The 72089-nt window shown below is 35.3% G+C and overlaps 4 protein-coding genes, 1 long non-coding RNA gene and 1 pseudogene across 5 annotated transcripts in view; all 6 read right to left on the bottom strand.

The window, feature by feature from the left end:
• The window catches only part of LOC115988798 (protein NRT1/ PTR FAMILY 2.6-like), a 14961-nt gene extending 13293 nt beyond the window's left edge, over positions 1 to 1668 (bottom strand). The window contains exons 1-2 of the mRNA XM_031112414.1: positions 1593 to 1668; positions 1272 to 1489 (exon numbers count right to left, since the gene is read on the bottom strand). Coding sequence (XP_030968274.1) covers positions 1272 to 1489; positions 1593 to 1668 — 294 coding nt within the window. The remainder of the gene's footprint in view (positions 1 to 1271; positions 1490 to 1592) is intronic.
• A 3401-nt stretch (positions 1669 to 5069) lies between these two features.
• On the bottom strand, positions 5070 to 10703 carry LOC115988790 (protein NRT1/ PTR FAMILY 2.6-like). The gene is made up of 4 exons (XM_031112407.1): positions 10524 to 10703; positions 10201 to 10418; positions 7879 to 8414; positions 5070 to 6163 (listed from the first exon to the last, which is right to left on the bottom strand). The coding sequence occupies exons 1-4, from the start codon at positions 10597 to 10599 to the stop codon at positions 5320 to 5322; spliced, it is 1674 nt and encodes a 557-aa protein (XP_030968267.1). The 5' UTR covers positions 10600 to 10703; the 3' UTR covers positions 5070 to 5319.
• A 13367-nt stretch (positions 10704 to 24070) lies between these two features.
• Positions 24071 to 26709, bottom strand: LOC115951884. Its single transcript, XR_004083289.1, has 2 exons — positions 26469 to 26709; positions 24071 to 25480 (listed from the first exon to the last, which is right to left on the bottom strand). It is a non-coding gene; the product is annotated as an uncharacterized LOC115951884 (long non-coding RNA).
• A 194-nt stretch (positions 26710 to 26903) lies between these two features.
• On the bottom strand, positions 26904 to 54433 carry LOC115988769 (annotated as a pseudogene).
• On the bottom strand, positions 35686 to 40340 carry LOC115988780. The gene is made up of 2 exons (XM_031112397.1): positions 40143 to 40340; positions 35686 to 38809 (listed from the first exon to the last, which is right to left on the bottom strand). Exon 2 carries the CDS (start codon positions 38264 to 38266, stop codon positions 37691 to 37693), a length of 576 nt encoding a protein of 191 aa, XP_030968257.1. The 5' UTR covers positions 38267 to 38809; positions 40143 to 40340; the 3' UTR covers positions 35686 to 37690.
• Positions 54434 to 65085: 10652 nt separating the features above from the next.
• On the bottom strand, positions 65086 to 69441 carry LOC115988758 (mitogen-activated protein kinase 3). Its single transcript, XM_031112379.1, has 6 exons — positions 68938 to 69441; positions 68682 to 68811; positions 67858 to 67995; positions 67431 to 67763; positions 66909 to 67092; positions 65086 to 65618 (listed from the first exon to the last, which is right to left on the bottom strand). Exons 1-6 carry the CDS (start codon positions 69111 to 69113, stop codon positions 65449 to 65451), a joined length of 1131 nt encoding a protein of 376 aa, XP_030968239.1. The 5' UTR covers positions 69114 to 69441; the 3' UTR covers positions 65086 to 65448.
• Between the last annotated feature and the right edge of the window lie 2648 nt (positions 69442 to 72089).

The following is a 72089-nucleotide window of genomic DNA, read 5'->3' as shown; positions in this document are numbered from 1 at the left end:
TTTAAGAGAATATATTACTACTATGCGGCTGAATTTCCCGTGACATCAGTTTTATGTTTTTTTTTTTTTTTTTTTAATTTGTTTTTATGTAAGGTTAGTTTGTTTACATCGGTTCTTTATTTCAAAGATAAGGCTTTTATTTCTACCGCAAGAACTATTTAGGTATGTATCCCTTGCAAGCACACATGAACTTAAATTGTCTTTTAATATATGCATGCTTTATTATTTTCTAATAATTTTCCCGTGCATCGCACGGATTAGCGACTAGTAAATACTTAATTCAGAAAAAAAAATATATATTTAAAAATATAGATTCTAATAATAATAATTATTTCAAGTACCTACATCCATGCTTTTCAACTTTTTTTAACTAAAAGAAAAAAGAAAAAGTTTTCAACTTTAGTTATTGGCTACTTCTAGAAGAAGCACTATACCTGGATACCTGCTTCTTGTCTTCGTGGTCACTACTCACTACACCACCAATCACCACACCAACTTTGCTATTATTGCCACCACTACCACTTCCACAACCATCAGTAAGGCTTACCGTGCTTATAGAAAATAGGGATTTACTAATGTATGTCTTAAACCACCAGTAAGGTCCATTGTGCTTATAAAATAACGATTTACTAATGTGTGCCCTAAATCGTTATTTTATATAAACACGATGGGGTATATATTAGTGAACTATTTTATGAAACTTTTTATAGAAAAATGAAAAAATAATTAATTAGTTTGACCATTTTTTCAATTCTCCATAAAAATATACCCAAAATAGATAAATAATGTGTAGGGCACACATCAACCGCACTGAGACAAAATATTAATAACTTTCAATGTAAGCCAAACATAATAATATTCTTAATTAGAAATATTCTTTTCAAAGATGTAATCCATCACACACTGTTATTAAAAAAAAAGTCCAACACACACACCCACATAAAAATAATATTAAAAAAATGTTTGTGTTCTCCAATATTGTTTTTGGAAGGTGAGAGAGTGTTTTCTTTTTGATAGAAAAGGTTTAATCTCTTCCTGATTAGCTTGGAAAAGATGTATAGGATGATTAATTGCTACATCTAGCCAATAATGAACTCATCTATCAAAGAAACCATCTGCTTGCAAACACACTCATAAAGTACATAATAAGCTGAGTTCGTTACAGTCAAGAGATCTATCAATTGCAACAGAGAGTGTAGCAAGCATAGCAACAGGCACAAACACAACAGAAATGCATCTTGCAGTAAGTTGCAACAGAGTAAGAGTATTACCAGCAAAGAGATAGAGGCAGAAATTGCGGCAACAGCGAAAGAACCAAGGAAAGAGTCAGCAACTATTGCTCCAATGATCGGAAAAAAATTGGTGCTACCATTTGCTATGTTATAAATCTGAGCTGCGTTTATGCTTTTCACATTGAACACCTGAATCAGAAAAACGATCAGGTTTGCCAACCATCCTACGCCTCCAAGTGTGAAGCCCGCTGCCGCTCCTGGTTGACATAAATAGAAATAAGGCACATATTGGTCCAACACATTCTGTGCATGTATGTGTGTGTTTGTGTTTTAGAGAGAGAGAGAGAGAGAAAGAGAGACCAGTGATGAAGGGGAAGGTGATCCAGCCACCACGTTTGGGACCAGAGCTCGAAATTTGGGCTTCTCTACCTTCCATATTGCAGGTCAACTAGTGCTAATTCCAAGTGAGATGGAAGTTTTTTGCTTCTTGTTATATGCTAATCAAGTCGTATGATTTGTCAGATTCCTGTGGTATCTTCACTCCTTGTCAGAGAAAATATTATGATTAGTCCATTCCTGGACGAGTAGTTCTTGAGCCACACCAAAAAATAATTTTATTTTTTTGGTAAAAAAAAAAAAAAAAAAAAAAAAATTATGGCTTAAGAATAAAATCTAACAAAAATTATATTTATATCAAGAATCAAATATTATGGCTTAAGAATAAAATCTAACAAAAAATTATTATTATTCTATTAGAATAGAATAATTTATTAAAAAATATATTTAAAAAAAAAAAAAAAGCAAAAGCTGTGAATCATTGAGTGCGCTAGCAGTAGGGAGGTTTTCTTTCTGATCCGTGCAAAAACTATTCTTGCATGACATAGGTAAGTGATTACGTCAGTAATCAGCATAAGTAAACAATCTTACTAATTTTTTATACAAGTAAACAAACTTAACTAATTAGTTAATTGACTAATTGCTTTTTACTGCAGTTAGTGCCTTGCATCATTTGCTTTTACATCCAACTTCAAGAGTTGACCGCGTACTAGCAGTACTCTAGCACTACTGAAGCCTTTTCACTGTTCACAATCACACCTATTCATTTTTATGGTAATTTAACAAACAAAAGTTAATCACAGTCTACCCTCCACAAACCACAACCTATCATATAGGCGAATTGTGGTTAATATTTTGTCTTTTAGTGTGGCACAAGAATTTTTCTTCATGGACTACCGGGATTGTTTATAAATTAAGAAAGTGAATAAATGTGTACGCCAAAAGACAAAATCTATTACATATTACTATATAGTTTTTTTTTTTTTTTTTTTTTTGGCTGAATACGTTTTTCTAAATAGTCAAACTCACGATTTATAAAAATAATTTGTGTCTTACACCAAAAGATGCTCACAATTCTGTGAATATCCTTTATTTCTTTCTTAATGAATAAATATCCTTTATTTCATGTCTTAAATGGGCATGTATGATTCTTATAAATTGAGTTATAAGATTCTTAGCACAGTTAATTGTCTGCACATATTGATGGTTATTTATCCATTCATTAAAAAATCATTAGAATATTTACTGAAGTTTGTCTTGGCCTTGCCCATCATAATGCAGTCATCAGATATGTCAATTGGATCCAATTATTGACGTTGATTAATTCAATATTAATGGACCTGGATCCAACTATTGACGTTGATTAATTCAATTAATGGACCTGATTGGGAGTAAATTATAGTTGTAGTTGTTGAGATTTTTTAGAATTAAATTAAATTTTTTACAAGTAACTTTCTTTCTTTACTTTATGAAGTAATTTCCTATCATTTTCTTATGTAATAAATAAATAAATAAATAAATAAGAACCTATGTAAAAAGGTTTTTTTTTTTTTTTTGGATAAGTTGTTTATCAAACAAGACACTAATTGGTGTTTAATGTGAATAGAAATTGAACTATAGATCTCTTATTCGATGATGAAAAAAACTTTATTAAAGTTAAGTTAACTGAATAAAGGTCTCATTTGTAGATAATTAATCATGAATCTATAAGTTGGGAATTTCCTTCCTATGCTTGGTGCTAAGCCAACAATATTTGTATCTCTATTTCTCTACTTAATGTTAAAACTCTGACATTTTTATCTCTTTTCACTTCCGGCTCCTAGTTCCTAAATTTTATTTTTATTTCTTCCAGTGTATGGTGTTGACTTTACATCTTAATTTCTCAAAAGCATGTTTTGTTCATCTTGCATCATATTATGTTTAAGGAAATGGCTTGCACCAATTTCCCTCATCTCCAGTGGTAGCTCTAAGAAATTTTCTTAAGGTGATGGTTAAGAAACTTAAATAATGAAAAATCTACAATAAAATAAAATAAAATAAAAACTTGAATATCAGCATTACAAAAATAAAAGCCCGTCAATGCGTGAAATTTTATAATTTCCTTCTACTAAAAAAAATGAAAAAGCAAATAAGGACTAATGAAAGACAAAGTGGGAACTAAGAAAGCTAAAATAAAAAATAATAAAGTGGGAGAGAATCTGAAATGATGATAGAAAAGAGAAAAGTGGAGAGAGAGAGAGAGAGAGAGAAGATTAGTGGATGGAGCAAAACCTGAAGTTAAGTAAATTTCAAGGGAAGTTGTTATCTGATCCTTGAGTTTATAGAAGATTAGTGGGAAGATTGCTATACTTGACTATTACTAGACCAGACATAGCGTATGTTGTGCATAAGCTAAGTCAGTTCATGTCAAAACCAAGAAAACCACATTTAGATGCTGCCTACAAAGTTCTGCAATACATCAAAGGATGTCCTGTTCAGGGTATTCTATTGTCATCCAAGTCAAATTTTCATTTGAAGGCTAACACAAATGCAGATTGGGCTTCTTGTGTTGATACCAAGAGGTCAACTACAGGCTATTGTATATTCTTGGGTGACTCTTTAATCTCATGGAAATCTAAGAAACAGTCTATAGTATCTAGATCTTCTGCTGAAGCAGAGTATAGAGCAATGGCAGTGACTGTTTGTGAAGTGACTTGGCTGTTGGCCTTGTTAAAGGATTTGGAAATTCATCATCCTCAACCAGCGCTACTGTTTTATGATAATTAGGTAGCTATTTACATTAGGGAGAATCCTATTTTTCATGAAAGAACAAAGCATATAGAAGTTGATTGTTATCTGGTCAGAGACAAGGTGCAAGATCATGTGATTAGATTGTTCTTTACTCCCACACATTCACAATTGGCAGATTTATTAACTAAAGCTCTTAGTAGTCAACAATTGAAATGTTTACTTGCCAAGATGAGTATAGTGAACATCCATAGGTCAGCTGCTCATCTTGAGGGGGAGTGTCAAAATATTGTTGACTGTAGTAATCAGAATTAGAGGAAGAAGCAAGAATCAAACACTAAAAGGAAGAAGTAATGAGCTGTGAAGTATACTACAAGTAGTTTTGCATTGAGGACTTATCTTCCTTATGTCGTTTTGTAATGTAATTATTAGTTAGAATGTTCACACATGAGGTAACAGCTAGTAACTAAATGTCACATGTGTGCCCTGATAATTTGTTTAGTCTGTTAGGGTAGTTAGTTGATTAATCTCTGTATAAAACCATCTTACTTGTACAAATTCAATCATAATAGAGAATCAAGAGAATTTCTTCAATCTCTCCTTTCTGTTTCTTTGTTCTGTGATTGATAACAAGCCTTTCCTACTCTGAATTTCTTATACCAAAGGGGGGGGGTGTTCCTTCTTATTACTTTTTTCATTTATTAAGTTGCATTTTTTTTTTTTTTTTTTTGGTAAAATGATAAAATACAAACTTCAATATAGTCTCTTCTATAGTTCACAATAAAATCACACATACAGTGATCATAAAACTAGTAATACTGCCCACATAATAATTTACACAATTATTACCATGATTTGTTATGATTAAATCAACATGATTTCACCTTGGTCTACTATCAATTCTACTTTTATTATACACCAATTATAATAGTCCATATCAACGATTGTGAAAATATTAAATATGTACCCTAAGCCTATTAATAGAGAAATACAAGTGAGCTTCTTGCATTGTTCACCATGAGCATCACCTATTAGTGCCAGAATTACTAACTTCTTCTTCCTTTTCAACATTTTGATACCTGTATAAAGAAGCGCACACCAAGTAATAACCAAAGTTAAGCACTCCCACCACAACTAACAACCAATACACATTATCTAGCCTCCCATTATTTATATTATTTGGTAACCATCCAGTAACCCTTCGGACAAGATCAATCAAAGCCGTGCTCAAATAATAGGCAATCCCTATAATCATTGCAATCATTGCAGTTGATGTACTTCTAAGTGCCACAGGAAATTCTTGATAATATAATGCAATTTGTCCTGGGAAATGAAATGCTTCTCCGATGCCAACCAAAACTAATTGTGGAAATAGCCACAAGGCCAACATGGGCACTATGGCCCCGGGCTGGCCTTGGAGATGGTGGGCTTGGGCTATTTTGAGTCGCTTCGCTTCCACTAGTGCTGAAATTGCCATACTTAGAATGTTTAGCACATGTCCTAACCCTATTCGTTGGAGGGATGTAGGAGACCTACGAGTTAGCTTCTGCCACATAGGACATAGGAAGTGATCAATAATTGCAAGAAATACAGATGTGGAGATCATGCATAAAACTAGGATAGACCCAGCAGGGATTTGAAAATGAGGCCCAAGGTGGCGATCCATAGTTAAAGCTTGGAGGATTGTCAAACTGCCTTGGACTCCTATTGGGGTACTTAAGAATATACCTGATAACCATAAAGGGCAAATCCTAATAAGGGTTTTGAGATCTTCTACTTGTTGTATTGTGCATATCCTCCAAGGTTTCGCAATTGAACCATCCGATCCAACATCTCCTTCTGTTTTAAATGCTGCACGATTGAGGAACCTGCATTAAGAGTGTGTGTTTAGCTTTTTTTTGTCAAATAAAGTATTGGCTTATAATGTTCTTATGTCAAAATGAATTATGAAACTCGAGAATTAAAATGATCTCCATATGATTTTGGTTGCTTGTTTCAAAACGTTAATGGCCATCATCTATGTTCTTTTTTCCATTAGAGCTTATGTGTTAAGTTGATTTCTGGGAGTAACCTCAAAGGTAAGTTGATTTGGTAAACTGAATTTAGTACAACCTTCTACTACCTAAAGACTAATGTGAAAAATAGGCGTTTCGATTTTCTCCAAGAACTTGCCCGTATATACCCCAGACAACCCCCTTTAGAGAAGGTGTGATTTGTCAATATTTTAAGTAAGAAAATTTTACTTAAATTCAATTCGATCCAAATACATTTACTACCATTGTAGTGCCCAAACCACCACCACCATAAGCAGCACTTCTATCATGTTGACCACGGATAGTGCAGTTCCAATGTATTAGTGTTCCGCAATGACATAGGCATGAATGAATTAAGATAAACAGAAGCTATATGTTGCATCCAGAATGTTGCGATATATACCAGATAATTAAGTGGTTAAGGGAGGGTGACTACGAAGCTAGAATCATCGTTTTTTAGTTAGTCATGTAAACAACAAAACTGATTGTGATGATGATGCGGCAAAACACTTCTTGTGAATCTAAAAACCAAATGAAAAGACAATTTAAATCATCAGGCAATAGCGCCAAAAACTTCACTTGGTACAAACCCTTGGCACACAGACATCACATCAAGATCTCCTTTTCAATGTGTGTTTGATCTACTTATGTTTATGATGACCTAATATGTCTTTAAATACGTTTTGGAACCCTAGTGCTTGGATCTCTAGGTCTCTATTCATCATGAGCCGCAAACTAAGAAAATATTTTGCCCGAGGCTTGACCAGTCAACTGGAATTGAGCTTTAATAAAGCTCAATTGGTTCAACGGCAATCAAGACCAGAGTCTTGACAACTGTATAAGTAGTTTCTTGTGCCTTCAATGTTGTTCTTCTAACATTAATCTAGACACTAAAACTTGCACAACTCAATTACATGTGAACAAGGTTTTAGAAACGGGTTTGCTAGCACAAAAGTACATTTGAACCTAACAATATATATAAATATATATATATATACATAGGGTTTAGAAAATTTGCTGAAGAGAGTGCATTAGAAAAGCGGGCAAATTAAAGTAGAAAACTGATCTTTTAGATAAAATGTGGCTAGTTGAATGAGAATTCTGTAATATCCCATTATTTGAGATACTAGATGGACATAGTGCATTTGCATGTGCTTAAATGCAAATTCATCGGAAGTATGAGTTCTTTGATGAGCTCGAAAAGAATGATCTCTAAGAGTCTAACAATGCTTCAAAAATGCATGTCCACAAAAAAATTTGTTGGGAATTTTTGGATGCAAGTATAAAATAATAATGGTAACCAAAAAAGAAAAAGTACGATAATTATTTTCAATTTCAAAAGTGAATAATTTAATTTCCATAAGCAACAGTAATCATGCTGTTCAATACTAAGGACATAAACTTCAATTTCTTAACCTAGAACGTTGGCTAAAATTTCATTCAAAGTTCTAAAGATTAATTGGCGCCTGGAAAGTAATTGTAGCAATTATCTGTAAAATTATGATTGTATAGAGACCAGGTTTACAAATATTAATAACTCAACTTCATACCTGAAGCTCATTTTAGGTATTGTAGCTGTTTCTGTGATTCCATCATGCTTGTAGTAGTAATCCTCGATGTTGGATGAGAGTTTAATCTTCCATTTTTGAATAGTGGCAACAATAACACGAACTATACTTGTGAATGGGCTCCCTTGTGGCTTATCATGAAGGTAGAAGCGGTTTCCCAATAAGAGAAAGGCCAAGCCAATGAAGTTAGTAATTGCACATATGCCAAATCCCACTCTCCAACTTACATTATCCTCAATGTAGACAATGGCCGTGTTGCTTACCGCAGAGGCAAAATAGAAAGTAAAGAAATACCAGTTGAAGAAAATTTCTCGATCCTTTGGCTTATCAAATTGGTTTGCTCCCATCGTTGCAATAGTAAAACGTGTACCGCCCAACCCAAAAGTTGCCATAGCTAAACCAGTGTATAGGACTGCATATTGGACATTCGAGGGTGGTTTGCACAAGCTTGATCCATTATTACATGACTGAGGTCTCAGGGGATCAAGTATTACAGTCAAGGTTATGAGAATTATGCCCTGCAAAGGTAAATAGTTTGGATTATAAGAATGCTACTTATTGTACCTGTTCAATTTGTAACTTTAGTATTGCTTTAGAATAGAAGAGGGCGGAACCACAAAAAAATGCTAATTATCCGTTTGGCTAAGATGTATTAAAATCATACTTACGCGTTTGGTAAAATCTTTATAAAAAAATGTTGTTTTTGTCAAGTACGCATTTGTATAACAATGGTATAAAACTATTGCTGGGTGCAAATTACCAAAAAGAGCTTAACTATGTTGTTAGGTTATCCTATCATTTTTAATGCAATAAAACATTAAAATGCAACAACAATAATAATAATAATTCACAAAGAATTTTGAGAAATGTTATAGTCACAATAAAATCTCTCATCATCCTCACAACACCTTTAGTGTGTTAAGCTTTACAATAACAATAATTTAACTTTTCTTACTCCAAATTGTAATAAATGAAAAACACTTCATGTCAACAAAAAAATAAAGGAGCTCATTTATAATTGGACTTTTTGTATGAGGTTTTTGTCTCACAAGACCAATAATTATGATGACTACTTAAGGTAATACTCTAACTAGGACTTGGTCAAAATATCTTGATCAAATCATGTCACCGACAGAATAATATATACTTAATTCAGCAAAAAAAAGAATAGTATACTTAAAAATATAGATTCTAATAATAATTATCTCAAGTACCTACCTCTATGCTTTTCAACTTTTTTTTAACTAAAACAAAAAAGAAAAAATTTCAACTTTAGTTATTGGCTACTTCTAGAAGAAGCACTATACCTGGATACCTGCTTCTTGTCTTCGCGGTCACTACTCACTACACCACCAATCACCACACCAACTATGCTATTATCACCACCACTACCACTTCCACAACCACTAGTAAGGCCCACCGTGCTTATATAAAATAGGGATTTATTAATGTATACCTTAAACCACCAATAAGGCTCACCGTGCTTGGAATAAAATAGAGATTTATTAACGTGTGTCCTTAAGACATTTATTAGTAAATCTCTATTTTATATAAGCACGATGGGGCATACATTAGTAAACTTTTTATGAAAAAATAAAAAAATAATTAACTAATTTGACAGTTTTTTCATTTCTTCATAAAAATATTTCCAAAATAAATAAAGAATATGTAGAGCACATATTAACGGGACTCAATCAAAATATTAATAACTCTCATGGGAGCCAAACAAAATAATATTTTTAATTGCGAGTCTTTTTTCAGAGACGTAGTCCATCACACACTGTTATCACACACTTCCACGACCACCAGTACCGACCCGCCGTGCTTATATAAAATATTAATAACTTTCCATGTGAGCCAAACAAAATAATATTTTTAATTGGAAGTCCTTTTTCAGAGAGGTAGTCCAACACACACTGTTATCAAAAAGAAAAAAAAAAAAAGGTAGTCCAACTCCAACACACACACCTACATAAAAATAATATAAAAAAAATTCGTGTTCTTCAATATTGTTTTTGGAAGGTGAGAGAGAGTTTCCTTTTTGATAGAAAAGGTTTGATCTCTTCCTGATTAGCTTGGAAAAGATACATATAGGATGATTAATTGCTACATCTAGCCAATAATGAACTCATCTATCAAAGAAACCATCTGCTTGCAAACACACTCATAAAGTACATAATAAGCTGAGTTCGTTACAGTCAAGAGATCTATCAATTGCAACAGAGAGTGTAGCAAGCATAGCAACAGGCACACACACAACAGAAATGCATCTTGCAATAAGTTGCAACAGAGTAAGAGTATTACCAGCAAAGAGATAGAGGCAGAAATTGCGGCAACAGCGAAAGAACCAAGGAAAGAGTCAGCAACTATTGCTCCAATGATCGGAAAAAAATTGGTGCTACCATTTGCTATGTTATAAATCTGAGCTGCGTTTATGCTTTTCACATTGAACACCTGAATCAGAAAAACGATCAGGTTTGCCAACCATCCTACGCCTCCAAGTGTGAAGCCCGCTGCCGCTCCTGGTTGACATAAATAGAAATAAGGCACATATTGGTTCAACACATTCTGTGCATGTATGTGTGTGTTTGTGTTTTAGAGAGAGAGAGAGAGAGAGAAAGAGAGACCAGTGATGAAGGGGAAGGTGATCCAGCCACCACGTTTGGTACCAGTGCTCGAAATTTGGGCTTCTCTACCTTCCATATTGCAGTTGCAGTTCAACTAGTGCTAATCCCAAGTGAGATGGAAGTGTTTTGCTTCTTGCTCACTCCTTGTCAGAGAAAATATTATGATTAGTCCACATTGGCATACCGTGGTTGTTTATAAATTAAGAAAGTGAATAAATATGTACGCCAAAAGACAAAATCTATTACATATTACTATATAGTTTTTTTTTTTTTACTAAGTAGTCAAACTCACGATTTATAAAATAATTTGTGTCTTACACCAAAAGATGCTCACAAACCTGTGGATATCCTTTATTTCTTTTATAATGAATAAATATCCTTTATTTCATGTCTTAAACGGGCGTGTAAATAAAAAGATTCTTATAAATTGAGTTACAAAATTCTTAGTACAGTTAATTGTTTGTACATATTGATGGTTATTTATCCATTAATTAAGAAAGCATTGGAATATTTACTGAAGTTTGCCTTGGCCTTGCCTATCATAATGCAGCCATCAAAAATGTCAATTGGATCCAATTATTGACGTTGATTAATTCAATTAATGGGCCATAATTCAATTAATGGGCCAGGATCCAATTATTTTATTGACGTTGATCGGGAGTAAATTATAGTTGTAGTTGTTGAGTTTTTTTAGAATTTAATTAAATTTTTTACGAGTTACTTCCTTTCCTTACTTTATGAAGTAATTTCCTATCATTTTCCTATGTAATAAAAGAACCTAAAATATATATGTAAGGACTCAATTTGTAGCGACTCCAAAATGGTATTGGGTTTGCACGTTAAGGGCCCAAATAATATAATTTGCAGAGCATGGGCTTAAAAGGCTAGGTCTTAGTCACCGGACGGTGGTTAATCATGGTACTCATACAGAGGTGAACCATGTTTGCTCAAGAAGTCTTTCTCCTCGGCATGGCTTGGGAGGCTCTGGTTCTTGGCCTTTTTTCCCAGCCCCCTGTTCTGGATTGCTTACTTCTCCTTTTATATTAACCTTTACTCTTCCTCCAACGTCCACGTGTAGGTTCAGCTTTTAAGGGCTGATACTTGTCCCATCAGCCCATACCCAAAGTGGTTGGGGGTGGTTGTAAAATCTGAAAAGTATTGCTCTGTCAAGTGCAGAGTATTTAATTGTAGTAATTACAGCCTTTCATTTGTCCTTTGTCGCCAAATTGTCCAGGGGTCCTTTCTCCATCAATGTGGATGTGTTCGGTTTTTCTCTAAGTGGTTCCTGTACCGTTCTTACCCTTTCTTTTAGGAGTGCTTTGGGGATGCCGAGGACAAAATCATCCTCGGTTATGTCTCAAGGCTATTTGGACTTTCATTGTATGTCCTCGGCAATGCCTCTCCTCGGCTCGGGCCTTGGGTCCTAATATAAAGGGTGCCGGGGTCATAAATTCACTGGCCCCACAATATATAAATAAATAAATAAAACCTATATAATTTTTTTTTTTTTTTGATAAGTTATTTATTAGACAGACACTAATTGGTGTGAAAAACAATCTTTTTCACGCCAAAACTAAGAAAAACTTCAATTAGATTTTAAATTGGATTCTAATTGTTGTCTAATTTTGTGTCATAAGAGTCTAATATAAAATATAAAAAAATAAAAAATAAAAATAAAAATTAAAAAAACATCAAAAATCCAATTAAAAAAAAAAAGTAAACTCATTTTGTATATCCAAAAAAAAACAAAAAACAAAAAACAAAAGAGTGAAAACTCATGTATATCTCTATGACTTAAAAAATGTGTAACTCTTACACTAAGTATAATTAGAACTCATATATATATATATATATATATTGTGGGGCCCAAATGATTTACGGGCCAGGCCCATCTACCTGGGGAAAATCCGAAGGCCCAAGCCGAGGAGGGCTATGGCCCAAGCTCGACAAAATAGCCTGTGGATATCGCCGAGGACGGCTCAGTTCTCGGCAGACCCAAAGTTCCCCCCCCTGAAGGAAGGGTAAAAACTGTATAGGACCGAAATCAGGACGAAAGATCTAAAATATCCAGGGAAAGCTGCTCTCACTGCCATTCAATGCTCTGAACCTGACAGAGCCGCAGTCTTTGGCTTTTACAACCACCCCCAACGACTTTGAATATGGGCTGATGGGACAAGTATCAATTTTGGAAAGGTTGACCCTATACGTGGGCGAAGGACAGTGGACGCAGGCGAGTATAAAAGGAAAAATAAGTAACCTAAAGAAGGGGGTTGGGAAAAATGGCCAAAAACCAGAGCCTCCCAGCCCACCTCCAGGAGAAAGACTCCAGGGGTGTAGGAAAACTTAAACTGGTACGAACACCGCGAAAAACCCACCACCTATCGATCAAGGCCTAGCCTTCCAAACCCACGCTCTACAAATGATGTTGTTAGGGGCCTTTTCACGTGCGAACCCGACACTGTTACGGTCCGCCACAAATCGCATCCTTACATATATATATGTATAATTGTGATTATTTTTAATTGAACCGTGCATATGAATGAGTTATATATTAGTAATCAATTTATTTCACTACATAATTAATTAAGGGGTTAAAACAATCTTTTTCTCTCTTTTTTCTTTTTATTTGAACCCAAAACAGTCTTTTTCAATACTCAATGTATGAAATATTTTCTTTTAATGTTGTCAATCAAAGCCACGTCCACGGAAGAGCGACCCTAAGGGTGTGTTTAGTAAAGTGAATTTTAGGGAGGATTAAAATAAAAAAAAAATAAAAATAAAAAGAGAAAATTAGGAGAGAACTTTTTGGAGTGTGTTTGGTAAGAAGGGGCAGAGAGGAAAATGATGGTAGGGCTTAGGTGTTTTTTCCCAAAACCCACCAAAAAATTTTCTTTCTAAAATGGGGAGAAAACTAAGTGGGAAGAGTTTAATAGGTAAATGACGAGAATGCCCATGTGGACTTGCGCATGGGCTTCGTCCAAGACGTTTCTCTTTCTTTTTCTCTTTCTTTTTTTGGTCTGGATGTTGCCTCTTCCTTCTTTTCTTTCTCTTTCTTTCTTTTTTTTTTCTTTTTTCCTGGACGTTGCCTCTTCCTTCTTCTTATTTTTTTTTTTTCTTTTGATTTCCCGAGCAGGCTTCGTCCAATACGTTGCTCTTCTTCTTCCTTTTGTTTCCTTTTTCTTTTTCTTTTACTTTCTTTTGTGTTTTTTTTTTTTTAGATGTAATTTTTATTTTTTAATAAATTTGGGTGATTGCTTTTTTTTTTTAATTGGGCATCATTTTTTAACAAGGGTATATGAGTAAATTTATACAAATTCACTTTTTCAATCCCTTCACTTTTCCACTCCTAACCAAACAAAAAAATGGGAAATTAAAATTTTTTTCATCATCTCACTTTTCTATCATCCCACTTTCCTACCCTTCCAACCAAACAGACCTTAAGAACCTAGAAGCTTGGAAAATGTTTCTACTATACCAACCAAAATTGAATGTTTTGAAAGACCTCCACAATTTTTATTAAAGATCCTTATGTTATACTAAGCAAGAAAATGTAAGCGGGGCAACAAAATTTCCTCATGAAGCAATGAAATAAAGTTTGTGCTTTGAATTTTTCTCCAAAAAAAAAAAGTTTGTGCTTTGAAACACAATCATGAATAGCTCAATTTTTGTACCACCATCCAGTCCACTAATGTAAGTCGCCTCTGCTAGTATTATTTATGCACTATATCGCCTGAAATCTGAAACTCATGCTCTATTTGGTAGGAATGATAAATAACTAAGATGATAGAAAATATAGGAACTATAGAAAAAGAGGAAAGAAAAATTAACATTTTTCTTCGTGTATGTTTGGTTGAAGAGGTGGAAAAGTGGAATTATAGAAAATGAATATATATTTGCTTTGGTTGTGAGGAAAAAAAAATGATAATTTGTGGTAGGCCTGTCCACAGGTTGGGTTTGTGCCCAACTCGAAACTGACCCATTCACTTCGGGTCCTCAATATCTAGACTCGCTAATAACCAGTAGGAGTAGTCGATTTGGGTGGGTCAGGCCTCAACGGGTAGCGATTAGTCCTCGATCAAAGTCGGGCTGGCCAAAACTCGCAAGATCTAGCCAAGATTTGGCTGAACCTAGCAAGATCTAGTCAGATCTATACGACACTTGTCAAATGTCGATGAGATCTAACAAAAATTATCAAAGAACAAAGAGATTTTGGTATTATATATTGGTCGGGTCAGTTGGAATCTGGTTTTCATGAGAAGACCCATCAACCAACCCGCTGGTCTCAGTTTCTAGAGGCTAAGACCCACCGTCGACCGTCACCAATTTTCTGGTCGGGCTAAACAGGTTGGGCAAGTGGTGAGTCTATTTGGACACCCCTAATTTGTGGTATACCTCTATTATAGAAAAAATGATAATTTGTAAAAAAAAAAGTAGTGGACAATGACTTTTAAAAATGTAATAAAAGCCATTTTGAATTCACATTACTTTTTTCTTATCTTCGCTCTCCCTCCATTTTGGGGAAATAATGTTTTGTGAGTAGGGGTACAATTCGTGTTCGTGTATCAGGTTCGTGTCATGTCAACTAATAAGTATTCGACTATATGGATCAACACTAACCCGACACGTTTATTAAACGAGTTAAGATTCCTCAACCCTAACATGACTTATTTATTAAACAGATCAATCGTGTCAACCCATTTATCATATTTTATCCCAAAAAAAAAACAACAACAACAATTTTTAGTATTAGCTAAATTGATCTAAATTTTGAAAAACCAAACAAATAAATTTTTTTAATATAAAATTCAGAACTAACAAGTAAATGCATCACAAATAATCATTTGAAATTAAAACTGTGGGGGCCAATTAATTAGGAAGTACTGTTAAGACATTGTTAACTGAGCCTATGGCCCAATCCGAGGACGTTTGACCATCCGAGGAGGTCCAGATAAGATTATAAGAAGAACGGAATGAAGAGAGGAGTAGAGGCAATATGAGATAGGTCAAACAAGTGTCCGAGGACAAAAGCCTTCTCGACAACATGTGTCCGAGGTTGGTTTGAGTGTCATATCATCACGGACTTACTTCGAATTTACATCATCACTAAGAGTTAGACGTCGGACAAAGGATAAGAAAGGAGAAGGGCAACAAATATCTTCAAAAAGCTGCTACTTCCGCATTAAATGATTCCCAACCAACTCTCTAGCCGCATTAATGTGAAAATGACGCCTAAACAGTGACCAAGCAGCCTTACAGCTACTAGTTGATGGTTCTGGGAAGTGCTAAATGGGACAAGAACGAGTTCTCCAAATCTAACCTACACGTGTATGGTAAGGATAGCACCAAGACTGGAATATATAACATGGAAATATGTACTGAAGGAAGAGAGGAAGAAATCAAGGATAAAGACTGGAACTCTTGTACAATTTTATTATTCAACAAAATCATATGATACAAACTACTTAATCTATTCCGATGATAGATTTTTTAATCTTACTTGTGCCTAACCGTCTTGAACCGTTAAATCTAATCGTTTTTCTTCTGGGATAGATCTAGTTCTTCTATCCACGCTCTACAAATTTATTGTTTGGGCCGCTAGGGTTTGAGCCCATTCCGGTTTTGGGACCAATCCAAAACAAATAATACTAATAAGTTAATGGAAATAATACTAATAAGTTAATGCAAATAAGTTACCATTCTGCCCTAACAAAAATTCAAAAATTACAAAACTTAAAAAAAAAAAAAAAAAAAAAAAAAAATTTGTACCGGCCGGTATTGCTTGAAATTGACCGGTACGGCCGGTATTTTTTCCGGTACAAAACAGGGAGGTTATATGTACCTATTTGCTTGTCGGTACGGTATATTCTGACGGTACCGACCGATACGGTACGAAATTGACTCCCTTACTCATAACTTGCTAATTTCATGTCGTGTCGTGTCGTATTTGCAAGTTGTGTCAAATTTTAGCACCCCTATTTGTGGGTCTAGTTGGAAAATCATTCACCCTATTTTCCTTGTCTTTCATTTTCTCTCCTCACCTAAATAATGGAAACCACCTATCTCCCACTTCATTTTCCCTCCCTTGTTTTCCGTTTGTCATGCCACCAACCCAACCAATAGGCTAGAAAAGCAACAACGGTCGTGCACTTGTAAAGTTTTCACCTAACAAGGGTGCAACTTGCAAGGACTTCACAAAGAGCAAAACTATCTTCAAAGAACCAGTAAGTAAAATCAAATCTCATTATCATTGATAATTTAATTGCCAAAGTCTTCAAAGCATCAATCAATATAAAGTCCAAATTCCTGGTCAATTTTGCTAAATACCATTTTTTTCCAAATTATTTTACTAAAAAAAAAAATGACTCTTTTGAGAGTTATTTAGTAAAATAGTCTCACTTGGAACTCAACTTTGTGAAAATTGAGTTTCAAGCACAATTAGACTAAACAAAACTTAAGTTCCAACCAACTACTGCTAATGTGGCGCAGCTGATGTGGCACTAATCTCACTTAGAACTCAACTTTTGAAAATTTGAATTCAGTAAATGAAACCCAGTTTTTACAAACTCAATTTCTACGTAATTTTCATAATTTTATTGGTATTTGAACTTTTGCTGCAATTATTTTTTGAATGATCCAAAAAAAATCCCAGCAAAAGTTCATTCAACATATTCACTTAGAAGATAGAAGCAAGTTATGTGCGAGCATAAATACAGTTACCTGGACAGATTATCTCTTCACATATTAACCAGGAATTGATACAAGCAAACTCATGATGAATTTGATAGCGTTATTACAAATATCTTTTAAATGAATTTCAACTTTATTCCTCAAGAATTTCATTTTTGGAGAGATCATCATGACGAAGATTCTACGTCATCATCTTTTTAATGGGCGTACGCTCAAATGCAAACCTGTCTGCATCGCTAAGTCACAAATATCTTAAAATTTTTGTTTTGGACCAATTTCCCAAATCACCACCAACCAAATGAATGATGAGATGTTACATATCCTACAGTTTTAAACTTCAGAAAATGATAAAAGCATTACAAAATTTATTATAGAAAACTTCAAATTAATGTGGCAAAAATTTGATATCACTTTTTTTTTTTTTTTTTTTTTTAATTTCATAGTTACAACGGGGGAATTGAAACTCTTGCTAAATATCTCCCTTAAAAACACCAAAAGACTCTAACGAGTTAAGTTGCAATTTGTAATATTTTATATAAAAATATGATGGCAAAATTATTTTTCTTTTTTCTTTTTTGGCAGGAGTGATTGATACCACTTGAATAATATAATAAATCAATGTTTAAATTAATTTTTGGTTATAATTAATACTTCAATTTGTAATGCTTATTTTTCTCATCAACAAAAAAAAACAAACAAACAAATAAACAAGGTTTATTTAATAAAATTTGTACTATACCTAACATCATTGTTTAAACTTTTTTTTTTTTTAATAACATATAAACTTCATATTAAAATCATATTATATAACGTTTTTATTCCAACCATCCTGGACCATAAACTTGCTCTTTTTTTTTATTTCTTCTATAATGCAGAGTATTTTATATAAAAATAAGAATAAAATTTAGTTATAAAATTAGTTGTAGCATAAGGTTACAACCTTATTCAATATCTTTTTATTGGAGATGAATTTTAACAAACCCACCATTAGATTACATCTTCTTCTTATATTATTTATGTTTTGAAAATTTCTAGAAATTAAAAATCAATAGCTATGTCATTAATAAATTATTTAAATTGCAAGTTTTTTTAATTTAAAATTATGCATAAAATATAATCTTATAAATCATATAGTAAATAATATTCGATTGACACAAAATTTGATATATGTATTAAAAGCATAAAAAATATGCAATTCAATGGTTAGATTTTCAAAATATGTAGTAATGTTTATTTTATTGAGTAAGTTTATAGTCTTAGGCTATAATGGTTAGATTTTCAAAATATATATCTAAAGTTTGTCCTAAAAATAAAATAAAGAAGGTTAAAATCTAAATTATACTTTTTTTTTTTGCTGAATCTAAATTATACCCTTTTAACGCAATAAAGAATTTCTCAGCAACCCATAACCCATCATAAAAATCCACCCCATTAACACTGTCTTGTCATGTTAGGCTTATTAGCCATATTTTTTCAAATCTCCAACCACCACAGCCGCCCAATCAAAACCTTAAATCTGCATTTTCACTCACAACAGAAACGATCACATCTGAGCTAATCAACATCAAAATTAACAAGGTTATGCAAGGCCAAAAACTCATCAATTTCGTACAAACATCCCACCATCACCATTCAGCCATTACCGGCTAATAACCCAGAAAACCAAATGCCAATACCCAAATTTGCCACAACTACAAATTGTCAAGCTAGAATTAGTGGAACTAAATCGAAGAGGTCAATTTGACCAATTGTAATACCTCAAGGGTTTAAATATTTAAAATAATAGTATGATGGAGGGTGTTTGAAAATGATCCAAACCCCATAGGCGGGGAATGACTGGTACACACAGCTAAGTGTGCACATAGTACACAACTATAATTATAAGGAAACTCGTGACTTTAAGTCATGATTTCGAACTTCAAATCATGACTTAAAGTAGTGAGTTTCCTTTTAAATAGCAACTTGTGTGTATTATGCATGTGTGTGTTAGAGTATGTATAATAGACACTACTCTGTAATTTGGCCACATTTAAATTTGATCTTCAAAATGTTAAAGAAGAAATTTGTGTTCTTCTCGTATTTCTTGATCAAAAAAGATTATAGGATGGCAAGCCAACAAGCAAAGGAGCCATAATCATCTACAACTTCACTGTTAAGGTTAGTCCCTTGCATTAACATGTGGTGTGGGCCTTATTTTAATCTTATACGGTAAGTTTCTTGCATGTACAGATTTGCTTTATTACTATCATTCTAGTTGGGTTTCTGTGATTGTAGATATAAAATTTCATTTTTTAACATGGGTATTCCTTTTCCAATCTTGAATTTCGCAAGGGTTCATTGAGTTTACAATGGTTGATTTATCATGTACATAGTACTGAAGTAGTCTCAAAGATATATATATATATATATATATCTTCTTTGGGGAAGATGACCAGTGTTTAGGACCAAATTGTAACATGGGTGGTCCCTTTACACTATAGAGACCAGTTGATCTTTTTAAAGTGTAAAGGGACCACCCATGTTACAATTTGGTCCTAAACACTGTCATCTTCCCCAAAGAAGATATATATATATATATATATATATATTTATGAGAATTTTCGATATTGAGTATTTTATTATAGCATGATTGCCATAAGCTTCTGAAAATTTTGCTTTAGTCCAGAGTTAGCAATCAAATGGATAGTGCAACCAAAGTCAAGATCGATTCAAGTATGTCACCACAATCGATATTACAATAACAAGCACAAATAGATTTTTTTTTTTTTTTTTTTTTTTTTTTTTTTTTTTACATGAGTCTGAACTTCATATGGTTAAATCAAGAGACATGGATGTGAATGTGTATATTCATGTTCAATATATTAGAGAAATGAGGTTCATTTGATATCATCCCCACGCTTGCAGAGAACAAACAGTCAAACAGTGAAAAGGTTCTATAAGGCGATTTGGACAATTGCTTGGGATTGCCAAATGGAAGTTTTACACTTTTATATAGAAGATGGGATTGGTACTTATTTTTGGCAGGATATAGACAATTGGGGAAATGTTGTTTGGGGAAGTATATAGGCAAAATTTGCCAAACAGCATGATTTTAGAAAAAATTTAGGAAAGCAGCACACCGACGAAACTATTTTGTAAGTTAGACTGTTTTTGGAACTCGAGTTTGGACTGGAACTCAAGTTTGACAAACTCGAGTTCCAATCAATATGCAATCAATATTGCTGCATACTGCTTGAAACTCGAGTTTGTCAAACTCAAGTTCTAGTTCAAACTCGAATTTCAAAAATAATCTAACTTACAAATTAGTTTCAAACGCATGCTATACACCAACAAATTTTCTAAAAAACTACTGTTCAGCAAATTTTGCGGAGGTATATATGTATTAATGGTGTTGCAATCTTCACATGTGACGTGTTCTTTTCTCTTGGGTTTTGATTTTTTTTTTTTTTTAATTTCTTTACTCCATTATGTACTCTCTATGTGTGTTTTTATTTTTTATTTTTTTTTGTTATGAGGTTTCATTAGTCACTACCATTGTGATTGGTGTTATGGTTGAAACTCCTCAGTGGAGTGCTTATCGTTGAAACTCCTTAGTGCAGTAGCCAAACTCCTCTTTGTAAAACACACACAAATATCTAAAATAATAATGACACAAAAGTCATGGGTTCAATTTCAAGAAAATAAGAATGAATCTCAGTCTTATTATTTTGAATCAAAGTTTATTGAATAGATTAAAACCAATGGATCATTCCCAATTTTCTGTCAAACCTGTGGAAGTCATTATTTTTTTCAACTTTTGACCAAGTGAAAACCAAAGGTTCTTGAAAGTAAAAAGTGTTAAGACACTGCCAAATTGCTACCTTTTCTTTAAATTGTACAGTAAGGTTGCGTTTGGAATAGTTTATATTGGGTAGCTTCTTTTATTATTTAGTGTATTTTTACTATTATTCATGGGTCTCATTATATTTTTTAATACTATTTATAGGTCTCACTATACTATTTATAGGTCTCACTATATTATTTCAGCTAATTTTTAACTTTATTTATAGTACTTTCAGCAAAAAGTTCTTCATTTCCTAAATAATCTGTTTCCAAACGGACCCTAAGTAAATACCATTTGGATGCCACTTCTATTCTTGTCCTATATTTGAATTGGTCATGTACTTCTATTCTTGTCCTATCTATGGATTGGTCGTGTAGGAAAAAGTGAAAAGTACTTCATTTATTTTAATGTTATAAGAGATATTGTGTGTCCAATTAACTTAATTGGTAAAAAAATTTGTCGTTGAATAAAAGATTTAGGTATAGAACCCATCTACAATCTATTACGTGATATGTGCATGCACGAATTATTACAATTTATGATTCACTTATTTGAAAAAAAAAAATATATATATATATATATATATATTTGTAGTGTACTAGGACGAAAGCTAGTGCACTAAAACACTAAGAGAAGGTCAAGTGAATTGATATTTGTCTTGAATATTTGTGTCTAATTAGTGATTTATATTATCAATAGTAATGCAACACCATCTTACGACTGATATCTTATTACGAAATCCAATCTGTAGAAGTCAAATGAGCATGCAAATTTACATTGCTTTGATTATAACAAGTGTGGTTCACTTTTGAGTTTGTACAAATAGGCAAAACCATTTTAATAAGTTTTATTACTCTTTCAAAATCTATAATTATTGAATTTGGTCCAACATGGGTTCTTGTGGGGCGAATATTTTGTAAAAATGGTTGTGATGCAAATAGAGAGACATGTGAAATATGTAAGTTTCACCTTTCTTATTTATGTGCAATTTTCTCAAACTGATTAGCATGATAGTGTTAGAGTCTGATGTATCCTAGACTTTAAATATTTTTTTGGATGCCTTTAGTACATCAAATTGTTGGAACATGATTGAAATTTTTGACGGTATCAATGGTGGCTTTGGATGAGAAATTTTTATTATTATGTTGTGTAACATATATTAATGAAACTTTTTGTTACACTTATCAAATATATATATATATATATATATATATGTGTGTGTGTGTGTGAAACTTGTGAACTTATTGAAGCAATTCATAATAATAGACCATGCAAAATTAGCTTATTTTTTTCATTTGGGGGGTGGGGATTGGAATGGGACTTGGGTCTCTAGGGTCCATAGGTGAGTCTACTATAACATGTACAAACTTAAGCATACCAATAGAACTCACGGTTAGAGAGTTAGACGTAAGTGTGTATTACATAATACTTGAAAATATATCTTTGTTTTATACAACTTAGCTTTTTTGGGTTGTGGTTATTTGAACGCAGTGATGACATAATACTTCTAATGCATTGCTAAAATTGTTTCTTATATTACTAATATAATTAATATTTTTTCTTGACAGTATTGGTCTATTTTCCTCTATACTTGTGCATATACGAAATTGGTGGCAAAAAGACATTTTTTTTGTGGCACTACTTGATCTCAATTTTATTTTTGTAATGTATGGAAGACAGGAAATCATTCATCTACATATTGTTTTAATTGCTTTGTAAACAACTTAATTCAATGGTTTTAATAGTATAATGGTTTTTGTAGGGACACGATTTTTACAACCCAAGGATGACATTGGGCTTGTGTGTAAAGGGTCCAAACAATATGATTTGTAGAGAGTGGGTTTGAAAAAGGCTAGACCTTGATCGTTGGGCAACGGTCTTGTCAGGATTTTCATGGAAGCCCATATGAAGGTGGGTTTGGCCTGCATGGCTAAGCCTTACGCGAATTCGGTATGAGGATCTATCTCCTCGGAATTAGTCCGAGGAGAGTCTCGTCCTTGTCATCCCTCTTCTTTATGAGTTCCTTCTTCTCCTTTTTCTGGTTCTTTTGCCGTTCCTTTTGTCAATGCCCCGAGCTTCCCTTTTATACTAGTATTTCCTTCCCATTCTTCACCCACGTGTCCGTTTCTCCTTGTTATGGGTGGTTACTTGTCTTATCAATCCTCACGTCAGAGTGGTTGGGGAAAGCTGGATAGCAGGATATAAGTATGGGTTTGTCAGGCGCTAGGCCCCACATTAAGGTGATGGCAGCCTTCTCCCATGTGCTGTTCCTGTGCTGAATTTGTCCTTTTCTTCCAACGTTTCTGTGGGATGTTGGACGTAAAGTCGTCCTCGGCCACATTCTTGGGCCTTCAAGGAGTTTCCCTTTCCGCGTCCTTGACAGTAGGGCTCCTCAGCTCCTCGGCTTGGGCTTTGGGCCCTTAATACAAAGTGGGCTGGGACCACAAATTTCGGGCCCCACAGTTTTTTATTTACTTTTTAGATTGTATGAATGGTTTGTTCATGGATGTAGTTGTAAATGAATGGATGAGTTGTTTATTAATGCAGTTGGAAATAAACAGGTTAATGTAATGTAATGGCAAGTTAATGTAAAGAATATTAATAAATTAAAATTTTAAAAAAAAATATGACGAAAATTTTTGTCATCTATAGGTTGAACTCTGAATATAAGCAAAAATTGGTGACGAAATAATTCGTCACCTAATCTATTGAAATTGGAAAATTAAAAAGAAAATACAATCAATGACAAAATATTTTGTCACCTAATATGGTCAAATAAAAAAATAAAAATTAAAAACCATTTGGAGACGGATTTATTTCATCTCTAAATATAATGTTTAGTGAAGAAAATATTAGGTGACGAAAAACTTTTGTAACCTATAATTTTTTTTGTTAAAAAAATTAAACAAGTTACTGACAAAAATTTTCGTCACCAGGACTATCATGCCCTAAACCCAAAAGGGTCTAAAGCATGAGAGAAGAACCATTATGAACAAGGACGTAGAAGATTTTTTTTTTTCTTCTCCTTTACACATGATAAGAATAAATAACTATATTAAAATCTCCACATTACAAGTCAAAGCTCTATAACACATTTACAAACAATAACTAAAATCATGTGCCTCCAAATGATACATGAATATATTTCAAAGCTCCAAATGGATAACACAAAACCACAATCCTTTCTAGAATACGCAACCTCAACATCAAATCTAAGCCTGCCACACACAATGCTAACTAGCCTCAAAAGACCAATCTTAAATAGAATTAGCTATGGCCTCAATAAATTTAGTAAGTTGAGTCACAAACCAATTATAGCATAATACTCCAATCACCACCAATAAAACAAGCTTCATGCCCAAGGTATAGCAAATTAATCTAAAAAACTATTGGAGAGTGGGATGAGCTAAAGCCTAGTAAATAGCATAATTAATCAGAGTGGGGGAAATGCAAGTTTCATGATAATGAACATTTTACAAAACATGTTATAATTTGAGAATTTCCGTGAAAGTCCAACAAATTCATTTTCATTGGTGAAAAAACAAGAATAATTGAAACGATGCAGCACAAAGCTTTCTCAAAATATCTCAACATGAAACTACATACTATATACTATGAGCTATCAAAACACTATTTCAAAAACTTAAAAATCCAAACCAAGGCCACATGACAAGCCATCATAAAGACATTAAGTATGCCACAAAGAAATCAATTATGCCATGAAGACATCAAGTTATGCCACGGAGACATCAAATATGCCACAAAGACATCAAATATGCCATGAAGACATTAATTATGCCACAAAAACATCAATCTGCCACAAAGACAAGGTGCCAAGATTCCAATGTCACAAAGACTGTGACATTTGGCTAGGTAATCACACCTATCATGGCACAAGGGTAAAAACAACATAAAGCTCACAATTAAATGAAATTGAAACTTGTAATTTGTTTCCAAGTAGTTTCATAAAACCTTTTAATATCCAAGCATTTGACAAAGTTCTCAAATTATCCAAAATCATTTCTTGTCAATAAGATTTTCTATAGTCAAGATAAAACATCTTTAGAATTTGCAAATAATGCAACAAATCTATAAAATCCATTTCCAAGAAATATATCAAAGATACTTATCTTTTCCATGCTAACAAATCATGCATTTCCCCATATGCATTGACAATTATGATGCACCTTTCAAGGTTTCATGCGTTTTCCATAATTTCTTAAATAACAATAATAGTACACATAGTATGCTTTAGGAAAACCATGATTAATGTTTCAAAATGGGTTTAACCATAAAAAATGTTTGAGTGCAATAATGATTCTTTTTATTTCAAGAAAATCTCATTAAGAAGCCACGTACCTCGGAAGTCCAATCCAATTTTACCTCAATCAGGCATCACAAAATCAACCAATCAAGTCACTAGGTCCATCACCAAGAATCTCGAAACCTAGAAACACAATGATCAAGCCTATCAATAACAAGTCCCATCATAAAGTACAATTAAACTTGTCTCTATAGATCAAGAATGGTCCCCTAAAATCAAATCAAGGGCCTAAAGCCTAACTTGACTATCCCAAGGCACCCATTCCCAAAGGATATCAAACAAGCATACAAGTGATCCAAATGACCATAACACAACCAAAGCATTTCAATTCTCTACTTCAAGCAAAAAAAACATGAGTAAGCATAGCATAAAACGCATCATCTCAAAATAGAGGTAGCATTTCTCATGAGTTTCCTTTTGGGTACCAAGTGATTAAACCAAACCATTATTAAAATTAACTAAGTAAAACACACGTAAAAAAAACGCAGGAATTTACAAGCCAATCCACTTAACAAAGGTTTCAAGTAAATTCCACAAAATCCCTATATACTCGTCATACTTTTTGATTCACTACACAACAGGTCAGCCCTTTTGTAAAAATCGTTTGGTCCATGAAAGGTTTTCTGATTAACTTGAAATTAAATAGGGATAAGCTCTTATAATTTTAGTATATACCATAAAAATTTCAGCTCAAAATATTTTTTTTATAATTTATTAAAAATCACGTGTTGTGGCTGACTCAAATCTGTCCCTGACAGCTTTAGAATCCAAAAGGAAATTGCTATATCTATAATACTAGCCCAAATGCTTTGAGAATTTATTCACATTAAAACCACGTGTCAAAGCATATTAAAAACAAGGACGAAGCCCATAATCTCATATAAACAATCACCACAACCAAAAAATCAAGAAACCAAAACTCATAACTCATAGAGACAATTTATCAAACACTTGATATACAAAAAGCACATGCTCATATTACTTGCACAAATTTATAGTTAAACTTATACTCACACCCACTCAAAATATTATCCCCACCCAAGAAATTGACTCTACACAAGTGTTAGACCATAACCAAAACAATAAGGAAGTGGATCCAAGAAAATTTAACCTTCACACAACCATTTCAGCAACTAAGGAGAAAACACTTGCTGCCTCCATTAAAATGGCGTGGTGCTAGTGTGGTTTAGGTTACTTTAAGTGGTGATAATGGGTAGTTGTGAGTAGAGGGGGCTTGCAATGGGTCGGCCATGAGGTGGAGAAAACAAGAATAGAAGAATAAGCAAGAGAAGAGCATAAGAAGAGGGAGAGAACCGTATGGATCCAAGGAGGGGGTTGTGCTAATTCTAGAGTCTAGACCACTAATTACAAATATCTTGAGAAGGCATCTACCACTTTACCCTTAAGTTTCTTCACTTCCTTAATTTTCACTTAGCCCATAACCATAAATCACATAAATGCCATAACATGCTTTAGATAGTCAAAAGACCTCTGCAAAATAAATAACATCCTAAAAATAAAATTCATTTGAGATATTATTCACATGTAAAATTGCTTTAAATAAAAAAGGTTTGGAGTTTTACATCAAGACATTCTGTGATTGAGATCACACGACAGATAATGTTTTGTCACCATATGTCTTAGGCAACAATATAAGGATATTTCGTTATGAAAAGTATTTGTCACCGTAAGACTTATTTGTTGTAGTGAAATTAAGCCACTGCTATATCTAATATACACAAACCTCTTGCCTCATATACACTAATTTTAATCATGGCTCATAGAGAAAGTTCATTGAGTTTATACACGAAGTGATGGGAAATCATCCAAACCTCTTGCCTTCTCCACCATTAGCATCATTTATCGGAACCAAAACTACCGTCCACGCCCCCTTATCAACGGAAAATTGTATTATGAGACCTCTCTCTCACCCACGTGAGAGAGAGGTCTCATGGGATACCTTCTCCTCATCAACATTCTGATAATTGTACAACTAGGTACACACTAAATAATAACCAAAGTTCAGCACCCCAACTACAGCTTGCATCCAGTACACATTATCTGGCCTTCCATTATTTATATCATCCGGTAACCATCCTGTAACCCTCTTAACTAGATCAACCATTGCTGTGCTTAAATAGTAAGCAATCCCAATTGTCACCGAAGCTATAGCAATCGCTGTGCTTCGCAGTGAAACTGGAAATTCTTGATAGTAGAATGCAATTTGTCCAGGAAAATGAAATTCTTCTGCAATGCCTCCTAAAGCCAGCGGAGGAAATAGCCAAAAGACCAACATGGGCACTGTTGAATCGGGCTGGTGTTTGAGGTGGTGAGCTATTTTAAGCCGCTTAGAGTCCACTATTGCTGACACAATCATGCTAAGAATGTTTAGGATATGGCCTACTCCTACTCGTTCAAGAGGTGTTAGAGACTGACGGTTCAGTTTCAGCCACAAAGGACAAAGGAAGCGATCGATTAGAGTAAGAGAGATGACAGCAAATATGGTGGGTATGACTACCATAGACCCAGTTGGAATTTTGAAATGTGGCCCAAGATGACGGTCCATGGTTAGAGCTTGGAGGATTGTCAAGCTCCCTTGGATTGCTACTGGAATACTTAAAAATATGCCAGTTGACCATGGGGAAAATTCTGATCAGGGTTTTGAGACCTTCTATTTGTTGTACTGTGCATAACCTCCATGGTTTTGCCATTGAGCCATCTGATCGGGTGTCCCCTTCAGTTTTCAGCGCTGCACAGTTGAAAAGCCTGTAAAAATACATACATATTATATATATATATATATATATATAACTTTATTACTCAAATTAAGTTCACTTGGACAATAATGTGTTTATCATTGTGTCTACTTAACTTAGTGAAACTTTGGTAAAAGAAAAAAAGTATATGGAGACCCATTGTGCATAGAACGGTGTACAAATACCACATGTTAACCTGAAGTTTCAGTATCCATCTGGTTAAAATTAGCAAACAATTGGTGAACTCAGAAAGAGAATTCGATCGAATGGATTGTGTAAGGGCGTTGTCACATTGATTTGGCCTATCCTGCCACATGTTATAAATTAAATTCATCAGAGTTTGGTTCATCACCTCTGTCTAGACATCAATTTGAGAGGGTGTAGTAGTCTTGTAATTCAACCTCATGTCAAATTTCTTCTATAAAGTGAGCTAAAAGTGAGCAAGAAATTTTGAATCATAGTCAAAATACATGTGCAACATTGGGATTCTTACGACAGGGATAAATGCATCATCTTGGAGAACCTATCAACAACAGCAAATACGGAGTCTACACTCTTAAGTCATTGGAAGTCTTAACACAACGTCTATTGTTATGTACTCCCAAAATATTCTTAAGAGAGGGAAAAGGCATATATAAACCAATATCTTATGATTGTCAGGCACTTCACTTCACAAATAAGACACTGCCGGACAATACTTCCAATATCCATAATTAGAACACCACCAAAAGGTTAGAGCATCAGCAACTCGTTAGAAGCACAAGATATAAATATAAATAATGTAGCAAAATTGCTCTAGATAAGAAGCCTTGCGTCTAGTTCAAGTGCCTTTTATCTTGAAATATTTCAATGAATTATAGTCAAACTAAATCATGAAGTCCTTTACAATTAAAAAATGCTCCCAATGTTCCTAGGCTCAAATAATTGTGTATAGCTCTTGTTCATAAGTTGACCCCTTCTATTTTACCTCATTCCACTTCTCACCATCAAAACCAACCGTGCACAACCCTCTTGAGTTATATATAACTCAAAAACACTGTCAGAATTAAGGATTACCAAAACTGGTGTCGAAGTTAATTTTTCTTTAATTATTACAGCAAATATGGAGCCTACACTTCTTCACCACATTACAATTTTTTGTTCTTCAGATAATAATAGGTGTGGCAATGCTACTTAAATTATATATGAATAAATATTAGAATGTAGGAAGCCTATAAAAACAGTGTACCTCAGATTCTGTTCTCAAGGTTGGTACTCGGTAGCTCACACTCTCTCTTCATCTACGTGAATGCCTTTAGCACTTATTGTGAATCCCAAGAAAATTAGCTGAATGATCAAAAGGCTGCACTTCTTCATATTAATTTACAACCTATTTCTTGTAACATTGTCAATACTTATAGCGATGTTGGACATGTTCTAGCTAGCAAGTATTCTCCACTTGCAAATTATACTTCATACAGTCTGCCAATCATTTCCTTCAATTACTTGTGGATGGTTTGGGAAGTTCTAAAAATTTACTATTTACTTATTATGTCCATTATTTTAAAAAAATTCCAAACAAAAATAAAACACAGCAAGAACAAAGGTTTATAACCTTTGCTCAGTCATATTAACCAAATACTTCTTTTCCACATCAAAATTAAATAACTTGTTGACAATTTAAATAAAACCTATTGTTGATGCTTTTTGTCACACTCCAAACCCAAAAGGGTTCAAAACATGAGAAATACAACCCAAGGTACCTGTAGATTTTCTTTTTCTTTTTCTTTTAACAATTCAATCCAAATAATTCATATCAAGTACCAACATCAAGAATTTTCATAATAATTTCATTAAAGATACTCCCAAAGTAAGTCAGAGTTTTATGCAATAATTATAAGGGCTATTGGCCACAAAAGAATAAAGGTCTGAATAAATACAATTACATATCATCAGTTTGTCCCATCAGTGGGAATAAAGTCATAACCACTATTAGATACAAAAGAATAAGTCAATCCTACTTTAGGATATACATCATCTAAAGATCACTGTAGGGTCTTGTTTTTCAGCCCAATACCACATGGTGGGTGGGATCTTGGACCAACGGGCCCAATACAATGAATTTGTAGAAAGTGGGCTAAAAGACTGGGCCTTGGTGAACGGACAGTCGTAAGTCATGGTGTTCATGATGATCGCACAGAGGTGAACTAAGCTTATCCAAGAAGACTTTCTCCTCGGCATGGCCTGGGTGGCTCCGGTTCTTGGACCTCGTCCTAGCCTCCTTTCTGGACTGCTTCTTCCTCCTTTTATACTAGCTTTTTCCCTTTCACGAACGTACACGTGTAGGTTCAACTTTGTAGAGATGATACTTGTCCCATCAGCCCATACCCAAAGTGGTTGGGGGCAGTTGTAAAAGCTGAAAAGTATGGCTCTGTCAGGTGCAGAGTACTTAATTGCAGTAATGGTAGCCTTTCCCTTGTTCTTTGTCGTTTTAGTACTTTTCCTATTCGGCGAAATGACCCGGAATGTCATCATCAGGACCGAGTTGCTCCCTTTGCCCTCGGCTACACTTATGGCCGAGGAGGGTCCCATGGCCGAAGAGGATCCTTCCCATGGCCAAGGGGTGGGCCTTCCTTGGATCGGGCCCTGGGCCCAGCGCAGGCATTGACATAGGCTTCCCGGCTTTATACCCCCCACAATAGCCCCTCAAAATCCTGCTGTCCGGCTCCTCGGACGGAGAGGACGGTTTTGGTGACGTCGGGCCTATGTCATGGCTTGCCAAGTCTTGTCCTTCATCGATATCGGAGCCTCTTCATTTACCTGGGGCACGTTCCTGGTTGTGAGACATTCTCTTAGTTTACCCACGCTGCATTCCTGCCATTTCGATACACGAGGCGCGCCTTTATTAAGGTCTCTTTACGAGGCGACGCAAATCCAACGGCTGAAGACTGCTTTGGGCATTGAGCGGGACTTATCTCGTTTGTAGTTTTTCTTGGAAATTTGCATAGATTAAATGCCACCAAGCTCCCCTCCCCCTATAAGAAGCACGGTGGGAGGTCATCCACTTTATTTGCAGACCCTTTAAGCTTTTCAAATCCCTAACCCTCCAATTGTGCCCAAAGTCCCCATTATTAGTGTGATTAAGCCTCAGGGGGTGACATGGTCAAGGTCAGGATGAGGGTGAAGGGACCACACCTTCTTCAGGAGCCTTGGGTATCTTCGAGATTCAAAATGGCCCGGTCAGGGCAAGGGAGACAAAGACTTAAGACATTTCTTCTCCTCGATAAGGCAAGAAATAAGCCTCTTCTTCCTTCAGCCAAAATTTGAAGCAGGTGGAGGTCGCATCAGACTTTTGGTGCGATAGCACTGAGATTTCCCATCGCCGATACCATCCGTTCTCGCTCGATTGCTACTAATACGATACTGGCTCGATTGCTGTTAGAGCTGGTATGGGGATTTGGCATCCCCGCTTCTTCCTTTGTTCCATCATTGGTGCCATTCAGACTTGCTTAGTCGCTGCTAGAGCAAAATTGAAGGATCTATCGTTCCTGTGTATCCCCCTCCCCCTTTTTTTTTGCTTCTGTAGTTAGCTTCTGGTATAGGCTTGTCTAAGCCCCTTTTTTGTATGTTGTACTACTTCTTTGTCTAATATAGGATGACTTTATCCCATCTTGCGTGTTCTTTCTTTTCTGCAATAATTATTTTATGAATGGATGTACTGGTGTCCTTTTCTTTCGAACAGTACTTAGGGCCGATGCCCTTGTTAGCAAAGAGTTATCACTTTGAGCTTATCAAAACAACAACTGACTTCAAGTAGGTTAACCATATAAGACTAACCAGGATAACAGCTGAAATGCTGACATGTAACCTAAAATGAACTGTCCGAGGGGGTCGCTGGGCACTAGGGTGCCTTGCCACATTTCAGATGATATTCATAGCCTTAACTTGTTTTGGGCATCCGGTCCAAGGACCGAGGCATGACTGTACCAGGTCTAAACACTTGGTTGTGTTAGTTTCCTTAGAGTCAGGAGTCTGGGGACCGCGCGGGATTTCCATTCTGTCTAGGACTTAAGCCTTTCTTGAAGTAGTTGGTTTCCCCATAGGTTTGAGTCCGAGGACCATGCAAGACCTTGGTTCTGTCCAACACTTATATTTTCTAGTGACTAGTTTCCCCATAGGTTTGAGTCCGAGGACCATGCAAGACCTTAGTTCCGTCTAGCACTTTTTTCTCGAAGTAGTTGGTTTCCCCACAGGTTTGAGTCCGAGGACCATGTAAGACCTTGGTTCTGTCCAACACTTATATTTTCTGGTGACTAATTTCCCTATAGGTTTGAGTCCGAGGACCATGCAAGACCTTGGTTCTGTCTAACACTTTTTTCATGAAGTAGCTGGTTTCCCCGTAGGTTTGAGTACGAGGACCATGCAAGATCTTGGTTCTGTCCAACACTTTCTTCTTGAACTAGCTGGTTTCCCCATAGGTTTGAGTCCGAGGACCATGCAAGGACCTTAGTTCTGTCCAACACTTATATTTTCTAGTGACTAGTTTCCCCATAGGTTTGAGTCCGAGGACCATGCAAGACCTTGGTTCTGTCTAGCACTTTCTTCTTGAAGTAGCTGGTTTCCCCATAGGTTTGAGTCCGAGGACCATGCAAGACCTTGGTTCTGTTTAGCACTTTCTTCTTGAAATAGTTGGTTTCCCCATAGGTTTGAGTCCGAGGCCCATGCAAGACCTTGGTTCTGTCCAATACTTATGGGAATTCGGTGAATCGGGCTACTGGACCTGCGAGGATTAGCCTCTTGGCAAATGTGTGGGGCATAGACTTGATGTTAGAAGCCCCTAGAACTACCCGTGCCACTGGCACTTCGAAGTGTAGCCCTGAGTGGGAACTGAGTTAGGGCAACAACCGCGTGCTGCTGGAAATGATGGAGAGGCTTTCGCATAGCTTGCACCACTATCAAAATTATTTCTTTCGAGGGACCCTTGTTGACAAAGGCTTGACCTTGGTTCTGTCTAACACTTTCTTCTTGAAGTAGCTGGTTTCCTCATAGGTTTGAGTCTGAGGACCACGCAAGACCTTGGTTCTGTCCAACACTTTCTTCTTGAAGTAGCTGGTTTCCCCATAGGTTTGAGTCCGAGGACCATGCAAGACCTTGGTTCTATCCAACACTTATATTTTCTAGTGACTAGTTTCCCCATAGGTTTGAGTCCGAGGACCATGCAATACATTGGTTCTGTCTAGCACTTTCTTCTTGAAGTAGCTGGTTTCCCCATAGGTTTGAGTTCGATGACCATGCAAGACCTTGGTTCTGTCCAACACTTATAGGAATTCGGTCAATCGGGCTACTGGACCCGCGAGGATTAGCCCCTTGGCAAATGTGTGGGGCATAGACTTGATGTTAGAAGCCCCTAGAACTGCTCGTGCCACTAGCACTTCGAAGTGTAGCCCTGAGTGAGAACTGAGTTAGGGCAACAACCGCGTGCTACTGGAAATGATGGAGAGGCTTTCGCATAGCTTGCACCACTGCCAAAATTATTTCTTTCGAGGGACCCTTGTTGACAGGGGCTTGATCTTACCATGACTAACCGCAACCTGCGCCAACACATAAGCCTTCCCACAGACGGCGCCAATTGTAGGGTCTCGTTTTTTAGCCCAATACCACACGGTGGGTGGGATCTTGGACAAACGGGCCCAATACAATGAATTTGTAGAGAGTGGGCTAAAAGGCTAGGCCTTGGTGAACGGACAGTCGTTAGTCATGGTGTTCATGATGATCGCATAAAGGTGAACTAAGCTTATCCAAGAAGACTTTCTCCTCGGCACGGCCTGGGTGGCTCCGGTTCTTGGACCTCGCCCAGCCTCCTTTCCGGACTGCTTCTTCCTCCTTTTATACTAGCTTTTTCCCTTTCACGAACGTACACGTGTAGGTTCAACTTTATAGGGATGATACTTGACCCATCAGCCCATACCCAAAGTGGTTGGGGGTGATTGTAAAAGCTAAAAAGTATGGCTTTGTCAGGTGCAGAGTACTTAATTGCAGTAATGGCAGCCTTTCCCTTGTTCTTTGTCGTTTTAGTACTTTTCCTGTTCAGCAAAATGACCCGGAATGTCATCACCAAGACCAAGCTGCTCCCTTTGCCCTCGGCTACACTTATGGCCGAGGAGGGTCCTTCCTATGGCCGAGGAGGATCCTTCCCATGGCCAAGGGGTGGGCCTTCCTTGGATCGGGCCCTAGGCCCAACGCAAGCATTGACATGGGCTTCCCAGCTTTATACCCCCCACAATCACCATAACAAAAGTCAAGCCTCCATCAGCAGTTAGTTTAACTATTACTAGCCACAAAAACCTGTCTCAAAAGGATCGTTACCTACTCTGAAAAAGTTTGTAAAAGAATGGAATTAGACAGAGCCCAATAAATAGCATAATTAATGGGAGTGGGGGAAATGCAAGTCTCATGATAATGAGCATTTCACAAAATATGCTATAATTTGGGAATTTCTATTTAATTTATATAAAGTTAATTTCATTAACAACATGACATGAATGATAGAAATAATGGTTGAGTTTGGCATTAGCTTAAAAAGTCATCTTTTTTTACTATTCAACTTATTTTTGTTACTATTCATGGGTCTCATTGCACTTTTTGATACTATTTATGGGTCTCATTATTCTATTTCAACTACTTTTTAGCTTTATTTACAGTACTTTCAGCAAAAAAAAAAATTCAATTTCACCCAAATAAGTTGTTCCCAAATGGAGAGAATCTAATACCAAACTTCCCAAAATAACTATGAAACTACATATTATTCACTATCAGCCAGATAAATATCCAACACTATTTCAAAACAAGAAATCTCACCCAAGGCTACAAGACAAGGTCGTCACACAGACAGGGTCGGGGTTGTCACACATACGGGGTCGGGGTCGTCACACAAACTTTGTCATCACACATACGGGGTCTTCACACAGATGAGTCGTCACACAGACAGGTCGTCAGACAAATGTGTTCGTCACATAAACAGGGTCGTCACACAGACATCATCACAAAGACAAAGTAATCACCAATATCATAGCACAATGGCAAAACCACAACAAAAACTCACAAGTTAATGTATTTGAAATACATAGTTCACTTCCAAGTAGTTTCATAAAGTATTTCAATAACCAAATATCCACAATATTTTCAAAGTCCTCAAAACCATTTCTTGTCATAGATATTTTGCATAAATTTCCCAAATAATACAAGCTAAGATAAAAACATCTTTAAAATTTGCAAATAATGCAATAAATCCATAAAATTTATTCTCAAGAATTTTATAAAAAATGCTTATCTTTTCCATACTAACAAATCATGCATTTCCCTATATGCATTACCAAATATGATGCACTTTTCATAAATAATCATATATAAGAGGGTCACAACACAATACTTGTTAAGAAAACATAATCCGACAAATAATTTTCTATTTGACCTAAAAACAACGTTTATGCAACGTGGTTAGTTTCAAAAAATTCCATTAAAAAGTTACCTACCTTGCAGCCCGCAAAAGCCTAATTCTCCAAGCTCAAAAGGAGATTAGCTAGAACCTAAACAATACCAAGCAAACCTATCACAATATGCATAAAGCTTGAAATTGTATCTAATTACAAATTAGGAATTGCCAAATAAGCACTTAATTAGACAAGCCTAGTATTTAGCATCACAAATAATGTATTCCACATCCAAAGTTTCTCAACAATATATAATACATGGCATGGACTCCAATTTATACTCATAAATCATTCAAGGTATTATCTCTAACATCAAAACATCAACACTTAGTAGTTCCTACAAGATTTATATAATATCATCAAGAAACCCATGACACGAAAATTATAATATTCTCCAGGACAAACAATTAGAATTTTTAACTAGCTCCAAATAATCAATAAAAATTATATTCACCATTTATTTCACATTAAAAAGCCAAAACCCCCAAATCTTCATCACTTAGATAGCCACCATTGTAAAAACTATAAACTCACTCATCAAATAATTCCACCAACACAAAATCCATACATATAAACACATGAATATCACTTCCAAAACTCATAAATCACATGGGTATCATTATCAAAGCTTAGATAATGAGTGTAGCCGGCCAAAGAGAGTGAGGGATATTTGTGAGAATAAGTGGTAGGAGATAGAGGGGTAGGTGGGGCACGTGGGATACCAAAAAATCTTACTTCCATTTTTTTGTTCTTTTTTACTAGGGCGTTACATTCTTCCCCTCTTATAAAAATTTCGTCCTCAAAATTGTACATATTAAACTTAGGTCTCTTTACCTTATGCACCTTATCCATATCAATTGAGAGTCACTGCCTTGCAACAATTTCATTCTCTTTACTAGAGTTGATTGAACTCTCAATTATCCAAGTAGGTCTCTGAATGGCCTATACAACCTCAACTCCCAACCTTTCTAAATCAATAATGATTTCCCTCTGAGTGGTATACAAAGCAGCTGAAAAATATCCAGAGACTTTCTACCAAGTGCACCAACACATAGCCTTACGGGGATGATTGTTAATAGAGAAATCATAGTCCTTAAAAAATTAAAGTCATCACCGTTATCTCTTATTTAGCTTATTCCGGTTAAAGAAATACTCTAAAATTTTATGAACCATAAAAATCTCATGTCTCTCTTGTACAAATAACGTCTCCAAATTTTCAACGCAACACAACTGTAGCCAACTCCAAGTCATGTGGGGTAATCTTTCTCGTAAAAATTATATCCTTCCAAGATCCAATGTAATTCCATCTTTAGCGATCACATAACCTAACAATGCTATTTGATTCCACTAGAATTCATATTTCCTCAATGTAGCAAACAATTTATTTTCTCTTAGAATTTGTAAAACAATCCTTAAAGTGTTCTTCCTGCTTTTCTTGGCTCTTAGAATAAATCAAAATATCATCAATGAACACAATGACAAAGTGATCCAAGTAATCATGAAATGCCACATTCATCAAATCCATAAAGGTAGTAGGGGCATTAGCTAATCCAAGCAGCATCATTAAGAACTCATAATATACCTAGTCCAAAAGGCCACCTTTGGTATGCATGCCTTAAATTTTCAACTATCGGCAACCAAAACAAGATCAATTTTAGAAAATACTTGTTGTCTTTGCCATTAGTTAAACAAGTCATCACTGCAAGGCAAAGGATACTTACTCTTAATGGTAACTCAATTTAGATCATAGTAGTTGGTACATAACCTCATAAATTCATCATTCTTCCTAAAAATGCATACAAGCACGATAAGAAGCCAACCGATCCATGCCTAGGATAACATAAAAAAATCATGCCTATCTAGCAACACTATTTTAGCCAATAACTCTCTACCTTCGATAAAAAGATACAAGACTTGAGCAAGAGATTATTCCATAAAATATCACCCATTGGGGTAGAAGCTAATAACTTAAAATCAAGGAGTTCTAGGCTCTTATCACAACTTTTAGTAAGGCATTAGAAACAAAGAATGTGTAGAACCAAGATCAAAAAAACTCTAGCATGTGTGGAGAGCAAAGAAACTATACCTGTCACCACAATGTCCGTGGCCTAAAAATCTTGAGAAACCGATGCATACATTCTACCTTGCACCTTCTTCCCATTGTTATTACCCATAACAGTCTGAGGCAAAGAAGAGGGACCTGAGCCCTTAGCAATTGGGCATTCTCTAGCAAAGTGACCAGGTTGATTACAACTGTAGCACAACTTAACTCCACCACAAGCATGACCATTATGAAATCTATCACAATGGGAGCAAAGCTTCTTTTCACTTGAATGAGGCAAGGCACCCTTGTTTTGCCCATAAGAATGACCCCTATTACTAGACTTCTTAAGCAGCCCCTTCTTGAAATTTTTCCCCTGATCCTCTCCATGTTGAAAACCAGAGGGTTCTTGCTTCTTTCCATCCTCCCTAGAATCGAGGTTGCACTTAAAGTCCTTTTCAAGACTTATTGCCTGCTTCACAGTCTCAGTAAAAGTACCCACTCCAGAGGCTATAATGTAAGGGCGAATCTTATCATTAAGACCTTTCTGAAACTTCCTTACTTTCTTAGGCTCATTTGGAATTAAATAGGGAGTAAAGCGGGAGAGCTCAACAAACTTTGCAGCATATTCTTCCACAGTCATAGACCCTTAAACCAAATCAGAAAATTCTCTCTCCTCTCGATCCCTAACTACATCATGAAAATAAGTCTCATTAAAGAGTTCCTTAAACTTCTCCCAAGTAATAGGAGTGTCCTCTCCCAACTCCATCCTCAACAAGTGCTCAGTGCTTGTCCACCATCTCTCAGCAGAATCTCGAAGAGCAAAAGTAGCATACACCACCTTTTGAGCATCAGTGCATTCAAGGGCTCTCAATAACTTTTCCATCTTTAGCACCCAATTCTCTGTTGCCTTTGGATTAGATTCACCATTAAAAGTTGGAGGGTTTTGCTTACGGAAATCCCCAAAAGAACAACCCTCCCTCTTATGCTCACCACCCTGAACTGCTCTAGCAATCCTAGCATAGATTCTGTCTGCCACCTTACCAATCTCACTACCATCAAGAGTGATAGATCTCTCACGCTTTTGGCATTGCCTAGGGTCGTGTTCTGGAGCTGCAACCTCATCTACATGTCTTACTTTGCGTGCTTTCTTTTTAGGAGTCATAGAATACAAATGTACTTATACCTATACTCAAGAAACATAGCAAGTAAATCACAAGGCAACATAGAAGGTTAGCATAGACAAGCTAGATAAGGATAAAGGAATAGCATGTGGAAGCTTCAACAAATGCACTAAACAAATGATTCATCAAACCCCCTAATGCTCTGACTTTAATCAAAATCAATTCCTGTCTTCAAAATCTACAGAATCATAAACTAAGTTCTGATACCATAACTGTCACACCGCAAACTCAAAAGGGTTCAAAGCATGAGAAATACAACCCAAAAGTACCTGTAGATTTTATTTTTCTTTTGACAATTAAATCCAAATAATTCATATCAAATACCAACATCAAGAATTTTATAATAATTTCATTAAAGATACTACCAAAATAAGTTAAAACTCTATGCAATAATTACAATAACCATTAGCCACAAAAGAATGAAGATCTGAATAAATACAATTACATAAAATCCATTCTCAAAAATTTTACAAAAAATGCTTATCTTTTTCATGCTAACAAATCATGCATTTCCCCATATGCATTACCAAATATGATGCACTTTTCATAAATAGTCATATATAATAGGGTCACAACACAATACTTGTTAAGAAAACATAATCCCACAAATAATTTTCTATTTGACTTAAAAACAACATTTATGCAACATGGTTATTTTTCAAAAATCTCATTAAAAACTACTTATCTTGCAACCCACAAAAGCCTAATTCCAAACTCCAAAGAAAATTAGCTTGAACCTAAACAATACCAAACAAACCTATCACAATAAGCATAAAGCTTGAAATTGTATCTAGCTACAAATTAGGAATTGCCAAATAAGCACTTAGTTAGGCAAGCCTAGTATTTAGCCTCACAAATAATGTATTTCACATCCAAGGTTTCTCAATAATATAAAATACACCTCATAGACTCCAATTTATACTCATAAATCATTTAAGGTATTTTCTCTAACACCAAAACCTCAACACTTAATAAGTAGTTCCCACAAGATTTATATAATATCATCAAGAAACCCATGACACCAAAATCATAATATTCTCCGAGACAAACAGTTAGAATCTTTAACTAGCTCCAATTAATCAATAAAAATTATATTCACCATCTATTTCATAATAAAAAGCCAAAACCCCCAAATCTTCACCACTTAGATAACCACCATTGTAAAAACTATAAACTCACTCATCAAATAATTCCACCAACACAAAACCCATACATATAAACACATGAATATCACTTCCAAAACTCATAAATAACATGGGTATCATTATCTAAGTTTAGATTAAAAAAACCTCTAGCAAAAGCATATAAACCCACCAAAAAGATTAAAAAATTTACCTCAAATAAAATAAATTATATGAAGGTGCTTAGAGGTTATTGAAGATTTTCCGATGATCTTGCTGGAAAATTGATGGTGGAGATGGTGGTGAAGGAGGTACACCGGTTGAAAATGATGAGAGAGTGACAGAGGAGTGTTTGCTGTGCCTGTGAGAAAATGAAAAAGAAAAAGAGAGTAAATGAGTGATAGCTGGCCAAAGAGAGTGAGGGATACTTGTGAGAAATGAGAATGACTAGTGGGGGATAAAGGGGTAGGTGGGGCACGTGAGACACCAAAAAATCTGACTTGCTTCCTTTTTATTTTTCTTTTTCTTTTTTTCGTTTTGTTTGGTGCGTTACACTTCTAATAAAATTTTAGGAGCTACTTGAAATTACTAAACTGGAACAAGAACCGTATGATAGTATTAAGTTTAAAAGAACTGTGCAGTATGTTAGTTGCTTCAGTTTTTTCCTTCGAATCATCTTCCATACTGATTATCACAAGATAAAAAATTTGAATTGACTTATCCCATACCTAAAACTCTTTCTAGGCATTGGAGCTGCTTTCATTGCCATTCCATCACACCCGTGGTTGTAATCCTCACTTTTGGATTAGAGTAGGACTTTCCTCTTCCGAATAGCAGCAACAAGAACGCGTGCTAAATCTGTGAACAGGCTCTCTTGTAGCTTTTCTAGAAAATAAAAACGTTTTCCAAGCAAGAGCATGGCTAACCCAATACTGATAGCAACAACACGACCCAAACCCCAATCCCCAACTTACGCTATCCTCAATATAGACAATGGTTGTGGCACTTATTAAAGCAGTAACGTAGATAGCAAGGAAGTACCAATTGAAGAAAACTCCTTGATCCTCAAGTTTATCAAATTGGTTTGCACCCATTTTTGCCACAGTATAGAATGTTCCTGCCACCCCTATAGATGTGACATAGGAGAAGTTAAACTTTTATTTTTGTAATCATTTAATTTTGATATTTTTATGTGATTTTCGTTATTTTAAGTTTGAGTTTATTATTGATTCTCAGGAGAAAAGAAAAAAAAAGGTTTGAGTTTATTATTTACTTATTTTTAGGTGTTTTTAAGAGCATCACCATCAGATCTCTTATAAAAAATGTCATTTTAACACACCAAAGACCTACTTTATTATTTTAACACACCACTTTACAATTCACCATTTATCATATCTTTTATTCTTGGATTCTAAACATTAAAATAATATATCCCCATATTAAAACAATATTTAACTAAAATTGCCACCAAATCCACAACACCACACCACTGCCCACAACCACAAATTTCAAACCCATCGACACCATCCCAAATCTCAAATCCACAGCACCATCCCAAATCTCACACCCACAACTTGATTGAGAAAGGTCGGCGACGAGTTGTGGAGAACAAGGCAGCGAGATCAGCGTGGCATGAGGGACTACGCATCGAGGTCGACGACGAGTTGTGGAGAAAGAGGCGGCGAGATCGGCGGCAACAGCAGTGGAGGACAACACAGCTTCAAACGACAATATGGTTCTGATCTGGGTTTGGTCGGACCCATCAGCACCACAACCCACCTCCAAAACCAACAAAAATCCAAACCCATCGGAACCACCCAATACCAAAATCACAACTAACTCCACCACTCAAACCCAAAACTCAACCAACAACCCGCCAAAAACCCCAACCCAACTGACCCATCTACTGTCTTAACCAATCACGACCCAATCCATAGCTCTGCCGCTCGATAAAAAGAGAAGAAAGAAGTTTATTTGGGTTTGATTTGAGGTGCAAAGAGAGAGAAAGACGTTTGAGGTTAAGGTTGAAGGAAGAGTTGGGAATCTGATCTGAAGAGGAAAGAGGCAGAGAAAGAACACCGGTTGGGAGAGAGAGATAGATTGTGAGAAGAGAGAGAAAAAAATCAATTAAAGAAGTGAGAGGAGAGAGAAAAGTTGAATAAAAAATCATTTTTTGGGTTTGGCATTTGTGTCCATACCGTTCCAAATTTGGAACGTTACAGACACAAATGCCAAATATTTGGCACATTTGAAACACCTGCTGTGAGGTGTTTTTTGGTGTTTGGTGTGCCACATGCCAAATATTTGGCATTTGGCACACCTGATGGTGATGCTCTAATGCTTTTTAGGTCAAATTTGGTTCCTATTATGGTTAAGTATTAATTAGGACTTATTTTAGAATATATTTTCTTGTCTTTCAAGTTTTACAAAGCCCTTAAATAGGCCTCTAAGTCTGTCAAGTTTTTATTATTGATATATATAAAAATTCAAAATTTTGTTTATTATTTTCTGGTGGATTCCAGACCCTTTTCTCCTTGTAAATTAAAGGACTCTTGTGGATTCAATGAACCCTCGTAGATTCAAGGTTATTTTCAAAAGCAAACGTATTTTGTTTCTTGTTTTCTAGAAATAGGCGTGTTCTACTTCTTGACGCTTCTGTATCCCACATAAATTGGTATCAAAATCTTGACTTATCCTGGTCTGGTGGCTAACATATGAGACGATAGCAATTCCAATGATAGAAAACTTAGCAAGTATTATGTGACATACAGCTAGCACTCACAAATATCTTTGCTAGGATGTCGTCGTTGGAGCATGAACTTAGTGGGTATGCCTTACGTTGGTGGGAACTAATACAATCTAATAGGATTAGACAAGGTAAAGACAAAATTCGTTCATGGCCAAGGATGAAAAAGATGCTTGCTATCAACTCCTATCCTTTGGATTATGAAGAACTTTTGTCGTATACAAAATAAGATTATTACTGGCCAAGAAGTTCATACTTGAATTATTTTGAAGAGCCAAATATTCCACCATTAAAGGAAGAATTGCATGTTGAAGAAAATATTGTTCTTGAAGATTATATAGAAGTCAAAGAACAAAATATAGAGATTTTTGAAGAAATTAATGAAGGCCTTATTATGGAAGTAGATCGTAAAATCAAAATTATTGTAGAGGAAAATAATGAATATCCTATTATAGAGAAAAATCTTGAAGTCGAGATGGTAGAGACCATTGAGAAAAAAATTGAAGAGGAAAGTTTTAAGGATCTCAATGAAATCAAATCATATGATTGCCCTTTTATTTTAGTGGTAAGCGATATACCAAAATTTATTAATTTTATTGGGGTTGATAGAATTGAATCAATTGTCAATTCTTATTTGGTAAATCTCTACAATTACATGAAAACCAAGGAAAAAGAAATTCAAGTTGATTTGTTTATTCCATTGATGAGTTTCAAGTATAGAAAGAAGATCAAGAGACTTAAGCATTCAAAGTATTTGTTTATTTGGATCGAAAGATTTCAGATTTCAAGGATGAACTCAAGGACTAGTTTGTTTCAAGTGAAGGGGTCTGATGTAGGATGGAAGCTATAATTTAAATTTTGTAATTTATTAATTTTGGTATGTCATTTGTAAGTTTCGTTATTTTAAGTTTAGGTTTATGATTTCCTTATTTTTAGGTGCTATTAATACTTTTTAGGTCAAATTTGGTTTCTATTATGGTTAGGTATTAATTAGGACTTATTTTAGAATATATTTTCTTATCTATCAAGTTTTACGGAGCCCTTAAATAGGCCTCTAAATCTGTAAACTTTTTTTTTAGTATTATTGATATTAATAAAAATTCAAACTTTTGTCTATTATTTTCTAGTGGATTCCAAACCCCTTTCTCCTTGTGGATTTAAAGATCCCTCGTGGATTCAAGATTATTTTCAGAAGCAAACGTGTTTTGTTTCTTGTTTTCTAGAAGTAGACATATTCTGCTTCTTGATGCTTCCGCATCCCGCATCAAGATGCTAGAGCTATACCTACGTATAGGACTAAGTATTGGACTTTTGATGGGGTTATGCATAAGCTTGATTCAATTTCACATGGTTGAGGCCTCAAGGAGTCGAGCAATGCAATTAAGGCTAAAAGACCTGTGCCCTGCAATTGTAAATGGAGATTAAAATTTTAGAAAATAATAACTTACTTGATCCCTTTGAAGGTTATGTATCAAGTGCTTCACCCATAGATAATCAAGTAACAGAATAAATTGGAAACAAAATATAATCCTAAAACAACCATTCCAACCAAACAGATTATAGAATTCCAAATCTTCATTTCAAATTCGAAACTAATACGTCAACAGAAAATCATGAGTGTATACAAGACATGAGTATATACACAACATACAAATAGAATAACAAGGGAAAGTGATGATCTTGGAGTCTTGATTCTATCTTGAATCAAGGTTAATTGATATTTCTTTTATTCAAATCATAATAACCCTAAACATATGGACATCATAATATTGTTAATGAGGGGGATTAGAAAACGAATGAGGGTAGAAAGGGAATTACGCGATCAAAATGAACTAGGGCCATGCACCGATCTCACTACCTCGCTAGATGGGCCAATCCAAAAAAAAACTCTTGAAAGGTGGACCGAAAGGTCAAAGTAGTCTCAATCATATCTCAGTCACATTTATTGCTTACACAACCATCCACTTAGTATTATATGTGATGTGGCATGTCCCCCCAACAAAAGTCTCAATCACCATCTAGAAACACATCCCAACCCAACTAGACAAGCAAAATCAAGTCACATCTGCCAAAAGCATTAAATGTAGGTAATGATGGGATAGGAAATCTAGAAGCATGCTAATTGCGGGTATACATACCTATTTTTTACATCAACAGGTAGGTATGAAATTCTTGTCATCAAAAAATTATTTTCTAAAAGCTTTTCTCTTCCATACTCACTAACTTTACCATTGGGGTGCTCATTGCCACTCTTTCAAGAGTTGTCATGCCCTTCATATGCAAGTGTTTGCTAGAGTAACTTGCCTAAGTGAGAGCTTCCATCAACTACCCTACTTAATCTTATCCCATCTACATATAGATATGCTATAATACTCCCCCACCCCTTTATTCAAACTCAAGGTAACCCTAAAATGGCCAATTTGAGTTTGAAAATAAGTTCCCAAATATGGTAGATAAATGAGATTTGTTAAACACATTAGCAAGTTGATCTTAAGATGAAACAAATTGCAAATAAAGGCTACCCTACGGAAGATGATGACTGATAAAATGGCAATTTATCTCAATATGTGGTATTTTCATGAAAAATATAGTTGTGAGCAATTTGGATATCACTCCAATTATCACAGTTGGTAGGAGAATTAGAGGTTTGAGAGGCACCCATATCAATCATGAGCCATCCAAGGCATAGAAATTCAAAAAGAGTGTCTACAAGAGCTTGATACTTTGCATCTATGCTGAAATGGGCGATAATAAATTATTTCTTAATTTTTCCAAGAAATAAGAGAGGTTTCAACCAAGAAATAACTGCCAATAGTGGAATGGAAATCTATAAGATCACAAGTACAGTCTACATCAGAGTAATCACAGGTAACGTATTGAGAACACTATTCCTTAAGACATAATCCATAATTTTAACCAAAAAAACCCCCAAAAATATCCCCTTAAGATAGATTAAATGGGAATTGATTATTCAGAGTATCAGGCATGATCATTTAAGTGATATTCGACGGAACTTAATTCTAGAAAAATATAAAAATAATTAAAAGATTAAATTTGGGATTCAATGACCTAAGATAAAGAGCCAATAAAGTGGCAATAAACCAACTTTATTTCACTAAATATATTGAAAGTTGAATGCAGTAATTCCTTGTGTAATTAAATAGAATCTAGAGTGTAATTATATTTTTATAGTGGAATAAAATATAATTAATGTTAACTTTAGGCTGGTTATTTGATAACCGAAGCCCAAGACCCAATAGAGCTAAGTTTTAATTTTTCCCTTTAGCCTCAACTCAAGTTACCTATATAAAACCCCTTAAGTGGCCAGCCACATTTATTCCAATAGTTAGAATACATGTTTGTTGTAGAGAGAAACCCTAATGAGAGTGGTGGCTAACACTAGAGGAGGAGAAATTAGATACGCTAGGAGTGGCTAAAGAAGGATCACCTATGTAGCTGGCATCCCTAACAATGCCATATGAGCACTCAGGAAATAATGCAATAGAAGGATTAGTGAATATAAGTGACAGATTGAAGGAAGTCGCGGAAAAGCATGAAATCCCAAAACTCCATATGACAATCAACACAAAGAAGTTTGGTTTTGGGATCATGATAAAATGACATTCCTTTCAAGTAATGCCATAATCAAGAACAATATAATAAAAAACGAGGCTCAAGAATATTGATACTTCCATATGGAGGAAGGGTGACAGAAAAATCACAACCAAATATATATTTATATATGAAGAGAAAAATAGTCAAGAACTCTACCATTTACAATTGTGAACGGGGTTTTTCAATGAACAATGGGAAGGGAATGCAACTAATAATGTAAACAACAGTAAGAGCAACATCACCTTTAAGTCAATCAGTAATAAAGGCAAAGATGAGAAGGGCTTGTATAGTATCTCAAATATATATGCCAGTGTTTTCATTTTGAATGTCCATTCTATTTGGACGTGTAGGTGACAAGAACGGTGGAAAAGTTCGCCGTTTTGGTTCAAAAAATAAATGAAAGTTTTGTCGTTATCTTTCATGGCATTGTTTGAACAAAAATATTGATGATCCAAGATGTTAAAGATATATTAGCCCATTAGCATAGGCCCAAGCCTAATTCTACTTTGTGTGCAAGCCAAGTCTCCTACATATACTAGAAGTCTAGTAGTCTAGGGTTTAGTCTACTATATACACATGTTATGGTTCATTATAACACAAGATTTGTACTACACTCTAATATATTATTGATGTAACTATTTTGGGTTTCCTCTGTGGATATAGGCCGTTAGGCTAAACCATGTAACCCTCGTGTGTTATTGTATTCTATACTTTATGCTTTCACTTCTGCATCCATACTAGCATATTCAACATGGTATATCAATACTAATATTTAACATAGTATCAAAGCCACCTTCTTATGGTCATGGTTTTCTGTCCTTGCAGTATATTTAAGAGCAATATTTGTCTTCCTCGGTGTTTTTTTACTGCATTCATCTTCTTTGACTTCCTACTGCTACCGTCAAAACTCTCTGGTATAGTCATGCCACCCTTAGAAGTCGCATCAACACTGCAAGACCATTGTCTTCCTTAAACTACCGTCACAGAGCTAAACTTCATTCAAGAGATCTTCTCAACCTTATCAAATCTCAAAATTTCATCAAGTTTCCATCTTGAGTTTGAGAGGGGGTTTTAAAGATATATTAGCCCATTAGCATAGGCCCAAACCTAATTCTACTTTGTGTGCAAGCCAAGTCTCCTACTTGTATTAGAAGCTTATTAGTCTAGAGTTTAGTTTACTATATATACACATGTTATGGTTCATTGTAATATAGGATTTGTACTACTCTCTAATATATTATTAATGTAGCCCTTTAGGGTTTCTTCCGTAGATGTAGGCCATTAAGCTGAACCACATAACCCTCGTGTGTTATTGTGTTCTATACTTTATGTTTTTACTTCTGTATCCATATTGGCATATTCAACATGGTGTATCAATGCTAATATTTAACATGTTTAGAAACACTAAATGATTGTACTGTATTTCACACCATAATAGAATATACATGAATGCCTTTATATAGGAGGCAGAGTGTGCAATACAAATAAGTGTGCTATACAAGTAAACAAGGTGGGCCTAAAGCCCACATACCTTAATACACGTTAATAGCCCCCCTCAAACTCAAAGTGGATGTGAGACCAACTTGAGGTTGTCAACCAAAGTACGAAAGTGTCCCTTAAGATGTGACTTGGTGAAGATATCTGCAAGTTGATCTTTAGAGTAGACTAGGATCAGCTTGAGAACACCATGGATAAGATGATAACGGATAAAATGACAATCAATCTCGATGTGTTTAGTCTGTTCATGGAAGATATTATTATGAGCAATATAAATGGCACTCTGGTTGTCACAATAAAGAGGAGTAGCAGAGGATATGAACACACCTAAGTCTTTGAGAAGCCATCGTAACCAAAGGAGCTCAGGTGTGGTATCAATAAGGGCACGATATTCTGCTTCAATACTGAAGCGGGCCACATGAGTTTGTTTCTTACTTTGCCAAGAAATCAAAGAAGAAGCAAGAATAAAGCAATAACCAGTGGTGGACCTGCGATCAGTGGGATCTCCTACCCAATCAGCATTAGAAAATGCAAGGAGAACAAGAGGAGACTGAGCAAAGTAGAAAAGGCCATGGAAGAGAGTGTCATTTAGGTATCGAAGAATACACAACAAAGCAGCATAGTGAGTCGATCGTGGAGCAAACAGATATTGGCTCACCTGATGAACAGCATAAGAAATGTCTGGATGAGTGACAATGAGATAAACTAGGCTACCAACCAAGCATTTGTAAATAAAGGGATTAGACAATGGTTTCCTCCCTGAGGGAATCAGATGTGCATTAAACTCAACTGGAGTGTCAACAATCTTGCTATTAGTGAGTCTAGCTTGAGACAAGAGTTCAAAGGCATACTTGACTTGAGTAATATAAAGTTCATCTGTACAATGAGTGATTTCAAGACCCAAGAAATAGTTGAGATGTCCAAGATCTTTCATCTCAAACCGCTAACTGAGAAAATCTTTGAGTTCTTGAATGTCACTAAGGTCATCACCAGTTATGATCATATCATCCACATATAGGAGAAGTAAAATAGTGCCTTTGTCAGTGCGACGAAGAAATAAGGCAAAATCATATGACTGGCCATGTAACCCAAGCGAGAGATGGTAGAGCTGAATTTGGCAAACCAAACTTGTTAGGTTCTAAAAGTTTAGAACAAATTGACAAATCGTGAACACAAACTTGTCTAGATATAGATCTTAGAGTCTATAGGTATTATTAGATAATGCTCAAGGTGATTCAAGTCAAGATTCAAGAACATACAAGATGTAGGAAGAAGATTTCATAATCTGTCTGGTTCGATCGATCGAAAGTCGTATCTGCAGAATTTTAATTAAACCCAAATAGTAGTTCAAGCCCATTAAGGATTAGGCTTTCCAATCTACTTCTCCCAGTATATAAAGGAAACCCTAAGCACGTTTTTATAAGGCTTTTTAAAGAGAGAAAAGTGTGTCTCTTTTGTATTTAGGGTTTTGTTCCTAAAAAGCTCTCTCATATCTTCTACCAATGTTATTACTTGAAGAATCTCAAGATCCGGTGTTGTAGAAGTTGCTGCCTTCTCTAGTCATCAAAGGTGCCAATGATCTAAACCTTCAAAGGTGGTCTTGGAGTCACAAATAGGAGAGTTTGTGTTGCTAAACCTTTGAGTGGGATCTCAAAGTCACAAACGTGGGTGTTTGTATTTTGCAAAGGCTAAAGAAAGAAGAAGTCCATGGTCTCGGAGCTTGTACGTGGTCGTGTCAGTAAGTTTCTACTAGTGGGTAGTAATAGGATGTTAGTGGTCTAAATCGCTATTGTAAAACTTCGATTCTTTCTAGTGGATTTGCTTTTTATCTTGAGAATAGTTAAGTTAAATCCTCCCCAAGTTTTTTACCATTTTGGTTTTCTTGAGTTATCATATCGTTGTATTTTTTATTTTCCACTACTATACATTGATATGATATATTTGTGTTAACCTAGATTTATTAATTTGACTAAGTAATCACTTGGCTATTTACCTAGTTTAATCTGATTATGGTTTTAAGGGGTCTAAAAACTCATCAAAGCTCGTAGAGCTTGTTTAATACCATGAAATGCATGTCGAATGTGACAAACCTTATTTGATTCAACAGAGAGACTAGGAGGAGGATGCATATAAACTTCTTCACTTAAATCTCCATTAAGGAATGAATTTTTGACATCCATCTGAAAAATGTCCCATTTACTGGCAGCAGCAATAACTAAGAGGGCACGAACAAATGAAATATGAGCAACCGGAGCAAAGGTCTCTTCACAATCAATTCCATACTTCTTTGTAAAACTTTTTGCAACAAGACAAACTTTGTAGCACTCAATAGACCCATCAAAGTGAGTCTTAATCTTGTAGATCCACTTATAACCAACCACAGATTTTCCAGAGGGAAGCGTCACCAAATCCCAAGTATGGTTTTTAGATAATGCATCAAGTCTCTCTTTCATTGCAATCTGCCATAAAGGGTCAGTGGAAGCCTCACAATAGGTGTGAGGCTCGTGCAGTGTAGCAAGGGCAGTGACACAATGATAGTCAAGTAAATGTGCAGGAATGAATCTTACCCGAGTTGAGTGACGAGGTGGAATGTCTTGTGCAAGATATTCAGGCGGAGCAGGAGCAGGGGACCCAAGCTCAGGGTTGGGTAGTTCATCTTCAACCTGTTCATCTTCCACCTGTTCATTAAAGGGTGAACTAGGAAAGGGATCAGATATATCTAGTGGTTGGACAGAGAAGTCTGTAGGAGAATTAGGAGCAACTACAAGAGGATCAAGAGCAGCTATAGAAGGAATATGTGTCTCATCTAGAAAAAGATCTAAGACAGAGGAGGAAGATAGGAAGGTACGGAAGTGAGAAAGCTCGACAAAGAAGCATTGTTCCCAAAAGACAACATTGCAAGAGATACAAAAGCGATGAGAGACAGGATCATAACACCGATACCCCTTTTAAATTTTGCCAAAGCCAAGAAAATAACAAAGTCTTGACCGAGGCTCAAGTTTGTTATGCTCATGTGGTTGAAGAAGAACGAAACAGGCAGAACCGAAGGAGCAAAGGTGATGATAATCTGGAGGTGACTCAAAAAGACGCTTATATGGAGTTTGAATATAGATGACGGGACTGGGAATACAATTAATAGCATGAACAACATGAAGTGCAGTTTCACCCCAAAAAGGAGTAGGAACTTTGGCAGAGAGAAAGAAAGCATGAACAGTGTCAAGAATATGACGAAGTTTTCATTCAGCTCTACCATTTTGCTGAGAGGTATTTTGACAAGTTAGTTGATGAACAGTGCCATAAGAATGCAAAACAGCTCGGAAAGCATATTTAGTGTACTTAATAGCATTATCAGATCGAAAAAATCTAATACGTTTGGAAAATTGAGTTTCAACCATTTTTGCAAAATTAGAATATACTTGCTATAATTCAAAATGATGTTTCATATGAAAAATCTAGCTATAGCGGGAATAATCATCAACAAAGACAACAAAATATCGAGATCCACCAATACTAGAGACAGAGGAAGGCCCCCAGATATCTGAATGAATTAGGTCAAAGATATCAGTAGACAATTGATTCACTAGTATTGAAAGGCAAAACTGGTTGTTTTCCTTATTGACATGAAACACAATCAAAATTTTCTGTGGACACTGAACCTAACAAGCCTCTAGAAGCCAAGTGTTGTACCCGAAAGGAAGATGCGTGACCAAGTTAGACATGCCAAAGTGTAAGGGAAGGAATAGAAGAAACTGCAGCAACTGCAGCAACATAAACAGGAGCAACAAATGGAAGACGAAGGTTGTCCACAGGAAACATACGCCCAACTCTAGGACCGGTCCTAAGCTCTTGTCCCGTCCTTAAATCCTGCAACAATACACCCAAAATAATCAAATATAATGTGATAACCCAACTTAGTTAATTGTCTCACAGAAAATAAATTGTAAGAAAGATCAGGAACATTAAAGACTCCAGGAACCGAGAGGTTGGAGGTCAAAATAGAACCTATATTATGACCAGACATTATGGAACCATTTGCTGTGCAAATATTAAAAGGGTGTGGTACAGGTTCGAGTTCAGAAAATAAGAACGAATGAGGTGTCATATGATTGCAACAAGCAGAATCCATAAGCCAAAAGGAATGAGACATACCAGATAAAGCTAAGAGAGAAAATGAATAAGATGCATTACCAACCATACGAATGACATTGGCGATGATGTTTTTAAAGTCGTCTGTGGACATGGTAAAAGTGCTTCCTGAAGACTTAGACTGTGTAGAGACGAGAACCATTGGTTAGACACTCTCAATGTTAACAACAGTAGCAGCAGAAATTGAAACAGTTGATTTATTGCAATGATAGCAAGTCTCAATATTGTGGCCAAAACGTTTGCTAGATTGTCAGCGACGATTATTGCAACAACAAGAAGACCTGGACTGTAAAATGTCAACTCTGGCAAAAAGTTAATGGTCAAACCTAGACAAAGTCAACGGTCAACGAATGATGTCAACAGAAGAGAAGATGACATCAGTAGTAACCTAGAAGATGACATTAGCTAGGGCTGACATGGTAGAGTGATGTCATAGATGACGTCAACAGCAGTAGGGGCGGTGGCGCGTGTAACGCGTGAGGTGCGTAGAGAACGTGGCAGAATTCTTCAGCGGCGCATGAGAGCGCGTAGGCAGTCCGGTGAGTCCGATTCTTTTCGGATGATGTAGATCAGAGAAAGACGATTCAAATAACAGCAGCGGTGAGATGATCAGAGCAATACTGAAGGCGCGTGGAAGAAACTGCTGAATCTTTGACTGGTGCGTGGAGGGTCAGATGATAATGATTCCGGCGGCATTGTATAGATCGGTTGAAAATCTACACAGTGATATGTCTTATGTCGTAATCAGAGGTCCGATGTGGAAGATCTGACGGAGGCAATGATCTTGGTGGCGATGATCGAGCTTCTAGCGGTGAAGATTCAGCCTTGGGCACCTCTATCGGTAGTGAGCAGTCAAGAGAGGGCACGGAAAAAGTTTACTGACCGAAGAAGTTGAGATAGCAGAAAATACCAACAAAGACAAGACTGCAAGAAACAAGAAAGTTAGAGCAATGGCTCTGATACCATGTTAGAAACACTGAATGATTGTATTATATTTCACACCATAATAAAATATACATGAGTGTCTTTATATAGGAGGTAGAGTGTGCAATACAAGTAAGTGTGCTGTATAAGTAAACAAAGTGGACCTAAAGCCCACATACCCTAATACATGTTAACACAAGAAAATTGTGTTTAAAACATTTTAAATGCAAATGAGTTCACACAGATGCTGTAAAAGATACAACTAGTATAACGCAAGTATCATCAACAAATATAATAAAATAGCAAGAACCTTAGAATCACTTTTATTCAAAGTTAAATGTGTTTGTTTGCCAAAGACAACATGGGATACAATCAAATTTTGAAAGTATATCGAACCTAGATGACCATAAGATGCTAAAAACTGAAGGTGAGGAAAATATGCACGACCCAAATGAGAATGCTATAAGCTGCAGGCAATAATGAGAGCAATAGTAGAGGCAGACAAGTGGGAATGAATCTATAGGGGTAATGTGAAGCCACTCACAAAGCTTTGACCGACAATTATTTCATGAGTGGTGGCTAACAGTAGAGGCAAAATTTCTTTCAAACGCCTCCAATTAGATTTTGCAGTTCATGCATGTTTTTTACCACTAAATAAAAATCTTATCATCAGAGAAGGAACAATTTACTCCTCTTCCTTCTTAAACTAAGAAGCAGAAAGTCTTTGAGCATAACAAAATTTCATAATATTTTCACAGCAAACTTGTTCTGAGTTATTGTGAATCTAATTAAATTTTTATTTTATTTTATTTGAGCTTATAGTAGACTAACACCTCAACTTGTGAACATATTATGAGATGTTGTTGTGTTCATAGAAGAATTCATTGAGAAGTAAATTAAGCATTAGTGAACTCATTTAATTCTTAAGCATTATTGATCTATTTTCTGCAAGCCATTCGCAAACCCACCCCATAATTATGAGCTAAATTGCACCACAATCAAGTTAATAAGCCTATCATATTGATATAGATAATAAATGCTAATGAACTTAAAAGCACAGATAAAGAATGAGCAGAAAAAACAGTGTGCATGTAGTAACAAATCAAGACTAGTACCAGCATAGAGACAACAGAAGAAATCAATATGACAGAGAAGAAGCCTAAAAAAGAGTCAGAAATAATTGCTCCGATAACTGGAAGCAGACTGCAACCGTTGACCACATTTGAAATCTGAGCAACATCAATGCTCTTCACATTGAATTCCTCAATGAGATATACAATCAGGTTAATCAGCCATCCACCAGCACCAAGACTTAACCCAGTAACCAATCCTGGTCTAGCCAAAAGGCACAGATATAATTGGGTGCAAGGCAGAAACATAGTGGCGTTTGAAAGAAATAGTGCATATATATATCAGCACAACATGGTTTGTATAGCTTAGAGAAAGACCTATTATGAAGGGAAATGTGATCCAACCACCCAGTCTACTACGAGAACTTGACATTTTTGCTTCAATGTCACTGGAGAGTAACTCATCCATGTTGCAACCCAACTGTTATAATTCTGAATCTGCCATTTGTGCTCGTCTTGTGTGTTTACAAATTATACAAGCAGTCCTTTAGTAATGTAGAGATGTTGCAGTTTTATTGTTGACTGAGGTCCCCAATACTACAGCTCAAGCTCTCGGAATTCAGGATAAGATTCTGGTGCTTTATCAATTACCGTAATCATGTCTAGGATCAGGACATCTCACCCAAATTTGAAAAAGAACCAGTGATGCTGTGTCTTTATTATCTTTGAAGGCAATGTTGTGTCTTATTATGGCATGGAAAACATGTTCCAAAAATTGTAATTAAATGTCCCAAATGGCCTTGTTTTTTTTTTTTTTTTTTTTTTACCCAAATGGGTCATAACAATGGCCATTTTAATGATAGTTTTATTTCTCTGCCTCTTTGTAGGTTTCAAGACATCTTCGTGGGCCATGAACAAGTCATACTCACTTTTCATTGACTAATAGGCCTCTCCCATCACTAATGCATCATCCATAGGCCTCCACATGTCAACCCCGCACGTCTTTTATCCTCCATGGAAACCTTGCTCCTCATCGTTGTCTAGCACCATTGGCAATAATACTCATTTACCACACACTATCATGAGCTCTGATACTACTTGTTAGGGAGATAAACACATTGGAAAGCTTCCTTGAATAATTAATATAACACATACAGACACACTTTAACTCAAAAAGCCTAAACCCAATGGGTGTGTGCTCAATTATGTTATATTAACTACTCATTCTTTTCATCATTATTAAATGTGGGACTTCACTCATACGTATAACCCAACACTTAGCTGCATAGGAAGTGTTGTCACATCTAGTGGTGCAACAACTCTCCCAGAACTACAGCCTCTCAACTCAACCACCAAATTTATCATTGTGGGACACAGCCTTCAAATAATTCTAGAGATACATCTGATGTATTTATAATTTGTTGACTTGTACAACTGTAAGTGGTTGATATTTTCTAGTTCACTAAGACTTGTGCAACCTACTAATTTTCGTTGAACACTAACAATTACACAATTTGGCAAATTGTGACATTCGGCATGAGAATGGTTGTGTAATAGTATAGTTGCACAGCCTTCACACAAATTTGGTTCCTCGCTGCTAGCACCAACAGTCCAAGACTACTAATTGGCGGTGAAACTTGAAGGGAAACATTCTAGCTATAGGGCTCATTAAATGTTATGACCCATATAAATTTATATTAAACGTATATCCATGTCACTGCATAGTAGCAATTCTCTTATGATGAGTGAAACACTATAGAATCTTGCCTAAAAAGTTCACGTGAATTATGCCGAGCATACTCCATGATGAGCTGAAAAGAAATTATCAATAGAAGAAGAAGATAGAAAAAATAGTAATCACCATTCACCCCTCTCTTCTGAATTTTTTTTTTTTATATAAAATTATAAGGAGGTACATTCCAGGTAAGACATGATTTGACACGAAAAGTGTGGACAGTTGAATCCAATTGCTATCACAGATCATAAGAGTTAAATAGATTCAGAGCATTAGCACAGATAGTGCTAAAAATTCATAATACTATTTTTAGCACCATTAATGTTAAAAAAAAAAACTGCAATAATGGAAAAAAATCAAAAAATAGAGTCCATTTATTAAGAAATTTCTAATAATATTATTTAAGTGTTTTGAAAATATGTGTGGGTGAAAAAGTATTGTAAAAATATGTGTATTATTATTTAAACAACGAAAACTGTTGTTTAAACAACAGTACCAAATAGGCTTAGTTGTTAAGCTACAATGCACAACCAAAGATGGCTTTACCGGGTAGATAAGAAGATAAAAGAAACAATATTTTATTAAAAGTTATATTATTTATAGTGCTAGTGGTGGCAGTTGTTGTTTATTGTAGTTTTTTTATTTTTTTTATTGTGTTGTTTATATTATTTTATTATGTTAAATACTAAAATAAAACTACTAATGTTGGGTATTTTATAAAGTAAGGTAGTGAAATAGATAAATTAACTTTTTGTAGTACCAAATTGCTAAATTTTTTACACCAAATAACCATAAATATATTGTTCTGAGTGAACCACGTTGATCTCCCGTCTGTCTAGCCTTGTTTGATTAACATATTGACAGCAGCAAATAACAACTATCTCTTCTGATGAGAGAAATATAGCAGGGTCTGGCCAAAAAAGTCAATGTGAATTATGCAAGGGACTGGGACACCTCCATTGCAGAAAAGAAATGGTATGGAAAATAAAAATTAGAAAGAATAGTATCACCCACTCTCTTCTGACTTTCTACAAGCAGGTGTTTTTATTACCAATTTGAATTTTCACATTAATATCTTGTGTGTATATTTATATGAGCAAGACTTAGGTATAATACTTAGGTGTTGTTCTTTAGGTTCCCTTTTTAAGATTTTGCCATATGAATTTTTTCTTAAGAAATAGAAGTGTATTTTTTAATTAAACAGCTACGTAGCTAAATCTTAAGATGAGAATCTAAGGAACCACACCTAAGGTACTGTACCTAAGTTTTGTCCATATTTATATATATACTTGGTTATATACCAAAAAAAAAATTACTCTAGTGTGTTGAATTTTAAAAATCTAACCGTTGAATTGCATATTATTTACTTTGTTAATACACATGTCAAATTTTATGTCAATTGGATATTATTTATTATATGATCTATAAGGGGCGGCCCAACATTATTTGGGGCCTAAGGCAAAAAATTTATGCGAGACTTTTAATATGTAAATAATAATTAAACAAAATTATTTAATACTAATCAAATCAAGGTTAATTTGATACATTAAATATATAATTTGATGAATATTACCATCTAAACTAATATTAATTTCATATAAATAATTAAACATTGTGGGATACAGAAATTTAATAAGGTAATAATGCCACATGTCATACCCAAGGCCGAGAAGGCCAATACAGTTTCGAGGAGTCCATACACCCAGACGTTGAAGCCAGAAAGGCGAGCCATGGTTACATCAATGACACTTTACCAGAGGGGGGCACACTGTAGAGGAAGAACTCCAGAAAGGGGGTTAGCCTTGACATGATTGAAGGGATGGTAGCTGCCACCACATTTAATACACCCCACCAAACTTCCTGGCCGCATTTATATGGAGAAGACCCATGAACAATGTTGTCTTGGTTGCCGCAACTCACAAAAGACTTGGGATGGCGTCTGATGGGACAAAAACTCAAGTAGTGGCGGCATAATCAACAAATGGAGGGCCAAAATCAGCCAAAAGAGGCTATATAATGTAAAAGATCCTCCAGGGATAGGGAGAAGGTTCATATGAGAATTGAAAAGAAAGTACTGTAGAATTAAGAACTGAAATTGTATTCAAGTTTGAAAGGAATATAATCAAGAACTACCCTCCTCGGACTTTGACCGAGGAAGAATTTCTTTACAAAAAGCTTGCTTGTCTTTGTCTTCTTATCATCTTTCCATTATGAGAGTTGTCTCAGTCATTGAAACCTAGTTTTCAACCCACTCTCTACAAATTCATTGCATTGGGCTTTTTGGGCTTGAATCCTTTTACCTTTTGGGCTTAGAATCCAAAACCTGTCCTTACAAATATCATAGTTGAACTATAAATATTAATAAAAAGAAATAAAAATATATTACAATTAAAAAATACTTTATTTTGGATATACAATGATACATAGTTAAGTAAAGTTAAAATCTAATTTTTTTAATTTTATATTTTGTTTTTAAGAGAGGAGATAGATATTATTTAGTGCGTGACTTTGTAGGATATCAGTTTACTATAATTAAAGTCTCAAACTATTAGGGAAGATTAATCTATAATTGATGATTTAACACATTTGCAATATATTTTTGCAACATCTTAGAGTTTCAATTGGATTAGGGTTCTATTGGTCTTGTATATTGAAAGTTTTAATAGAAATAAAAAGGAAAAATGCATTAAAAGCACTAAAAAATGTTCACAATATGATGTGACATTGACTCTCATTAATAAAATTCATTAATCTAACTAATGAATGTTTAAATTACTTTTTTGTGATTAGTAACATGGCAATTTGTAAGTCAATAGTAAAATTTGTAGTATTCTTAATATCACTAATAAATAAAAATACACAACCTTTAAAAAATATATATGATTTTATAAAAATTTGGGTCTTTAACCATTGGAAGTGGGGCCTTTTTACCTAAAGATTTTTTTTTTTTTTTTGGGTGGGGCCTTAGGCCTAGGCCTTGAGTCAACCCTATCTATAAGCTTATATTTTATGCATAATTTTAAATTACAAAAACTTGCAATTTAAATAATTTATTGATGACATAACTATTGATCTTTAATTTTCTTGAAATTTTGCAAGCATAGAGGTTATAAGAAGAAGATGTATTCCAATAGTAAATTTGCCAAAATTTACCTCTAATAAAAAGATATTGAGTAAAGTTGTAGTCTTAGGATACAATAAATTTTGTAGTTAAACTTTGTTATTTTCCTTCTACCCTTTATACTTATAAAATTTCAAAATAATCACAAATTAATATCTACCTCATTTATAAAATGTTTAATTTCAAGTTTGATATTGTGGGGCCCGAAATCTGAGGTCCCAGCCCACTTTGTGTTAAGGGCCTAAAGCCCAGGCCGAGGAGCCCTACTGCCGAGGACGTGCGATGAAAGTCCCTTGAAGGCCCAAGGATGTGGCCGAGGACGATCTTACGCTCAACACCTCCCAAAACGCCTGAAGAAAAGGACAAACTCAGTACAAGAGCAGTACAAGGTAAAAAGCTGCCAACACCGTAATGTGGAGCCCTGCGTCTGACAAGCCCATACTCCAGACCTTGCTATTTAACTTTTCCCAACCACCCCCAACCACTCTGACGTATGGATTGATAGGACGAGTCATTACCCCAAAAAGGAAAAACTGACACGTAGACGAGAAACGAGAAATAAACACTGGTATAAAAGGGGAAGAGAGCCAGGGGAGAGGGGGAGGAGAAAGATCCTACAAAAAGAAAGAATGGAGAGAAGGTGATGCTCCTCGAACTAAGTCCGAGGACTCAAATCCACCGAGTTACACCGATGTAAAGCCTAGCTATTCTAGCCAAACCTACCTTCGTATGAACTTCCATGAAGATCATGACTAAACCGCCGTCTAACGACTAAGGTCCTGGCTTTCAAGCCCACTCTCTACAAATTATATTGTTCGGGCCTTTCATATATGAGCCCAACGTCATTCATGGGTCATCAAAAATCGTGTCCCTACAATTGGCGCTGACTGTGGGAAAGGCTTGCGCGTTGGCGCAGGTGGCAATGGAGTCAAGCCTCTATCAGGTGGAGGTCTGCAAAGGTTCCTCCATTTCTAGCGACATGCAGTTGTTGCTCCGACATAAATTTCCACCAGGGGTTGCGCCTCGCAGTGCCGAGGGCACAGGTAGCTCTAAGTGCTCCCAACATCAAGCTGACTCTCCCCGCCTAGCTCTAGGGGCTAACCTTCGGAAAGTAAATGAATAAATAACAAAATACAAGTTTTGGACAGAACCAAGGCTTTGTATGGTCCTCGGACTCAAGCCTATGGGGAAACCAACTACTTAAAAGAAAAAATACAAGTTTTGGACAGAACCAAGGTCTTGTATGGTCCTCGGACTCAAGCCTATGGGGAAACCAACTACTTAAAAGAAAAAATACAAGTTTTGGACAGAACCAGGGCCTTATATGGTCCTCGGACTCAAGCCTATGGGGAAACCAACTACTTAAAAGAAAAAATAAAAGTTTTGGACAGAACCAAAGCCTTGTATGGTCCTCGGACTCAAGCCTATGGGGAAACCAACTACTTAAAAGAAAAAATACAAGTTTTGGACAGAACCAAGGCCTTGTATGGTCCTCGGACTCAAGCCTATGGGGAAACCAAGTACTTAAAAGAGAAAATACAAGTTTTGGACAGAACAAGGCCTTGTATGGTCCTCGGACTCAAGCCTATGGGGAAACCAAGTACTTAAAAGAGAAAATACAAGTTTTGGACAGAACCAAGGCCTTGTATGGTCCTCGGACTCAAGCCTATGGGGAAACCAACTACTTAAAAGAAAAAATACAAGTTTTGAACAGAACCAAGGCCTTGTATGGTCTTCGAACTCAAGCCTATGGGGAAACCAACTACTTAAAAGAAAAAATACAAGTTTTGGACAGAACCAAGGCCTTGTATGGTCCTTGGACTCAAGCCTATGGGGAAACTAACTACTTAAAAGAAAAAGTACAAGTTTTGGACACAACCTGGACGTTATATGGCACTTAGAATCTACCCCGGAAAGGAGTTATCCATTGATAGTAGGGTTAATCCATAGACTGAATGGGATTCCCAGTCTACCCTCGGATCCTCAATACCAAGGGAACTGATGCGACTGTCATAGGGTCAGGTATTATCAAAAACACGGCCAATGTCCCTCACTGCTCGGTAACCCTCTCGGATGGTTTATTTAGAGTTTATCGTTCTCGGACGGTCGCCTTGCACACGTTGCAGAGCACTCAGCTGTTATCTCGGTTAGTTTCATGAGTTTAATCTACTGTGAATTAGCATTATTATACTTGATAATGTCGATAAGTTCGAATTAATAGGATTCTGTTTCAAGGTTTCCTGCTCTAAGTATCATTAAAAGAAAATATAAAGGTAGTCTCCCATTCACAAAGTAGTTGTTGCAGAAAAAGAAAAATATTTAAAAGGAAACAAATTCATTTCTTATTAAGACAAAGAAACAGTACAGCGTACAATGAAAGAGCTTAAATAAGCTCATACTAAAACTAACTACATAAGCAGAAAGGAAAGATACAGGGAAATGAGACAAAAACAGAGGAAGAGGCACAGAAAAGAGAGATATAGCAGCTCCAGCATGTTGTCTAAGGAAACCATTCCTCAATACTTTTACATGCCTATAACTCAGGCAGCAAAAGAGCCCAGCTTGGGGCTTGCACCGTTGAAGAAAAGGTGCAGGGAGCCGGAAGTTGATGAGCCTCCATGTAACCACGCCTGCGATAGAGCAGACGGCGCTGATGGCAGAAAACCTTACTTCTGACGCACCAAGAATCTGATGCGACCAGTCCTTGCTTCGGATTTTGACTGAAAGAGGGAGAAATACCATTTCCCCCTTGTCAAAACAGAAGATTATCCTGAATCTGTGCCTCCACTGTCCAGACCACACCACCTTGAGTCTCGGAAGGACCCGGCGCTTCTGTGGCGGATGTAGTTCCTTTACCCCTGCCCGTGTCTCAAACATATTGCCCTAAAGGGGGATAGCACTGGATATGGAGAATGTGATTATAGCTAAAGGGTTATGATTTTGAAAAGAGCTGAAGGGTTTGTATGTAAGGAGAATAACCTCCTATCCTACTTATATAAAGGATAAGGTGGTGGCATTCAATTTGTGCAGCTTTCCAAGGAATGCTACGGACAAGGCAGACTTGGCTCAATTTCCAACACCATTCGTAGCCGTAGGATCTGAAGATCCTCGTGAAGGCGCGCCTCGAGTACTGAAACGTCAAAGGACTCCGCATGAGTGAATAAAGGAATGCCTCTTAATTTGGCACGTCTCACATGTAAATGGAAAAACACAAATATTAGTAGAGTACAGAATTTGAGTGAGCCATGATGTGGGCCCAACATCACCAAAACCCTCCTCTCCAACTAAAAAATTAGGCAACAGGATTTTTAGGGGCTATTGTGGGGCTCGAAATCTGAGGTCCCAGCCCACTTTGTGTTAAGGGCCCAAAACCCAGGCCGAGGAGCCCTACTGCTGAGGATGCGCGATGAAAGCCCCTTGAAGGCCCAAGGATGTGGCCGAGGACGATCTTACGCTCAACACCTCCCAAAACGCCTGAAGAAAATGACAAACTCAGTACAAGAGCAGTACAAGGGAGAAAGCTGCCAACACCGTAATGTAGAGCCCTGCGTCTGACAGGCCCATACTCCAGACCTTGCTATTTAACTTTTCCCAACCACCCCCAACCACTCTGATGTATGGATTGATAGGACGAGTCATTACCCCAAAAAGGAAAAACTGACACGTAGACGAGAAACGGGAAATAAACACTGGTATAAAAGGGGAAGAGAGCCAGGGGAGAGGGGGGGGGGGGAGAAAGATCCTACAAAAAGAAAGAATGGAGAGAAGGTGATGCTCCGAGGACTAAGTCCGAGGACTCAAATCCACCGAGTTACACCGATGTAAAGCCTAGCTATTCTAGTCAAACCTACCTTCGTATGAACTTCCATGAAAATCATGACTAAACCGCCGTCCAACGACTAAGGTCCTGCCTTTCAAGCCCACTCTCTACAAATTATATTGTTCGGGTCTTTCATATACAAGTCCAACGTCATTCTTGGGTCGTCAAAAATCGTGTCCCTACAAATATATTTTAAGATTATACATAAAAACTTGAGTTTATTGATCGAATAGTAAGTAATATTTTATTAACATAAAATTTGATGTATATATTAAGAATAATAAAAACGTGTAATCCAACAATAATATTTTTGAAATGTTAATTTTAATAGAAGTTGTTGAGTGATGTAATATGCATAAAAGGTTTTATATGGTGTTTGAAAACATTAAGACATTATTGAATATTGAAAATTTTCAGATTTGATTAATAATATCATTCATGATATTCTGGAAGTTTGCTGAAGCATTTTTTAGTCTTAATGACATTACATTTCGTTCATATTGTCCAAAAGGGAATATAAATGTTGTTTTGTATTTCTCAAGTTCTATAATTTGAATTTGTCAAAAACAAATGTTAGCCAGGTAAATTTCCTAATAAAATAATTAAAATAAATAAGAAATTTTAATAAATTAAAAAAATAATATAGATATATAAAGCATAAAATGTAACTAGAGCACGGTAATGAATTTAAAATTTGAAATAATATTGAATTAAAATACGTACAACCTAACTTTGAAATACAAGTTTTGAGCTATTTAGAATTGAAGGTTACAAGGAAATGAGAAAGAAAAAGAAAGAGGTGGAGTTCGAGAAGAAAGACTACCAGAGATACAGGGTCGTCCCCTTTTATGAAGTGAAACTTACTTCTTATAGACTCTTACAAATTTTGGTACTTTCTCTTTTTGCCTCATTTGCCTTTAATTGACTTGTTGACATTTTTAGTCTTAAATGTCTCACTGATTTGCTTTTTGATCTTCCATCTCATTATTAGGGCAGTTTGGTGTAATGTAATTTGTATTTTTTGAAAATACGTGTGAGTAATAAAGTGTGTGAAAATACATATAATATTGTTTAAAAACTGAAAATTGTTGCTCAAAATCTCATACCAAACAGTAGTTTCTTCTTCTTCTTCTTCTTCTTCTTCTTTATTTTTTTTTTCTTTGGGTGAGAATATCATTATTAGTTGAGTAATGCTATCCACACAATAATTTTCCTAACAAAATTCACACTTGATAAGTTACAGTTATTATTGATTCTTATATAAGGAAAATTATTATGTACTTCCGAAGTACTATAAATGCTTATTCTCTCCTCTCACATGTATGGTGAGTCCCACTAATTAAATTCATAGTGAGACCTATCATTCATGTGAGATGGGGGAGTATGCATTTATGATACTTCGGGAATACTTAATAATTTTCCCTTATATAGGCCTATTGCTAACACTATTTTATTATCCACCATTATTGACAACTTATAATGACTTATCATATAAGGTGTGAGATTTATTGTCAATTTAGTGTCTTTCTATACTTTTTCTTATTATATTTTTTAATCTTGATACGCATTTTTTTTTGCATGTTTTGATTAGTTTTTTATCTGATATTGTCATATGTATATAAAACTCAAAATCAAATAAGGTGGCCCTGTAATTAGAACAGCCTGGATTTAGTCTTCTTTTTTTTCCCTTTTTTTATGTATAGCTAGGAGCCTGGGATTTGCTCTCCCTACACTTGTAAGCAGGAATTGGATTAAAAATTACTTCTTCTAATCTGCCAAGTCATGGATTGAGAATTTGAGTCATTGAGTGCCAACCAACAAAATGTGGAGATATTGAGAAAATTTCCAATCTAATATGGATTCGGTAGCGAACCTCCTTTACATGGATTTAATATTCATTACCAAACATAACAGAAGGATTTCATAGTTAGCACTCAGCACTCAAGATCCTCACGTTGAAGACTCTCTGGCCATTTTTCGCACATTTTTACTTAGGTTAAATATACCTTTCCACCATGCCAAATCTAGAGCCTAACACCTCGAATATCTAGAAATGTTTGTTTTCCACCATTTCCAATTCATCAATCTAACAAATGACATGCAATATCCAACTGCTACTAAATCTGAACTTTTTATTTATTTCCGTCATTTTTTTTTTAAGTCAGTGTATTAAGATTCCCACTTCTACAGAAATATTTAGTTCTTATTTGATTAATGATAGATATATACTTGACCAATTTTGTCCAATTTCTTCTAAGAAAGAAACATATATACTTCTGGAAAAGATAAATGACATGAAAACTGATCAAATCAGAGTACAAATAAAGGACGGAGTCAGAGAAGAGAGGAGAGGGAAAAAAAAGGTGACAATTTCAGGCCATGTATCATACATCAGATGAAAAATGTGCAGTAGCACCATGATATCATGATAATATTATGATCCCTAGAATTATATTAGAAATTTGACTGTTGGCACCTTGATATGAAGAACAAAACAATAGGTAATTTTCATTAAATCCGACTTAGTTACAATTCAACCCGCTATACAAATACTGTTTTAGCATATCACAGATATAATTAAGATACAGACACATCTAAGCAAATACAAGTGGTACAAAAAATAAATAAAAACTGACACCAAAATTAAATTCATAAGCCCAGTACAACAGATGGGCAGTCATTGGTGTAATGTAATATCAGTAGACCCACCAGAGAAATGGTAAAGATGAAATAGGATCTCAGTTCCTCAATCTGCGACCTATTAGATTTCTGGTTGCAATATTATCCCAGTAACTTACAGGCTTATCAACTTATGAGATAAAACTGAGAAAAAATGTTGCTTTAATTTATGCATACTCTGGGTTGAGTGATAAGGCCTCCTGGTAAATCATATCCTTCATTTGCTCCTCTCCCAAGGGTTGTTGCTCAAACTCAAAGGAAAATGGCTTTGGGCAAACTGGTTCATCAGCTATGTCATGCAATCTTGCAAGGTAAGGATGGGCCAATGCTTCTTCAACTGTCCAGAGACAAAATGTTACCATTAAAGAGAGGTACAGTGAGGAAAATATGATGTTTAAACTCGAATCTTTAATTTCAAAGCATGTCTCTGCATTACACCAATTCAATTTCATACATGTCAACATTATGACCACAGGCAGTCAAAGAATTTTCCGTCCATAATTAATCTGTTGACTCTTACAAGAGTGTTACATGACAATATTCAGTTTCAAGCACTAATAATTTCCCAGATCTAGAGAAGAAGGCATGGCTTTATATATGTAATTCTGAAAAGTTTCAAATATATGCATGCAAGTTCAAGTTTTTGTGTGCATGTAGATAAACCTTGCAGGGTAAAAAATTGAAGAAGGGGATATTTCTAAGTGGGCTCCATAACTGAAAGATGAAGGTTACAAGTTCTACGGCACATTTAAAGTAAACAAAATGTTCAATCTTTATCATTTGGACAAGTCGGACATGCTAATTTTAGAGGGAGACAAAAGCCTGCATATCATAGCTGCCCGTACACTATAGCAAAGAAGCAACTTATAATTTCCATTTATCTACAAATTTTCTGGGTAAGATGATGAGTGGAGGGGGAACATGGGAAACTCAACTACAATGCATAATATTGCAAGAAGTACAAATCACATTTTCTTGACCAGATTCGTTGAAATAAGCCTATAACTTGTCTCTTCAAATTCCCTAATTAATAGTGATCAATACTGAAAATTAATTAACGTAGGGCCTACTTCTAATTAGATTATTCAAAAATAAAGAACAAAAAACAGATTCAAACTGCACTTGATGTATGAGTTACAATTCGCCAGCCACCTAATTGATCTGCTTCTTGTTGACCCTACAGTGAGACATCTTTTGATTGCTCCACTTTGTCTTTTCCTTCACATCACTAACATATGATTTTATTATTCTACTCACAATAAGGGGGAAAAATTCTTTTGGTTGCCGCTTCTTTTGTCCTTGCTGTCATATCATTGACACATGTCAACTCATACTTATAATCCCCTTGACACTTCAAAGGGAATAAGATTCTATTCAATGAACATTTATGCTCAAGCTATGAAACGCCTAAGCAAATATACAAAAAGAAAATTTATGTCTTAGAATGGCTAACATGGCCTAGAAGCAGGTTTCAAATAACTAGGAACCACAGTATGGTGATGGCTTTCTTTTTCAAGGTGATTGGTGGAAAATTTCACATCAAAACCCATACAATAATTAACAAGTAATAAATTTCACCAGTCCCCTAAAGCATAAAAATATGACTGACAGTAGATTAGAAAATTACCAGTAATTCTTTTAGTAGGATCAAATGTGAACATTTTCTCTATGAGATCAATGGCCAATGGATGAACATGTGAAAAAACTGCAGCTAATGGCTGCCGAGGGTGTGAGGGGAGTTGGCGAATATATCTTCTTGCATCCTCATTTCGAACAAAACCAAGATCAGACTCACTCGGTGTGCCTAGAAGCTATGAAAAAAAATAGCATGAATAAGTATATATCCAGCAGAAATCCCTTTCAGAAAATAAAGTAATAATTCATTCCAATATACTTAATCAGCTTCAGAATTGTAAAGAGGGGACAATTTACATATATCTCATTTTTTTTTATAATTAAAAATCAGCTCCATCGAACACCTTTATTGAATCAATAAAAAGCAAAATAGAAAAGTTGTTACTTGTTACCATAAATACATTAAGTTATGTTATTTCTTCTTCAGAACTTAAATCTAAAACTCTTTAGAAACATACCAAAATTGTAAATGAGTTCTCTCAAAACTAAAATTGCTCTTAAATGTTTTTCTTACCTCTATCAATAAGCGCATCTGATTCACGTGATCCTTCCCTGGAAACAAAGGCTTTCTAGTCATAAGCTCCATAAAGATGCAACCCACAGACCACACATCAATGGCAGCAGTATAATCTGAAGAGTTCAACAGTAGCTCAGGTGCCCTGTACCATCTTGTGACAACATATTCGGTCATAAACTCATTCTCTGCAGTCGGGCGAGCAAGACCAAAATCACATATCTTAAGATCGCAATTGGCATTCAGTAAGAGGTTACTGGGCTTTAAGTCTCTATGAATAACATTCGCCGAATGTATAAACTTTAGCCCCCGAAGAATCTGATACAAGAAATACTGCAGCACATTCCAATCATAAAGTTAATCTCAGTTTTTATTTTGAATGTTGAGGTACTGTACAATTATAGCTCAAAACCAAAAAGACTAATACCTGACAGTGCTCCTCAGATAAGCTTTGATTGGAACGAATTATTTGGTGAAGATCAGTATCCATGAGTTCCGTGGCAATGTAAACATCAGTAAATTCTCTCCGTAAAGGTGGCGGAACCACATCTCTTAAAGCTACAACCTGTTTAACATGCACAATTATCCACCTTTCAAACTCCAGTACTAACAAAACCAGTCTACTTTTCAAAAGCTATTCATCTCATGATGCATAATCGAATAGCAAGGAAATAATATTACAAATTTTGTGAAAATAAATATGTCATATGTACACTTTGATAATAAATATTGCAATACTCTTGTTCCTGAAAAATAATAATTACAATCAAGTTTCTGCAGTAGATGTCTATTGAACACTACTATATGAAAATGTTTTTCTCTTGAATGTTATTTCTTCTCTTGAAGGTTAATTAATTTCCATTCTTTCCTTTTAAAACATTGAAACAAGTTATTTTAATTCGACTATATTCCTTTACCATTTACTCATTCCATTCCCATATGAAATCGCTAATGAAAGCTATAACTTGTTTAACATGCACAATTATCCACCTTTCAACAGACAACTTTTTTCACAGTAAATTTCACAATTGATGAGTTGGTCAACTAGCATAGTTTTATTATCAAGCAAAGAATATACTCAAACTCAAACAAAAAGCATTAATTAAATGAACCTTCACAAAGAGAAACAAGTTTAAATCTGAAAATTTCAGTCCAAAAAAAAAAAATTTTGTTAATATAATCTAAATTTTATAGTTGATAATATAGGTTTAATCGCAGAAGATTAATAGTAATATCAAAAAATTAACTTACATTTTCATGATCGAAATGGCGAAGCAGCTTAATCTCCCTTAGCGTACGCTTCGCGTCCATGTGATTATCAAAAGCGTTCGCAATTTTCTTCATCGCTACCATCTCGTTCGTCTCCGAATTCATCACCGAGCTTCAAAATTCAAAATAATTAATTAATTAACCACCACAAATTCAACTGCAGCCAATCAAACAAAGCCGCGATAGCTAACAAGAATTTTAAAAAGAGAAGAAAGAATTTGAGGAAAAAAACTAGTACCAAACGATACCGTACGCGCCGCGGCCGATCGGCATGATCGGAGGGCGGTACTTGGCCGTGACTTCGAAGAGGTTGCCGAAGATGTTGTATTGAAGAAACTGACCTCCGTGAGTCTGTACGGCCGGAAATTCGCCGTACTGACCGGTCGCCGCCACATTCTGATTTATATCAGCCATTTTCGAAGTCTCAATCTCTCTCTGTGAGAATTTCTTAGTATTGACAGAGAGAATATGAAGAATTCAAAGGGAGTGAGAGGGGTTTAAATATGAAGTTTTGGTATTGAAATTGAGAGAGAGAGAGTCAGAGTGCTCTCCGTTTCTCTTTGTTTGTGACGTGGTGACTTCTTAGCAGACGCGAGGAAAGGGACGCGAAAAAACGCTTGAGGAAAAAGATGGAAGAAAAAAAGCTACTCGCAACGCGTTTGGACGAGATGGACGGCTCTGATTACGGCCGCCTCTATCATCTTGTTCAATCTTGTCAACGCCCATTTCCTCTTTCACTGCCATAGCCAACTTTGGATAAGACTAGTGGTATTTTACTATTTTTTTTTAAAAAAAAAATTTTGAAAATGGTCCCACCTAGAAGGCATGAGTTGTGCTGTCCTGTGCTGATTGATAATGGTGAGAAATTATGTACCACTTCTCAATTTCTCGTATTGTTTGCTTGTATGTATGTGGGAAAAGAAAAATGGTCTTGTTCAATTTTGGGTTTATGTTTAAAATATTAAAGGACAATGTTTCCCTATTTAAGTAATAATTACATATTTTAATTTTTAATTTTTAAATTACATATTTTTTAACATAATATCAAATTTCATATTAATTGAATGTTATTTATTATTCAATTCATAAACTTATTTTTTTTATACATAATTTTAAACTACAAAAATTTAAAATTTAAATATTTAATTAATAATGTTAAGAACATATTTTATGTAATTGGCTAATCTTTTGACAAAATACGCTTTACTTGTAATCGAGTAGATCTAGGATGAATTTAATATTTCAAGAAATAAGAATTCAAGTCAAGTATTAAAGTCATGAAAATTGGACCAAGAAACAAGTGAAAAAAAGCTGTTCATCAAAACTCGACAGATACTTCAATAGAAACAGTATCTATCGAGATTTAAGAACGAAACTCAACAAAAGTTAAATCTGTCGAGATCTACGAAATCAGAATTTCCAGATCTGATTTTTTGCCCTAGCTGACATATATGTGTAGGGTTTCTTTTCTCACAACCCTAGAATATATAAAACTTATTTTAAAAGTTGTTATACATAAAGAACACATGCAGAAAGTGACCTAGTACCTTATTCTCTCTGTAAGAAGTTATTGCTTCTTTTGCACCTTAAGATTTTGTAATCAAATACTTTTTGATCTTCATTGTTGATGAAGTGAAGAACTTTACAGCCTACAACATCTTCAAGTTGCTGGAGTTAGTCACGTACTATAATCCATGCAAAAGGATGACGTTCATATATTGAAGAGTTTAAAAGTTTTGAAATTGTAGAAAGTTTCTGTTGTAAGTTCATTTACAGGAATTGTAGAGTTTATGGACAAAAGTTTTGTACTAAATCTAAAATTTCTCTTTACCATAGTAAATTACTTTTCAGGAAGATTTCCTCCTAAATTTTTTATTGTGAAACTAGTTTGTTTTATTATTTTTTCTAAGTAATCATATATTGTCTTGTTTACTATTCTGTTGTGCATAATATTGACATGATATTGATGTTTGTTTGTTTTAATAAAATTTGTTCATAATAAATCTAATTAACAACTTGAGTTTAAAACTTGTTAATTCTATCAATTGGATTCTAAATTTTCCAACAAATAATATAACAATTAATTTTTATAAATTTTTCAAGCACAAATAATATAAGAAGAAAATATTATATAATAGTAAATATATCGAAATTCAAATCTAATTAATAGATGTCTAATAAGATTAAATTAAAAGGTTGTAAATAAAATTGAATAAGCCCATTGGGATTCAGAGTGCTCAATTATTGGTACTTCTCCATTATTGGCGGTTGTTGCTGATTTGACTGGTAGTTTTTCCGTATTTGGGTGCAACTCAGATATTTTATTGAATTAAATTAAATTATAATATAATATAATATACTATGCCTTAGCCATCAAAGTCCATAGAGTAACGAGTTGAAAAGATGTTAAATTTTTAATCCGATCAATTACCTTAGGAATTAAAGTTGTGAAACACGTGTGTTTGACGAGCTTATTCATTTTACTGTTAGAGAAAATGTCATTTGAACTTTAACTCGTTAGAAACGCTTTTACTTGTTCCAAGTTTTTGGAATTCAGAAGACTTCTCAATTAAATTGCTCACTCGTATTGATCCTGATTCCTGACTCCTGAGTTGGGTGATAACCACTTCAAATAATATTTTTCTTTGCATTGACAATGAAATATGACTTTTTTTTTCTTTATTCTCGTAGCTCACCAAAAAATAAAAAAACGTACGCAATTGCATCATCTTTTGGGCAAGACCAGAAGAGCCACATCAAAATTTAGGTTGTTTTCTCAAGTCAATATGACTATATGAGGATTTCTATAGAGTTTTAGAATGTGATTAGAAGCAAAGGAAAATGACTCTGTAAACCCTACAGAGAGGAATTTCAGAAGCAAACTATCTCAAGGAGATGACCAAAAGAAGAAGAATTTGTTGACTATTTGATAGCCCTTTGCTGGGCGGAGCCAGAGGGGTGCGCGCTTGCCCCACTGACTCCTCCAAAAAAAGTCCCTTATATTTTTCTATAAAACAAATCATACCCCTAACATGAAATAAAAAATTAATAAAATACACAATTTTCTCATAATATTTTCACAACACTATTATTTTTAGTTGGGATGGATCTCAAAATAAATAAATATATATATATATATATATTGACCAAAATGTATTGGTACTTTCAATTAATATTTTGACAGTTTTTTTTCATTTCCCATAAAAGTGATGTCAAAACTTTCCTAAAATAAATTGTTAACGAATACCTAAAAAGCAAACTCATGAACAAAAAAACAAAGCAAACTCAAAAAAATATTGTGAGATTTTGTGACGTTACTCAAACAACTATTCCCACTTTAAATAACGAGCCTAACACAAAATAAATGCCACCAAACCTATTTACACTTTT

The sequence above is a fragment of the Quercus lobata genome, chromosome 1 (assembly GCF_001633185.2).
Source record: "Quercus lobata isolate SW786 chromosome 1, ValleyOak3.0 Primary Assembly, whole genome shotgun sequence".
NCBI classification, from domain to species: Eukaryota; Viridiplantae; Streptophyta; class Magnoliopsida; order Fagales; family Fagaceae; genus Quercus; species Quercus lobata.
Note: the sequence above shows the minus strand (reverse complement) of the source record. Positions and strands in the feature narration are given on the sequence as shown.

Excerpts from the sequence above, each read along its gene's own strand:
- LOC115988790 (XM_031112407.1), bottom strand. The coding sequence starts at position 10,599 with ATGGAAGGTAGAGAAGCCCAAATTTCGAGCACTGGTACCAAACGTGGT. Across the intron at positions 10,419-10,523 it reads CACCTTCCCCTTCATCACTG|GAGCGGCAGCGGGCTTCACA; the intron begins GTCTCTCTTTCT and ends TATGTCAACCAG. Across the intron at positions 6,164-7,878 it reads ATACCTAAAATGAGCTTCAG|GTTCCTCAATCGTGCAGCAT; the intron begins GTATGAAGTTGA and ends CTCTTAATGCAG.
- LOC115988780 (XM_031112397.1), bottom strand. The coding sequence starts at position 38,266 with ATGACTGTGGAAGAATATGCTGCAAAGTTTGTTGAGCTCTCCCGCTTT.
- LOC115988758 (XM_031112379.1), bottom strand. The coding sequence starts at position 69,113 with ATGGCTGATATAAATCAGAATGTGGCGGCGACCGGTCAGTACGGCGAA. Across the intron at positions 67,996-68,681 it reads GCCATTTCGATCATGAAAAT|GTTGTAGCTTTAAGAGATGT; the intron begins GTAAGTTAATTT and ends CATGTTAAACAG. Across the intron at positions 67,093-67,430 it reads AGATGCGCTTATTGATAGAG|CTTCTAGGCACACCGAGTGA; the intron begins GTAAGAAAAACA and ends TTTTTTTCATAG.